This window comes from Anomaloglossus baeobatrachus, chromosome 5, assembly GCF_048569485.1.
Source record: "Anomaloglossus baeobatrachus isolate aAnoBae1 chromosome 5, aAnoBae1.hap1, whole genome shotgun sequence".
NCBI classification, from domain to species: Eukaryota; Metazoa; Chordata; class Amphibia; order Anura; family Aromobatidae; genus Anomaloglossus; species Anomaloglossus baeobatrachus.
In genome coordinates, this window is record NC_134357.1 from 141,958,703 (window position 1) to 142,011,216 (window position 52,514).

The 52,514-nt window shown below is 42.2% G+C and overlaps 1 protein-coding gene across 1 annotated transcript; it reads left to right on the forward strand.

Moving 5' to 3' along the window:
• The first annotated feature begins 3,377 nt into the window (after positions 1-3,377).
• Positions 3,378-43,550, forward strand: OIT3 (oncoprotein induced transcript 3). The gene is made up of 9 exons (XM_075347239.1): positions 3,378-3,498; positions 6,389-6,763; positions 10,577-10,687; positions 18,226-18,348; positions 20,885-21,007; positions 22,644-22,804; positions 25,431-25,846; positions 34,370-34,469; positions 43,262-43,550. Exons 1-9 carry the CDS (start codon positions 3,447-3,449, stop codon positions 43,436-43,438), a joined length of 1,638 nt encoding a protein of 545 aa, XP_075203354.1. The 5' UTR covers positions 3,378-3,446; the 3' UTR covers positions 43,439-43,550.
• The last annotated feature ends 8,964 nt before the right edge of the window (positions 43,551-52,514 follow it).

Below are 52,514 nucleotides of genomic sequence, written 5' to 3' on the forward strand. Positions count from 1 at the left end.
TATTTCTGTAGTCTGGTGCTTACCCTGCCTACCATTCATCCCAGCCCTGGTTGAACTACTTCAATTTTTTGGAGGATTTGTATGGAGAAGGACTTAAAGGCCTTTAATTCTGACCAACCACAAAGAATATGTTGTAGGTCCTTTTTAGTTTCATTTTATATTTATTTTGCAGTACTGAATTTTAATATTTACTGATAGGTTGGGCTGGTCCCTTCTCCCATAGAGCAAAACATTGTAATACACTTGTTGCAACATTAGAGAAAAACATTGCAGAATATTTTGGTGCTATATAAAAATAATACTTATTATTAAAAAAAATAATTTAACATCCTTTATGGGCATTCCTTATCTATGCTTCAGCTTCTTACTATGTCAAAAAGTTATCTAAATCCTGTCCTGAATACGTAGAAAGAGAAGATAAGGACATAAAGTTAACTGATCGTGGGGTGTGACACCCGACACACCCACCGATCAGTTGTTCCCGGTGTTGGCGGTGACCGGATGTGATAAGTTGCAGAGCACAGCTCTTTCAACTGTATAATGGCTACAGCTGGGTACTGCACATCCGCCTCTATAGGAAGTAATGAGTGTCGTTCATGCAGTCCCTGGCCACTGGGCTGTTCACAGAGCTGTGAAGTTACCGTACACTCTAGAACTGAGCACTTTTAACCACCGCTGGCACCAGGAACAGTTGAGCAGGAGTGCGAGGTGTCAATTTAAAAGTCATTGACAACCCCTTTAAGCAAGAACTATAGTGACTTCTCTATATATAACAAAGATGAAAAAAGGAGTAATTATGTGCAATGAAATTAGTTTTATTACATATGTAAAAAATAGTAGAAAGGACATAGAAGCAAGGGATAGGGAACATACACCAGGGTCCCGTGAACCACAGGATCACTAAAAGTACGAATCATACAAAAAAGTTCACTTACTCCTCCCGGAAGAAGCGTTTTTTCATACCGCGAGACAGCCATCGGAGGTCCCCTCCTGGACTGGCTCCCCCGAACCACCTTTGTCTTGGGTAAGCCCTTATCTCTCGGCTCAATTATTAGTTGACAATTGTACTGATCACTGAGGCTGGTGATACTACCTATATAGGTTAATTTACCTTGTGTCACAGCCTGTGATCCTTTTTACTTTGACCCTTTATATTATTATGAGCCTTGGCTGCAGCTTTACCCATAGCATTTCTTATCTTGGTACTGACAGCTAGTAATATCGCTTTCACTTTTGCTATAGAACTTCTGGAAAGGATCACCTGGATCAGAATTTGTTTTTTTGTCTCCCTAGAACCATTTTTTGTGCTTTAGGGTATTTATATTATACTAGCTGTACTACCCGGCTTCGCCCGGGTAAATAACTGCTGTTAACAAAATAGAATGTATTAACAAAAATGTATTCTGCACACAAAAACCACAAAACAAATAGAAATGTAATTATTAAATTGTTGCCTATATTAACCAATCAGAGCTCAGATTAATTAACTGTAGCAAAATAGAAGCTAAGCTGTGATTGGTTGCTATTGGCAGCCTGATAAATCTCCAGGCAACAGAAAGCCCTCCCCCCTGACAGTATATATTAGCTCACACATACACATAGTAGACAGGTCATGTGACTGACAGCTGCAGTATTTCCTATATGGTACATTTCTTGTTCTTGTAGTTTGGCTGCTTATTAATCAGATTTTTATTTTTGAAGGATAATACCAGACTTGTGTGTGTTTTAGGGTGATTATGTGGCGAGGTTGGTGTATGTGTGGTGAGATGTGTGCTGAGGGTGGTATATGTTTTCAAGTGCATGGTAGTGTGTGGGGCATTTTGTGTGTGTGTTCATATCCCCGAGTGTGGTGAGTATCCCATGTCGGGGCCCCACCTTAGCAACTGTACGGTATATACTCTTTGGCGCCATCTCTCTCATTCTTTAAGTCCTCCTTGTTCACATCTGGCAGCTGTCAATTTGCCCCCAACACTTTTTCCCCATTATGTAGATAGGGGCAAAATTGATTGGTAAATTGGAACGCGCGGGGTTAAAATTTCGCACCGGCGCTGCCCGGGATAGTAACTGTCTCTCTGTTTCTCTCCCATTCGCTGTCTGTCTCCCCCTCTGTATATATCTCTCTGTCTCTCTCTCTCTTTCCCTGTCTGCCTCTTTCCCTGTCTCTCTGTCTCTTTCTCCATCTCTCAATCTCTTTCCCCGTCTGTCTATCTATCTATTTTCCTGTCTATCTATCTCTGTCACTTTCCCTGTCTGTCTCTTTCCCTCTCTTTCCCTGTCTGTCTCATTCCCTCTCTTTCCCTGTCTGTCACTTTCTTTGTCAGTCTGTCTTTGTCTGGGTCTGTCTCTTTGTGTCTGTCTCTTACCCTGTCTGTGTCTGCCTCTTTCCCTGTCTCTGTCTGTCTCTTTACCTGGCTGCATTGTGACACGCCAACATTCCATATAAGGGCATGGCTGTGCATTCTTCTGAAGTTCTGGCTGCACTGTGGCTCCCAGCTCCATTCGCTTTAATGGAGGCAGGTTTTTTGGTGAATAACTGTAAAGAGCGGGGTTAAAATTTCCCCTCAAAACATAGCCTATGACGCTCTCTGGATCCAGACGTGTGAGTGTGCAAAATGTTGTGGCTGTAGCTGCGACGGTGCAGATGCCAATCCCGGACATACATACACACACACACACACACACACACACACACACACACACACACTCAGCTTTATATATTAGATTGTATTATTTTGATGTATAACAACCCATATACTATACATTTTTTTCTACTGGTATATATTGTTATATTTTTTTTATTCCATCATACACATATGTATATCTTATAGTATCTTTCATTAATGTGTTTTTGTATATGTTATAGACGTTTTTTACATCAAAATTTCATAAATAGTTATACACCTAGCACTCGGGCACTTTAGAACCAATTTTTTGTATGATTCGTACTTTTAGCGATCCTGATTCCTTAACTTTTGCTTTTCAAAAATTCTCCAATGAAAGCATATGGATCGCCACTATACTAGGCATGCAGGAAGAAAGAAAGACAAGCATGTGACTTGGGACAGGACAAACGGAAGGGCTGACTTCAGCTGATGACCTGTCTCCTGAGTATTTCTCCTCAGGGTTGTCCTGCGGGTAACAATGCATCATTTTGAGAATTTCAGCATGTGAAGACAATGGAAGGATGAGACATCAGGATCAATCAGTAAAAATATCCTTGTTTACAAGGCAGATCTCTGCTGGAGGGGTCAGAGGTTTGGCTCATTTCATCCTCTTCCTTCTGATAATGTGTCCATTGAAAATGATAAGGTAGAGGTCATAGTGATAAATAAAGCAAAACAAGATCCTCTGTTCCTCAGAAACAGAGAAGACAGAGACCATCTGACAAGGCTCCTAACTAGGGGCACCAGGTCCAGCTCTTCAGTTTACACTTGGATTTTTAAAAAATGTTTTTCTACTTGATCCTCTGTTTCTACCTCGATGAAGTGACCCCCTTGGGTAAGTAGCAATAATTTCCTAAAACAGACAGAAAAAAGGAACACTGGATATTTTTCAACTCCAAATTGTTAATGCTGGAGCTCAAGCCAAAACCATATATATACGTATATGAAGCTTATCACATTTCAATGTAGATAATCCTAAATTCCAATTCCAATTTAGAAGTACACTTAGTGTTTTTAAGACTAGTTCTGCATTTTCTGCATTTTTTTCGTTTCTATGTCTGGATGTTTGGTAGAAGCCAGTAGAGAGTTGCAATATGGGGAATATATGTGTGTGTGTGTATGTGTATGTGTATGTGTGTGTGTATATATATATATATATATATATATATATATATATATATATATATATATATATATATATATATATATATATATATATATATATGTATGTATGTATGTATGTATGTATGTATGTATGTATGTATGTGTATATATATATATATATATATATATGTGTGTATATATATATGTATATATATAATATATCTCTTTTATTGCATTCGTGTGTTTTTGGTTTTCCAAAAAAAAATGCGTGAGCTACAAAAGCCTTGTACAAAATACATGAAATTCATGGGATCTTTACAAACGCGAAAACAGTAGCACAAAAATGTGTATTTTGTGAAGGTATCTGACAAATGATGGCAAAGGTTCAAAAACATATTAATCTCCTGGCATATCATGATCCACATTTTTTTTTTTTTTTTACTAGGCACTAACCAAAAGTTTTTCGGCTTGGCTGATATAGGAAGATGTTGATGATTTAATTAACGTGCATTGCCAAACTAAACTGCAAATTTCACCCTGCAGCTTCTGCGTAGATGGGATGCATTGCGACCCATTTTTGCTGTATTTGTGTATCCAGATTTCTTCTGATGGGACACAGCGTTATAGTATAAGCCAACCGTATGTGAGGCATACAGAAGTCATAATAACTGCACTGAATACATTACTTGTTTTGGGATTAACATTACAATTAAACCTAATTACAAGTTAGCTCCACTTAGCTCTGACTTTCATTTTTTAGCAAATTACTTACATTTTTAATAACTTAAGACCACACTTATCACAGTAATTGTACATTTAGTCTTTATTGATATACGGTATATTCTTAGAATTAGGAGAAAGCAGAGGAAAAAATTAATTTTTATCTTTTTTGGCACTACTTTCATAATTATGCGAAACGCATTGAAAAACAGTTCTTAATCACTGTAAATCACCATTCCCATTGTATAGTGAGGAGTCCGGTTATACTTTTGTTTTAATACTTTATCATTACCAAGATTTCTGCTTGGTTTCAGTGGATGAAAATCCTGGGGCTAAAAAGAATATATACCTAATCCTGTCAGCTGCAATCATATCCAGTGTAGATAATCGTCTGTGACGCTCAGTACATCAGTAGCCGTTGTCCAGCACATTTCCAGGTCAGGGCTAAGTCGATATCTTGAAAATAGTGATTAATTGAAATACACAAGGGAAGATTTATTTTTGTGTAGACCAATGAAAAGTAGGCTAGATGTTCCAAATTTATCACATTGGCCCTCTTGGCAAAGATTTAGATACTTTCCTCTGACTTTCTGGTCTGGATTTCATGGTTGGCTTATTTAAACCAGTTTCTTCCCAGCAATATTGGAGTAATGTAGCACATTTTAAGCCAATTCCTTTCAGCTAAGTTTGAACTGTTTGCTTAATGATATGTGAGAAAAAAAAAGCAAAAAACACATAAATTTGGTGTATTGACAACTTGTTTTCTTCAAAAAAAATTGTGCCAGAACATTGGAGCATTTAGTTTAGTAATTCTGCTTCAAAATATAATCTTAAAAAATGAAATTCCTTTGAATTTATATGGTGATTTACACTTTATGTTTAGAAACTTGATGTTCCATTTTGATTATTCATCTATAGAAATTCAATTACAGACATGTTTTGAATTTGGAAAGGTTCAGATGGGTTCATTTGTACAATTTTTCTTTAAATTTCTTTTTTTGAGGAGTTGAAAGGGTGGGGCACTACTGTTTGTCTGGTACTTACCTAAGGATAGGTCATCAATATAAAGGTCAGAACAGAGCAGGTGCGACACCCAGCACCCTCACCAATTGGCCATTCCTGGTGATGGCTGGATTGTGATCAGTTGCAGACCAAAACTACATAGCTCCATTAGCTGTATAGTGGTCGTGTTTGGGTACTGCAGTATCCAGGCTTGGCCACCATACAGTCAACAAAGCTGTACTGTTCTGCTCCGCAACTGATCACATCCGGCCGGCATCAGAAACGGTAATCCGTTTGGGTGCCAGGTCTCACACTCCCACCGGTCTGATATTGGTAACCTATCCTTAGGATAGACTATGAATATAAAATACTAGCTAGACAACCCCTTTAATATTTAAAGCAGTGTCCCCCAGGAACAGTTGATTGATTGGGGTGCTAGGTCTTGAACCCCCACCAATTTGATATTGGTAACCTAACCTAAGGATAGACTAGTAATATAAGATACTTGATAACCCCTCTAATATATATAAAACAGTGTCCCCCGGGAATGGCTGAATGGTGGGGGTGCCGGGTCTTGCATCCCCACCGATCTGATATTGGTAACCTGTAATAAGGATAGGCTATCAAAATAAAGTACAGGCAAACCCCTTTTAAACCAATATTTCATTTCTAGCACTTTACACTTTTAAGTTTTGACGTAGCAAGCAAAATGTGTGCTTTGAGCTAGGACCATGCTCAAACCTCAGTGAGGTATCACAACACATTGTAGCCTCACAAGGCTATATGAAAAATTCTGTAGACACTTTTTTTCCTTTTGTCTTTCCATGACATAGAAATTTGTGTACATTGTGTAGACACTTATTAACATGTTGTAATATGTATTTCTTCCCTACTTTAAGCCTTGGATCCATGTTCAGCCTATGTAAGTCTAAATGAGCCTTGGAGAAACACAGACCACTTATTTAATGAATCCCAAGACAAACCCATGTGTGACAACCACCTGAGTGGCGAGTGGTATCGGTTCACTGGTATGGCTGGAGATGCTATGCCAACATTTTGTATCCCAGAAAACCACTGTGGCACACATGCCCCAATCTGGCTCAATGGGAGCCACTCAAGTGAGTCAGAGGGCATTGTGCAAAGACAAGCCTGTGCTAGCTTCAGCAATAACTGCTGCCAATGGAACACAACTGTGGAAATCAAGGCCTGCCCAGGAGGGTATTATGTGTATCGACTAACAAAGCCAAATGTTTGCTTTCATGTCTATTGTGGGCGTAAGTATGCTCATTGTTTTTGATTATTTATTTAATACTATTCACAATTAAATGAAGTTTAACTCAAAATTTACAGGGGAAAATGTTACTCCTTCCTATTGACCAAATATATGTTTGCAGAGTACACAGTGGTCAGTTCCCCATGTAATAAACATTTTTGTCATGAGATCTGGTACAAGTTTGCATCTTGACTGTATAATTTTAAGCAGAGCATACATTACACCAGCTCAGTCATCCCTTGGTTCAATACGAACATGTAGACATGTTCGGTGTTGAGCCAGGTGCCCTTTTCAGTGTATTTACTAAATGTACTGTACTGCAATATAAGAACAGCATTTTAGGGAGTTCAGCCATGTTAGTTTTTCTGCCATTGGCTTTACTATAGGGCCTTGTTATGTGGCCTTACTCTTTTATATCGGAAAAGCTAGTCAATTAACTATTATGTTTGGGGTGATCAAACTTTTCCATTATGGCAAATATTACAAAAAAGAATGCTCATGCTGTTGCAGTATGCCAAGTTATTTTGTTCACTGGTGAGAAATGTGGCAGTGACTTATTCCTTTCTCCTCTATCACACTTGTGACCCACATGTGCCATATTACTTACTGCAGGCATCGTCCTGTGCATGGCCAGTTTGCTGAGCACTCCCAACTCTGCTGCATCCTCAGGTCTGGAGACTCTCCATCTTGCTATAGGGATGCAGGCCCAGACTCTGCTGGAACATATATCATTGTGTCCAGCAGAGTTCTGCTTCCCTGGCCCAATCTCTTCCTATCTGTCTGTCGATCTCTGGTCTGTCCATTTAGTTTCCATTTTGTCTGTTTAGTATTTTCTGGTGTTGCCTGCCTCGTCCAGACCCCTCCTGGTTAGTTCTTATCTGTCTGTGTCCTGTACCTCCGGTGCTGTTGTAGCGTATCTATGTTTTCCACTGGATGTCTCCTGCTCACTGACCCTCTGGTCTCCTGCTGCAGGCCCAGAAAATGCCCTGGAGAGGTATTATCATTAAGGTCAGACAATGGACACCCCTGACACGCTCGATAACATTGGGGTGTTTTATTTTAAGCCCATTTCTGTGCCTGGTTGAGAGCTGCAAGATGTCTCCTGTAGTGCTGCAGCTTTGTCTGCCTTACTTTCGGGTCTGCAGTAGCTGGGTCTCCAGAGTCTTGTCTGCTAAAGTGCTGGCCAAAAGTATTGGCACCCCTGCAATTCTGTCAGATAATACTCAGTTTCTTCTTGAAAATGATTGCAATCACAAATTCTTTGGTATTATTATCTTCATTTAATTTGTCTTCAATTAAAAAAATAAAAAAAATTTGTCATAAAGCCAAATTGGATATAATTCCACACCAAACATAAAAAAGGGGGTGGACAAAAGTATTGGCACCGTTTGAAAAATTATGTGATGCTTCTCTAATTTGTGTAATTGACAGCACCTGTAACTTACCTGTGGCACCTAACAGGTGTTGGCAATAACTAAATCACGCTTGCAGCCAGTTGACATGGATTAAAGTTGACTCAACCTCTGTCCTGTGTCCTTGTGTGTACCACATTGAGCATGGAGAAAAGAAAGACAAAAGAACTGTCTGAGGACTTGAGAATCCAAATTGTGAGGAAGCATGAGCAATCTCAAGGCTACAAATCCATCTCCAAAGACATGAAAGTTCTTGTGTCTACGGTGCGCAGTGTCATCAAAAAGTTTAAAGCCCATGGCACTGTGGCTAACCTCCCTAGATGTGGAAGAAAAAGAAAAAATGGATGAGCGATTTCAACGCAAGATTGTGCGGATGGTGGATAAAGAACCTCGACTAACATCCAAACAAGTTCAAGCTGCCCTGCAGTCCGAGGGTACAACAGTGTCAACCCGTACTATCCGTCGGCGTCTGAATGAAAAGGGACTGTATGGTAGGATACCCAGGAAGACTCCACTTCTTACCCTGAGACATAAAAAAGCCAGGCTGGAGTTTGCCAAAACTTACCTGAGAAAGCCTAAAACGTTTTGGAAGAATGTTCTCTGGTCAGATGAGACAAAAGTAGAGCTTTTTGGGAAAACCCATCAACATAGAGTTTAACACTAGAACTACTGAGGTAGTCATTTTGACTACTTTGCACTATGCATTTCTATATAGGTGTCACGAGTCCAGTAGTTCTAGTGTTAAAGGAAAAAAAAAAGAGGCATTCAAAGAAAAGAACATGGTCCCTACAGTCAAACATGGCGGAGGTTCCCTGATGTTTTGGGGTTGCTTTGCTGCGTCTGGCACTGGACTGCTTGACCGTGTGCATGGCATTATGAAGTCTGAAGACTACCAACAAATTTTGCAGCATAATGTAGGGCCCAGTGTGAGAAAGCTGGGTCTCCCTCAGAGGTCATGGGTCTTCCAGCAGGACAATGACCCAAAACACACTTCAAAAAGCACTAGAAAATGGTTTGAGAGAAAGCACTGTAGACTACAAAAGTGGCTAGCAATGAGTCCAGACCTGAATCCTATAGAACATCTGTGGAGAGATCTCAAAATGGCAGTTTGGAGAAGACACCCTTCAAATCTCAGGGACCTGGAGCAGTTTGCCAAAGAAGAATGGTCTAAAATTCCAGCAGAGCATTGTAAGAAACCCATTGATGGTTACCGGAAGCGGTTGCTTCCAGTTATTTTGGCTAAAGGTTGTGCAACCAAGTATTAGGCTAAGGGTGCCAATACTTTTGTCTGGCCCATTTTTGGAGTTTTGTGTGAAATGATCAATGATTTGATTTTTGTTTCATTCTTTTTTGTGATTTTTCATTGCAAGCAAAATAAATTAAGATAATACCAAAGAATTTGTTTTCAAGAAGAAACTGAGTATTTTCTGACAGAATTGCAGGGGTGCTAATACTTTTGGCCAGCACTTTATCTGCCCCCAGTGTTGGCATCTTCTGTCTCTGTCCATTTTTGATTACCAAGATGTCTGTCTGGTTGTGTGCAGCTTCTGGGGATGTAGTCTGCTGCAGGCCCTGGGACTGCCCTGGAGCGGTACCTGGTGACTACCTGCTGCTCAAGCCTAACCACCTAGTCACCCAAGGCTCTAGTGAAGACCGGGTAGTCTCTTAGTTACGCCCCTCCTGACAGAGTAAGCCAGGGTCCCATGGCGCAATTGGTCCACACACCACCCACTATGGACGTAACATGTAACATCCTCATTTAAATACCATTTATGTGTATGGATGTAGTTAGTGTTTGTGCAATTTTTTGGAGCCAAAGCTGGGAGTAGAATTTTTAAAAAATTACAAAAAAAATAAGGAAAGGACATCTGGCCGGATCCACTTCTGGCTTTCATTACAAAAACTGCATGAACAGCTGCATGTCCTTTCCAATATAACAGCTATAACAAACTGTCATTTCTTACCAGTTTTAGTGCAGAATGTGGCTAGAATTTTCTGTTATTTTCTAGATATTCGCATGTAAAGTATATAGCTGGAAATTGATATATGAATGTCGCATTCTGCAGTTTATCTATTCTGCTAAAACATTGCAATTTAGTTGAATTTTATCTCTAATTAAATCATTCTCAAACATGTGAATTACGGTGGAAGCCATCTGCAAAATGTTTCATATATTCCTGTGTCCCTATAACTTTACATTGACAAAAGTAAGAAGGAAAGGTTTGTAATAATATACCGAAAACACTGCTCTGCATAGCAATACGCAAAAAAAGCATATCTCTCACTTCACCGCAGTTGCAAAAAGTAATGTAAAGACGTCACCTAAAAAAACCTCATAATACAGATTGTGGTTTGAAGTTTGAGTGCTAGGGTTTCTATGTAATGTGTTATCTGTTATTTAGACTTCTATGATATCTGTGATTTGATGGAATGTGGAGGAACATGTCTGGACACCGGAGATTGTATATGCAGTTCTGGGACAGTTCTAGGTCCTGATGGGCAAACTTGTCTGGGTAAGACCAACATATTTAATATTTAGCCTATTTCTTCATATCACACTGAAACAAAAGTTGTGCCGTTTTCTAATATACTTTGTGCTTCAAATCCTATTGTTTTTTAAAGCTCTAAAAACACTGCAAAAATATAAAACCTTCTAACATACTGATATTAACATGCAGTATATCTCAAAAGTGAGTACACTGCTCACATTTTGTAAATATCTTGTATCTTTTCATGGGATAACACTGAAGATATGACACTGATACACAAGGTAAAGTAGTCAGTGTACAGCTTGTATAACAGTGTAAACTTGGCGTGCTCTCTAAATAACTCACCGCCATTAATGTCAAATCCGCTGATAAAAAAAAACTGAGTATGCCACGAAGTGAAAATGGACAAATTCTGCCCAAAGTGTCAATATTTTGTGTGTTAACCATTATTTTTCAGCACTGCCTTAACTCTCTTGGGCATAGTGTTCACTGGAGCTTCACAGGTTGATACTGGATTCCTCTTCCACTTCTCCATAATGACATCACGGAGCTGAAGGCTGTTGGAGACCTTGCGCTCTGCCACCTTTCATTTGAGGATGCATCACAGACGCTCAATAGAGTTTGTCTAGAGACATGAATGGTGCTCCTGCGGCTTCATGCGCCACAGGGTACTGCACCTCACCCAAGGATACGGAGGAGGTAGTCACCGGTAAACAACCAACAACACACTCAACCAACACATAACACGGGAGCTCTTCCACTGGGACTGGGCTAGGGTAGCTGCTGGGGTGGCCATCATGAGGTAGGGGACCTCTTGCCCACTAGTTCAGGAACCCGGGAGGTGGGGCACCAACAGGGGTAGTTAGGAGCCATCACACTCAGCAGTCAGTCAGCTCTGGGCGCAGCAAGCACCAGGTTGCACTCAGGAGGAGATAAGCAAAGACACGGACAATTCGGGGCCTGTGGTCTGGAGCTGGAATCCCAGGGTTCGCTGGGAGTGCAGAAGCACCCGTGACCAATTCCACGGCCCAGGAACTGGTATGGTGGGAAACCGTCGAAAGGAGACTCACAGAAAGAAACATCGGCCTTGACCTCCAAAGTATCCGGGATTGGCTAAAGTCCATCACAGCACAGTCTGGTGCTCCAACGGTGGTGTGTTTCAAGTGAGTAAAGAGCTTAAACTGCACCCTGTGTGTCGTCCCATTACTGCCGGCGCTATCAACATCGCGCCCCTGCGCCATAGGCGACTACTACTCCTATCATCCTCCCTGGGGCCAAGCTCTACTTGTGGAGAGCTGCAACACCCGAGCTGCGTTACCATCCGCTCAAGAAGAGAGAGACTCTCCACAGCGGTGGCTCCCATTATAGCCGCACACCACAGGTGGCATCACGAACAACTGCCCCATCATCCCCATCCCCAGCTTTGACACCGCCGAGGTCACGGAACCGTGCAAGGCCACCGTGGTGACCCACGAGAAGCACCGCAGCCCCGTGACTGGTAACCCACAGACCCTGTGGGCACGCCACATGCTTGGCCAGTCAAGCATCTTTACCCTCAGTTTCTTTAGCAAGTCAGTAGTCGTCTTGAAGATATGTTTGGGATCTTTATCATGTTGGAATATTGCACTAAGAACCAGTTTCCGGAGGGAAGGGGTCATGTACTGCTTCATTATGTGACAGTACATGATGGCATTCATGGTTCCCTCAATGATCTGTAGTTCCCCACAGCTGGCAGCATTCAAGCAGCCCCAAGCCATGACACTCCCACCACCATGCTTTACTGCAGGTAAGACACACTTGTCTTTGTACTCTTCACCTGGTTGCCACCACACATGCTTTACAACATCTGAACCAGATAATGTTATCTTGGTGCCATCAGACCATAGGACATGGTTCCAGTAATTCATTTGTTTAGTCTGCTTGTTTTCAGCAAACTGTTGCAGGTTTTGTTGTGCATCATCTTTAGAAGAGGCTTCCTTGTGAGACAAGAGCAATGCAAACCAATTTGATGCAGTGTGCGGCATATGGTATGAGCACTTACAGGCTGATCCCACACCCCATTAACCTCTGCAGCAATGCTGGCAGCATTCATGTCTATTTTGAAAAGACAACATCTGGATATGATCTGAGCATGTGCATTCAACTCATTTGGTCAACCATGGAAAGGCCTGTTCTGAGTAGAACCTGGCTTGCTATACCGTTGTATGGTCTTGGCCACTGTGCTGCAGCTCAGTTTTAGGGTGTTGGCAATTTTCTTATAACCTAGGCCATCTTTATGTAGAGCAACAATTATTTTTTCATATCCTCGGAGAATTTTTTGCCATGAGGTGCCATCTTGAACTTGCAGTGACATACATGAGGCAGTATGTACAGTATGTAAGCGATAACACTACATTTTTCACATCTGCTCCCCATTCACACCTGAGACCTTTTAACACTGATCAGTTACATGACACCGGTGAAGGAAAATGGCTAATTGGGCCCAATTTGGCCATTTTCACTTAGGTGTGTACTCACTTTTGTTGCCAGCGGTTTAAACATAAATGGTTGTCTTAAGTTATTTATAGAGCACACCAAATTTACACTGTTATACAAGCTGTATACTGACTATTTTATATACTGTAGTATCAAAGTGTCATATCTTTAGTGTTGTCTCATGAGAAGATATAATAAAACTCTTTCTGCCTTTTTTTTTTTAATCCATTGAAAAGAGCGTTCTCAGTTATATGTCACAACTGATGTGAATTAATATGGGGGTCTGGCTTATAGGCTCCTTTCAGCCGCTAAGCTAGCCTTTCTGTATTGTCAAACTAATAAAAAAAGGAGTTACCTTGGCTATTGAATTGACCAAGTAAGCCGGTCCCTTTTATACACATCACTGATGATTGAGAATCACAACATTCCTGTTTCAACCCGTGATTACGTGATCACTGATGATCATTCTTATGGATGAGTAATTGCCAACAACAAACAAGCATCTTATCATTTGTTACATCACTGAGCCTCCGTACACTGGGCAATGAGAAGGTGTTAATGTTGGTACAAATGGTTTTAAGCAGACCTTTACCTTATTTGATAAAAACAAAAAAGCAGTCTTTCTGTGCGCACTGGGAAATGAAATTTCCTTGCGTAAATTCCGCATGCTCTCAAAGATTACCGCACCCGCGGTAAAAAACAGCGGGAAACCGCACCCGAAAACCGCATGCGGTTTGCCGCGGTTTGCTGCGGTTTTACCGCGGTATTGTTCGCGGTATTGCCGCGGTTTTGCCGCGTGCGGGTTGGGATGTGCTTTATTGCATTCAATGCAATAAAGCACATTGAAGAAAAAAAAAAAATACATTTAATTCTGATAGTAGATAGACAGAAGAATAGATAGAGGGATAGATAGATAGACAGACAGATAGAGGGATAGATAGATAGAGGACAGATCGCTACATTTCCCACGGTCGGCAGTGAGTTCACATTACCGGCCGTGGGAAATGACCGGTAATTACCTCTGCTGTCTGCTGCTTTCATTCAGCGCTGTGTCTGTGACAGTCGCGGCTGGATGTCAGCAGTGCAGGACCTGTGGATTACGCCGGAGCTTTGTTTGGGGGGGGTTAATAAAAGGGTGAACGAGGCTTGTTGGTTTTATTTAAAATAAAGGATTTTTCGGTGTCTGTGTTTTTTTTCACTTTACTTACGGGTTGATCATGTCAGCTGTCACATAGACGCTGCCATGATCAAGCCTGGGGTTAATGGCGGTGATCCCCCATCACCATTAACCCCTTGTATTACCTTGCCACCACTGCTACACGGTGGCAAGAAGAGCCGAGGACACGCCGGTGCTGCCGCATATTGCATGCGACAGTGCCGGGGCAGCTGCGGCTGATATTCTCGGCTGCCGGAGGGGGAGTGAGGCGGGGGACATTACCCCTGCCCCTCTCCCTCCCCAGCCTGAGAATACTGGGCCGCCGCTGTGTGCTTACCTCGGCTGGAAGGTAAATATGCAGCGGAGCCCACGTTCTTTTTTTTCTATATTTCCGTTTTCTTTCTATGTGTGTTCTATGTGTCTGTGTTCTATGTGATCTATGTCTGTGATGTGTCATTGTGTGTGTGATCTATGTGTGTTTACTCTGCTCCGCTTCCTCTTCCTGTAATGACATCACTTCACCGCAAAACCGCAGACAAGCGATGTACATTACCGGAGGTAAACCGCGAAATACCGCAGGGAATAACGCAGGAAAACGCAGTGAACCGCACAGAATTTGCTGCCTGCGTTATTCCCTGCGGGATTTCATGATTAACATTGAGTCAATGGAGTGAAATCCCGCAGCGATGTGCGGAAAAGAAGTGACATGCACTTGTTTTTGCTGCGGGATTCCCGCAGCAAAACATGCAGCTGTCAAATTCCGCCTAGTGCGCACAGGATTTTTTTTCTCCATAGGATTTGCTGGTGATTCACTGCAGAGATGTTATGAACATTTTCTGCAGCGAAACATGCAGCAAATCCGCGGAAATTCCGCGGCAAAATCCGGTAAGTGCGCACTTGGAATATTTATGGCTTATCAGTAAAAGAAGCCATTGATATTGGATTGGAGGAGGTTAGAAGACTGACACCCTTATTGATCAGTATGAAGTGGCCTTTAATTTGTTTATATCTCTTTCTACCTATTATGCCATTTATTTAGTAGTGTAATATACTGCAATGTTTTCTCATTAGTAATAGAATAATCATAATCCTATCCTAATCATAATAATCATCCCTGTTCTAATCCCAGAAAACTCCTTTAAGTCTTTTTGAATATTTTACTATGGAGCATTACCCTATGTAACAAGAGCCAAAAACTCCTATTGCGTAGATGTAATATGTAAGATTATGTGAATACCAGCAATACCTTTTTCTAGATCTTAAGACTGAGCAGGCTAGAACAGAACAGAACAGTAGATGGGGTCGAGAATATTTTTAGCTCTCATCTGCCAGAAAAGTAGACTCTGAATACTGTCTGATTTATAGCACCTCCGACTTGATACATGATGGAAAAAATCATCTGCCAGCGGCTATTACTGATCCATTCATTTATTCCTGCAGAATTATATTAGAAATATGGCAAATGCAAGAGAAATAGGACAGTGGAGAGTTATTAATATCTTTTGTAAAGGACATACTGAATAAGAAAAAATACAGAAAGGGGCAGAGGATGGAAGCAATGTCATCATGATAGAATCCATAGAGCAATATGCAAATCCCTTATACCAGCCATACTGCAGAAAATCTCACATTTTTATTACATTATTCAACAGATTAGAAACATTTATAGGGTAAAAAAATGAATAAGGATGAAAAAGTACATGAGTATATCTGATCTGCAGACAGCATACTGCAGAGCAGGAGTTAATCAGATTGATATGCATTTTTGTGGGAAAATTTGAATAAAACCTGCATTTTATTTATTGAATTTCCTGGTGTCTGTATACATATGCGTGCAGTGGGTGGTCCTATGCAGTGATTGACAGTCTTCCCTGTATTACACTGTGTAAGAGTGGTGGACTATTGCTGTCGCGTTTTGCTCCTGAAGACACCAATTGCGTTGTGTAGTGTAATGTGAATAATGTCTTGCGTCTTTTGTAAGTATTATGATCTGTGAACTCTGATGAATTAGTGATGGGAGAATGTGCTCGGCACGGCTCGTTTCTCGATCGAGCATTAGTGTGCTTGGGTACTTCTTTGAGCTCGGCTGAGTATCGCCAGTGCTTTGATATTTGATATTTTATTCATGAAACAACAATCACAACACACAAGTTTGCTTCACTGCATGATGTGTGCAGGCACCCCAGGGAGAGCCAGTCACAGGCTCTCCCATGGAATAAATCAACGTTCTCAGACGTAGGGTGACAAAAAAAACTCTGTTTATGGCTGGCTGTATGTGGGCGGAAAGCTCGTTACTCACGTCAAGCCCGTCCAAGATTCTGACCGGCTCAAATCGAATAGTGAGCATTCAAGGATTTTAGTGCGCACCCATCACTAATGATAACGTGTGGATTGTAATGTGTTACTATGTAACATATAGTGTAACCTGTGATATGTATGTTGATAATGAGTAATATAAAGTATTGTCAAAGCACTTGTGTAGGAAATTACCAGACTATGGGGTAAGTAATAGTGATGAGGGAGTGTGTTCAGCTCGAGCTTTGGGGTTCTTGGGTGCTCATGGAGCTTGGCTAAGTATCGCAGGTGCTTAGATATTTTGTTCGTGAAACAACAAACTCTACGTTCAGGATTGCTTCACTGCATGACGTGAGCAGGCACCTCGGGGAAAGCCATTCGTGGACGTACTGTGAGCCAAAAAAAAAAACTTCCCTCCCAATGGAAATGGTCTGAGTATGGCTGGCGGGTGGGTGGAAATTCAAACCAGTCAATCATTGAGTTTCCATTTATGCTCGTTACTCGCGTTGAGCTCGTCCGAGCGTCTGACCAGTTTGTATTGACTAGCGAGCATTCAAGCATTTCAGTGCTTGCCAATCACTAGTAAGCAACATTTAAGTGTTGGGATTAGCCCATAATGGGAGGAGCTAGTTGATAGGGTAAGAGATTGAAGAGAATAGTCAGTTTAGTTTAGAGAGTGAAGATCTAGTGAGCGACAATTATGGACAGTCTATAGGTCGTGAAAGTCATACAGTGGGTAGCTTCTGGCAGTAATGGAAAGAAAGTAGACTGAAGATAAGATAGCGAGAACCTTGGGAATTGACTGATACACAGAGTGCAAATAGCATTGAGACTGATCATCCAATCGAATAGCCAAAGACAATAGCAGCCGGAGGACAGGACTCTAGTGGACAGGCCCTTTAGCTGTCAAAGTAATGGGTTTATCCTTACTGACATGTGACTGGACTTGGCATATCTGAACAGATTTTCCCCCAGTGTATGAGAGCACAACACTACTCTGACCATGGTAATGGGACCCCTGATCCTCACCCCTGTAGGGAGACTGGACATGGTCACACTCCCTTGCAGTGGCTCCATCATGAGTTGCACTGTAACGCTGCGCTGGGTGGTGCTGGAACTCGTTGCACTAGTATTATCTGTTGCCACCCAATGGGAACTATTACTGTGCCTGAATATGCCTTGTAGAACGGTAATGTACTAGAAGATATGTGTCCGCTATATGAAGTGTAAATTTGTTGCAGAGAATGAAATGTTGGTCTCCTTGTGAGTACAAGTCTTCATCATGTTCTGGCCAGCCAACTTCAGTAGCAGTATGCCGTCTGCAAGGGTTTACAGCCCACATGACAGCAGACCACACACCCAGCTAGGATCATATCACATGTAGCTTGCCAGGGTGTCAGGTGTAAGTTCCTCAATTATCGCCCCGTGACTCTAAAATGCATGTAGAGATAGTTGTTGATCACTTGTAGGACCGCCCACTGGACTAGTGACATATAGACACTAAGGATTTCAATGAATATGTTGAGTCTTTTCTTCTAAACGTATGTGTAGTTCTGCTCGTTTTCTTCTTTTTTATAACATGCTGGACAACGTGACAGGTTTTCCTCTAAACTGAGTTTACTTATATGTTTCACAGATGAAAATGAATGTGAGCATGATAATGGTGGTTGTAGTGAAGTATGTATTAACCTGAAGAACTCCCATCGCTGTGCTTGTGGTAAAGGACGAGTGCTGGCCGTAGATGAAAAAACATGTGACGGTGAATACACTTTCATTTTTTATTGTCATGCATAGTCCATTACATTAAGAATGAAATTTAGCTTTCAGTGGAAAAAACATTAAAAGTTGAGAAGTTTGGATTTTTTAAACTTTTATTGTATTTGTAGTACTCTTAATTTATTACATGTCTTTTCTCCATTCATATATATGCCTACAATTAAAATGCTTTTGGAAGCCGACCATGGTTCTTATCTCTGCTGTCGTATAAGTGCACAGCTTAATTTTCAGCACTGACCACGGCAGCCAACATTGTCCTTTATGATAAAAAAAAAATGCCTTCTGAGAGCAATGACTTTTATATTTTTTCCACCAGCACAGAGAAATGACATGTCATAAAAATGTATTTGATTTTTAAAATGATGGAAAAAAATAAAACAGAACTTTTTTTCAGTCATTATAGAGTATAAACGTTAACTATATTCTGTGGATCAATGTGATTAAGGCAATGCCAAACTTATATAGGGTTTTTTTAATATCTTACAACTTTTGCTTAAAGAGGTTTTCCAAGCTGAAATGAAAAGTCTGCAGTCACTCTGTCACCGTAGACTGGCAATCCTGCCAACGCGCACACAGCTGTAGCGGTGACCTAGGAATCACAGCAGTGCAGGATGCAATTGCGGTACACAAGACGAGATTGCACAATCAAGGGTAGGTTTTATTAACAGGCAGGGAATAAGCGTTTATGCAAGTGAACGAGGGTAAGGCTGAAAACACATCTATGCAAGTAAAATCGGTCCGACTGGGCTGAAAAAAACTCGGCTGATTTTAGTTCACGTTAGGTGCGAGTGCAACACAAGTGCGATTCTATTTCTGAATAAACTAATGATTTGGCTCGCGTGTGCGACGCGTGTGTGTCGTGTTTGCGATGCTAGTTTCCTGCAACATCTTAACTAGATAAAAGCTATTACACTTGTGTCAGTTAATTTACCTTTGGGAATGTGATGTCACATTCATCTGTTCAATATTTAATGAGCATAGTTCCTGCCACACTCGCAAATGTGAACGCTGGTGCGCGTGTGTGATCCTACTTTTAATCCGCTTCCATAGGGAATCATTGAGAAAAATGGTTCGAGAAACTCGCAAAAAAGCAGCATGCTGCGATTTTTTTCTCAGTCCGATTTGGACTGAGAAAAAAAATCACAAATGCGAGCTGAATCATTGACTAACATGTGTCCGATTCCAATGCAAGTTTTTCTCGCATTGCTCTACTGCGAGAAACTCGCAAGTGAGAAGCAGCCCTAATTATTCTGGTATCAAATTTAACACACTGCAAATCCTAGCTGGAGCACGCAAACAGTATGTCGCCCCAGATATTGCAAAGATTACCACAACAAGAAAACTTGGCAGACATAAACTAATCGCAACTGCACTGCACTAGCAATTTAGCAGACATTCACTATTCGGACCTCCCGGATACCGCACTCTGGCTACAGAGGTCTATACTATGCCCTATCAAGTGCACAAACTGGTAAGGACTACCAGTCCAGTTGTGGGGGGAACAAGTCTACTCTCTTGAGCTGGTGCGCACTTCTCCTTGTAGGGCAGGGGGAACGCTTCCTCTACTTGGATTTGCCGACCTAAGGAACGTCTTGGTCCAGTACTCGCTCACAGTCTTTCTCGCAGCTGGAACCTTACCTCTTCCCAAACTGCTGCTCTCGGACAGAACACAGGAAATGTCCCTTCTCTCTCACTTCCCTCAAGCAACCGGACTCCTCCTGTTCCCGCCTAAACTCTTCTCTCGCTCTTTCTCTCTTTCATGCACATTTTGGGGCCAAGTTAGTCCAAATTCACAGTTCAGAGGAGGAGCCCTGACCAGTCTATAAAATACAGAAAACAGGGGAGCTCTAATCTTATAGTCATAATGCTCTAACCGTTTTGTAGGGGTGATACCCCTTCACAGTCACTATTCCCCTGTGTTCCTCATGCAGGTGGGCAGTCTTGTGAGCAAATGTATGCGATTTGTGGTCCCATGTCACAGTCTTTTATTGAGAAAAGTCAGATGAGTCTAACTGAAACATGAATGCAAATATGCAAATTGTCACCATTGGGCATTCTGCTGTCACTTACAGGTATTCCAGGCTTTTCATTCACAAACCCTTTAAAAGATACAAAATGGACATGGGAGGCAAAATGAAATTAGAGGCACCTTCCTATTCACACATTGAACTGCATGTGTGAACTGACAGGTTCCCTTGATTTCCATTCTTTTAATCAGTATTACCAATCCTTTCTCCGCCCCATGACATATTATCTGTCATGGTAAGTAGGTTGTTTCATTAAAATTCCTTACCTGCCCTCATTCATTTCAACAGCTCAATTATAAGTAGCTCCCACAAGGAAGCTTTCTAAATGGTAATGGTTCTGCATATTGAAGTCCAAAATAGTCTGTGTCCATAAGCGTTTCATATAGCTTTCATATTATTCTTACTTTTCCTTTGTTTTTTTTCTAGCTTTGTGTTGTTGCTAATTATTGAGCTATTTTTTAAATATATTCCTGTGTTTTATGTCTTCTTTAGATATTCAGGGATGTCAGAACAACAATGGAGGCTGCAGTCATACCTGTGCTCCACTTGGTGATTCATACCAGTGTCTGTGCCCAAGGGGCCTTATCATGTCTGAGGATAACCACACGTGCCAAGGTATTGTAGAAGAAACAAGGATTCCATTGAACTTTACAATCATGTTGATGTCTTATGTGCTTTGTTTTCCATCAAAACTGTTTTAATCAATGTTCTAAAGTACTGTCAGTAAAATTTGTTTCTAATTAAGATACAGTATGCATGATTTTAATTTAAGGTGTACAGCGTTTCTTGAGCTTAGTGATAGGGTACAGCAGAAGTTTTGTAGTTGATGCACTTGATACCAAATCTCTATTGGTGCCAAGAACACCGGTCAAGGTTGTACTGGAGATCCTTGACCCACAAGAGGAAATGATTGTAAGAATCCATTATCTTTCAATACTGAACAGGGGGATGTCCACTTTTAATTATATACACAGTTCATATCAGGTCTAATAGTAATTTGCGAGCCAATCAGGTCATTAAGGTCTAATAGTAATTAATGAACCAACCTATAAGAAACAGACCCTAGTGGAGATCGGCTCCAAAATATCTCTAAATGGGGTTTCTTCTGCTGGAGCTTTTGGATCCATTATTACTGTGTTTCCCCAAAAATAAAATGCTGTCTTATTATTTGTTGCGCCGAAAAATGCAATAGGACGTCTTTTCAGGGTAGGGCTTATTTTTGGGGAAACACTGATTGGGACGAAGTTTACATCCCAAAAATGGCAAACACCCCCAGAAGAATAATACTTACTAGACCCTAGACATCTGTGTCACTCCCAGGTCCTACTGCAATCTACAATGGGCAATCCCAGTGGGTACTTGTGTGCTCCACAGCAGTTTTCCCCAGCTTTCGTCAGATACACACACACACACACACATCAGATTACATGAACATCATACACACACAGAAACATCCAGTTATATCATACCTGCTTCTGGTCAACAGCGTGGAAGACCTGCGCTGAAATGCATGGCATGGAGGACCTGCAGTGGAACACATCGATGCTTTCCACTGCATTAACTTTTTTAGCTACATGTAGACTTCCTTATTGAACCGCAACTAGGGCTTATTTTCAGGGTAGGGTTTATATAATCCTTTAATCCTTAAAGGCCAAAATTTCCTCCTAGGATTTGTTTTTGGAGAAACACGGCATATTGAATTCTGGGCTCACCAGGAAATCCTGTATCTCTGCTGGAGATCCCAGACCCTGCCACAGATGCACCAAACACTGCAATACGAACAACATATGTTTGTCCAACATCTGTTTTCCTAAAATACCTCAATTTTAGGTGATGTGCAGACAACATTGCTGTGTAATGCTTGTAATATGCTGGGTGTTTTCTTCCCCATTGAAGATCCTAATCCTTCACATCTTGGGCTTTTGTTTCTGCTGATAAATACACTCAGACTGTGCTCAGACTTTGTTAAAAGCACTTGTCATTCTGAGTGTGTATTGGTGTGAAAGTCATAGGAAACCATTGACCTGTGGCAGAGAGTCAATGTTCTGCTTTGTTACATAGTGCTGTCTGGGATTGAACATTTAATTCTATCGCTAATAACCACCAGGGATTCTCATGCTAGAGAGTGATAGAAGTAATCGCAAATTGCATTTCTCACTGTGTGACCTGATTCTTTCTGGTTCTTCTGCAGAATAGAAAGTTGTAGTTTAGAGTGAAGGTTATAAACTTTTTAATTTGTTTTATATTTCAGTACCAGTATTATGCAAGCCAAGCTCCATAGAGGTCTCTGTTCCAAAGGATCTGGTTGGTGGACTGGAATTGTCACTTACCAATTCCTCCTGCAAAGGTGTATCCAATGGCACTCATGTCAATATCAACTTCAACCTCAAGACATGTGGAACCACTATCAATGTGTGTACCTTCTACAGTAGCATAACAAAATACTTTCTCTATGTCTTCTTATACTTCAAATATGGCTGTTTGTCTTTGCTTCCTTTAGATTTAAAGCGCATCAATCACCAGGATTTTCATGTATAATCTAAAGCCAGTACTATACTGGCGCTATCATGCTGATTCTATACATATCTTTAGGTGTCCGCTCGGATGTATAGTTTTTGAAATACAAGCAAGTAACGTTTGTGAAATGTACAGCTTTTTGATTGGCAGCAGCTGCCGAATAGCTAATAGTTAGGGTGGGTTTTAATATTGATTTTCGCCTCCTGCCTGTCCGTTCTCCCCGTCTTTTACTTATGCTAATTGTATTATAGAAGCGTTTTACTAATATCTTCACTAAGATGGCGTCGGAGTTGAAGCCTGCGCATAGTGCTCATCTCCGTCGCCATCTTTGTGAAAATGAGTGACCTTATATTATTCTTTCCTTTGCTGCTGCTGTGAGGGCGGCGCATGCGCCCTCGCATCTTCTGTTCTTGTTGTGACCGCAGGAGCGCGAACGGTCACTACAGAAGTGGAGACCGCCCCCAGGAACAGCTAATTACATAGCACAAGATGCAATCAGCTGTAGAGCAGATGCTGGACACCAGACGCTGCACATCCGACCGGAGGAACAAGCCGACAGCGTGCCAGGACAGCAGTGATCATCTCACCATCACACAGGTATGTTTATATTCCCTGCCTGTGGGGCGTTGAGATGAACGCTGCTGTTCTGGCACCCTGGCCTGGCAAGTTCCTCCGCTCTGGTCTCCAGTGTCTGGTGTCTAGCGTCTGCTCTCCAGCTGTCCTGCGTTCTGCAATCAGCTGTTGCTGGGGGCGGTCTCCGCACACTCCCACTGTCAAAGAGCAGAAGATGCGAGGGCATGGAAGTGGAAGCCTGGGGCTAAGACCCCCAAGCTGCGGGGGAGCGAAGCTGCCCTTGCATGATTATAGTCTACAGAAGGAAACATCGCCACGCTCACCAACCAAGCTGGTCACGCCCACTAACCAAGCTGGTCATGCCCATACATTCTAGGCTCATCCAAGGAAAGAGTAACCTGAGGTCACACTATCTTCAAAAAGATTGCGCGGGAGATAAGCGCTATGCAAAGGCGCAAACTCCGACGCCATCTTAGTGAAGATATTAGTTAAACTCTTCTAGAATAGAATTAGCACAAAAAAATAATGAAGGACGGACAGGCAGGGGGCGCAAATCAATATTAAAACCCACCCCAGCTATTAGCTATTTGTCAAAAAAGATAATTTTAGAATCCACAGATCCATTTTGTAAACCATTCATTTATTTATTGAACCGACTTGATCCCCAACTGACAATTAATTCTTACAATGACCAAAAGTCCCTTATATTCATGATTGAATAAATTCCAAGTGGACAGCATGCTTAGATAATGTTATTTTATTACAAAGCAATTTTATTATGATATAAATATATGAGAAAAACACAGAGTTTAAAAACATTGGAAACACGGAAAATATCAAATCTAGAAACACACAGGGCAGTCTGGCCAAAAATAACACACTATATAATAACACATGATATAGAATTTGCCGTATTCAGATTCTGGTCAATCCAAATATCCTCACATAGAAGATCAAATAGTAGTAATCCACGTATGCTCAGTTGGAATTATATCCTGTCTGTAATTTGCAGCTGTTTAGCAGTATTCTATGGAGTCAAAAATTCCTTTGAGAATCAAAAGTCAAAGGACACTATGCTATTAAATCAATTATATCCAAATATATTACTCAATATATAATACTCAATATACAATTATAATTACTCAACACCTTATATAATATTTGATGTTCTATGTGAGGATAGTGGGATTGACCAGAATCTTTATATCATCATAAAATTGCTTTGTTATAAAATAACATTATCTAAGCATGTTGTCCACTTGGAATTCATTCAATCATGATTGTAAGGGACTTGTGGTCATTGTAAGAATTATTAGCTATTTGGCAGCTGCTGCCAATCAAAAAGCTGTACATTTCACAAACTTTACTTGCCTGTGTTTCAAAAACTATACATCCAAACTGATAACTAACAGACAAATATAGATCAGTATAATAGTGCCATTATAGCAATGGCTTTAGTGTATATAGGAAAATCCTGGGGATTGGTGCGCTTTAAAGCAATTTTTCTGTATATTTCCATCTCTCACCAGACAGATCTTTTTTAAAAAAATATATGTAGACAAGTGCACGCCAGCAGAAGGATGCACAAAAAACATTAAGAGGCACAAGCCTTTTAATAAATTTGCAGTATTTTACTACAGTGCACCCTTCAAGAGTGGTGTGAAAAAACACCAGTCTTGATAAATTGGGGCCTATGATTTTTTTTCTTATATACTCCTGTGGATTACTGTGAGGGGGTGGGGATAAGATCAGGTATTCTGACCCAAGCCTCCATTGCACATATCGCATTGCTATTCTCAGTTCTGATACTTAATAAAGTCTAGCAGTATAGTATCTGAAATATTAGATGTCATAGTACATAGACTGTAATTTTACATGTTTTGTTTGCTTAGTTTTAGTAATATGTTTACTGCATTTCCTTGCGGTTTATTGTCTCCAACTTTTGCAGGTAGTTAGTGATAGGATTATTGCTACCAATCTAGTCACTGGCATGCCCAAGCAGACCCCAGGGAGCAATGGAGACATTATAATTCGTACAAGCAAGATTCTTATTCCGATTACATGCGAGTTTCCTAGACTTTACACCATCATCGAAGGATATGTACCAAATCTTAAGAACTCACCACTTGAAATTATGGGTCGCAACAGAGGGACCTTTCCCTTCACCCTGGAAATTTTTAAGGATAAGGATTTTGATGAGCCTTACAGAGAAACGTTGCCGATACTTAAGGTCAGAGACTCGCTTTATTTTGGCATTGAACCCCTGATGCGTGTCAATGGACTGGAGACTCTAGTGGAGAGTTGTTTCGCAACCCCAACTTCCAAAAATGATGAAATCCTGAAATACTATCTAATTAAAGATGGGCAAGTATTGATTTATTTTGATATTTAAGTAGTATATAAGAAACTGCAGCAAAGGTATCAAAGGAGTCACACATATTTTGCAAATAATGCACCAAAAAACCATTTACCAGATCCATAGCTTGTCAAGTAGCCAAAATTTACAAAACAGAACTTCATCTGGAGTTTTGTTCTAAAATTCCTGTAATGGAGTATCGTAAAGTGTAGAAGCAGATAAAAATTATTTTCCTCTAATTGCTCCTGGAATGAACTTTTGCTTTAATGGCTCATTTAGACATTCAATTTTTTTTTTATTTTTTTTTACATACTAAAAAAGTCTTCACTTCATCAATAATTTTTGTTCAAAGTGTAAGCCGTGTTTCATCTTAGTAGAGTGTGAGTTTTATCAGGTTTTCTATGTTGAGAGAAAAAAAATAAACAAAAAAAAGTCACAGAGCCATAGACTTGCACTGGTGATTTTGAGCATATCACAGATCAATATTAGGTATATCTATGTGATTTTTGCATGGACCAATTGCTCCACAGAAAAAAACATTTTTTTAAAAATGGTGTGCGGTGTCCCCGCAATTTTGATACCCAGCCAAGATAAAGCGGACTACTGGGAGCTGGTAGTGCAGCAGCCCCGGAATTGTCACATACATTGGATGCAAAAATTCTGGAGCTTAACCATGCTTATCCCGATTGCCCTGGTGTGGTGGCAATCGAAGTAATAAAAAGGGTTAATGACAGCTGTGAGTTATCAAAAGATAACAGCTGCCATCAAACCCTGGATTAATAATAGGGAGGGGTTTATGAGACCCCCATTACTAACCATGCATGTCAAAAGAAATAAACAGAAGCTCACAAAAATCCTTTCTTTTGAATTAAAAAAAATAATAAAAAAAACCACCCTCTTTCTCCAATTTGTTAACCCCCAGAACACCCCCTCAGGTCCAACGTAATACACACAAGGTCCCACCATGATCCTGGCTCTGCTACATCCAGAGTCTGCAGTGACCGATAATATGACCGGTGACTAGCGACCCCGAGAAAACACTGATGGCAGTGGAGGGATCCGGCTGTGAGAAGTGGTGACTTCAGTCAGCTCACTGGAGTTCACAATCTGTTTCCCACGGTACCAAGTGTGACTGCCAGTGAACCCGCTGCCAGATTGCCGGACTGTCAGATTGCAGGACACCGCAACACAGCAGTCCAGCAATCCGGCAGTCAGGTCACCGGAGGTCACACTGGGGACACCCCAAGTGAAACCGCTGCTGGATTGCCATGTACCGCAATCAGATAGTCCGGCAATCTGGCTGCAAGTTCCATGTTCATTGAGGGCAGCAGGGAGCCCCGAGTGGGAACTCCGGTATCTTGACTGCCAGATTGTCGGATTGCGGGACATGGCTCCACAGAAGTCCTGCAATCCAGCAGTCAGGTCACTGGCATTCACAATGGGGAACAGGGGGGGTCTCCCTGCTGCCCTCAGTGAAAGTTGAACTCCCTGCTCTCAGTGAAAGTGAAACCTGCTGTTGTATTGCTGTACTGTTGAATTGCGGGACACGGCCACACAGCAATCCAACAGTGGGTTAAACTTTCACTGAGTGCAGTGGGGAGTCCCAAGTGTAAACTCCGGTCACCTAACTGCCGGCTAGCCAGATTAGGCTATGTACACACGTTGAGTGCTTGGTTGCAGAAATGTCTCTAACCAATTACTAAATGTGCACACATTGCATAATTCAGTAATACTATCAAAAATAACAGTTGTACTCAAGTAAAGTTTGTGAAATATACAGCTTTTTGTTTGGGGAGGACGGACAGGCAGGGGGCGGAAATGAATATCAAAACCCACCCCAGCTATTAGCTATTTGGCAGCTCCTGCCAATCAAAATGCTGTACATTTCTCAAACTTGACTTGCTTGTATTTCAAAAACTATACATCCGAGCCGACAACTAAATGTATGCTTAGAAACCGCATGATAGTGCCAGTATAGCACTGGCTTTAGTTTTCATAACCATTCTATTTGTCTCCCTCAAGCTGCTCCTGTGGTCCTGTGCTTGAAGAGGACCTGTTACTAGGTCAAAAGTGGCCAGTTTTTGTTCACTTTAATCTCACTGCTTCCCTGTGTATTCCTTTTTTTTTTCATGCGCCATACATTTCCAGAAATACGGACCTTTTATTTAATGCTGACTTTTATGCTGTTTAGTAAGGGGGCATATCTCACAAAATTGTAATGCATAACAGCCTAAAGACACGACCCCAGAGACTCCAGAGAGCCACTCCCTGGTAAAGACTATAAAGATTAGTACTAAATAAAAAGGCCCATATCTCTGAATCAGTGTAGGGAATTAAAAAAAATAAAAAAATGAATACCGGGAACAGTGGGAATAGAATAGAATAAATAAACTGGACACTTTTGACCTTGTGACAGATCCTCTTTAACAGGGCCGCCATCAGGGCATGACAATTTGGACTTTTCAGACTAAAGCACAGATTTCCACTGGTCTAATGTCCATTACTTCTGTTTTTTATCCCAAACAAGTCTCTTCTGCTTGTTGCCTGTCCTTAGCAGTGGTTTCCTAGCAACTATTTTACCATGAAGGCCTGCTGCACAAAGTCTCCTTTTAACAGTTGTTCTAGAGATCTGTCTGTTGCTAGAACTCTGTGTGGCATTGACCTGGTCTCTAATCTGACCTGCTGTTAACCTGCAATTTCTGAGGCTGGTGACTCGGATAAACTTATCCTCTGCAGCAGAGGTGACTCTTGGTCTTCCTTTCCTGGGGCGGTCCTCATGTGAGCCAGTTTTTTTGTAGCGTTTGATGGTTTTTGCCACTGCACTTGGGGACACTTTCAAAATTTTCTAAATTTTTTGGACTGACTGACCTTCATTTCTTAAAGTAATGATGGCCACTCGTTTTTCTTTACTTCGCTGCTTTTTTCTTGCCAAAATACAAATTCTAACAGTCTATTCAGTAGGACTATCAGTTGTATATCCACCAGACTTTTGCACAACACAACTGATGGTCCCAACCCCATTTATAAGGCATGAAATCCCACTTATTAAACCTCACAGAGCACACCTGTGAAGTGAAGACCATTTCCGGTGACTACCTCTTGAAGCTCATCAATAGAATGCCCAGAGTGTGCAAAGCAGTAATCAAAGCAAAAGGTGGCTACTTTGAAGAACCAAGAATATAAGACACATTTTCAGTTGTTTCACACTTTTTTGTTAAGTATTTCATTCCACATGTGTTAATTCATAGTTTTGATGCCTTCAATGTGAATCTACAATTTTTAGAGTCATGAAAATAAAGAAACATCTTTGAATGAGAAGGTGTGTCCAAACTTTTGGTCTCTATGAAAATCTATGAAAATGAACAAATGAAAGTCAGACATTTGTTTTCTGTTTCCAAAGAATTTAAAAAATAAATAAATAAAAAATAAAACTCATGAAATCGGCCTGGACAGATGATGGCACCCTTCCTTCCTTAACGATACATCTTGTTGCACTTTTTAGGCAATCACTGCAATTAAACGATTCCTGTAACTGTGAATGTGAGACTTCTGGATCTCTTGACAGGTATTTTAGACACGCCTCAAGAGTAAACTGCTCCAGTTGTCTCGTATTTGAAGGTTGCCTTTCCCAGACAACATGTTTCAGTTCTTTCCAAAGATGCTCAATAAGATTTAGGTCAGGGCTAATAGAAGCTACTTCAGAATAGTCCAATGTTTTTCTCCTAGCCTTTCTTGGTTGTTTTTAGCTGTGTGTTTTGATTCATTATCCTGTTGCAAGACCCATGACCTGCGACTGAGACCAAACTTTTTGACACTGGGCAGCACATCTCTCTGTAGAATCCTTGATAGTTTTGAGATTTCATTGTAGCCTGCACAGATTTAAGACACCCTGTGCCAGATGCAGCAAAGCAGCCCCAGAACATAACAGAGCCTCCTCCAAGTTTCACAGTAGGGACAGTGTTCTTTTCTCGATATGCTTCATTTTTCCGTCTGTGAACATAGAGCTGATGTGCCTTGCCAAAAAAAATCCATTTGTATCTCATCTGTCCATAGGACATTCTCCCAGAAGCTTTGTGGCTCGTCAATATGTAGTTTGGCAAATTCCAGTCTGGCTTTTTTATGATTTTTTTTTTTTCAACAATGGTGTCTTCCTTTGTAGTCTCCCATGAAGTCCACTTTGGCTCAAACAACGACGAATGATGTGATCTGACACTGATGTTCCTTCAGCTTGAAGTTCACCGTGAATCTCTTTAGAAGTTTGTCTGGGCTCTTTTGTTACCATTCGTATTATCCGTCTTTTTGATTTGTCATCAATTTTCCTCCTGCGGCCGCGTCCACGAAGGTTGGCTACAGTCCCATGGATCTTAAATTTCTGAATAATATGTGCAACTGAAGTCACAGGAACATCAAGCTGCTTTGAGATGGTCTTCTAACCTTTACTTTTAACATGCTTGTCAATAAGTTTCTTTCTAATCTCCTGAGACAACTCTTTCCTTCGCTTCCTCTGGGCCATGTTGAGTGTAGTACACACCATGTCACCAAACAGTACAGTCAGTATCTGTAGCCCTATATACAGGCCCACTGACTGATTACAAGATTGTAGACACCTGTGATGCTAATTAGTGGACACACCTTGATTTAACATGTCCCTCGTGTCACATTATTTTCAGGAATACCATCATTTCTGTCCAGGAGTGTTTCATGAGTTTTATATTTTAAAAAAAATTCTGTGGAAGCAGAAAAGCAATATCTGACTTTCATTTCTTCATGTTCATATATTTTTAATTTTATTATTACTTTTGCCAGATTAAAGTTATTTCTGTGACCATTGTGGGTTTTTCTTTCATTAAATGAGGGGTACCAACAATTTTGACCACGTGTGTATGTAGAGGACCAGTGTGTGTGTGATGGTGATATACTGAGGAGCTGTGTGTATGGGATATTATACAGAGGAGCAGTGAGTGTGGAGGGATATTATACAGAGGAACCAAGTGTGCTGGGATAAATATACAGAGGAGCAGTGTGTGTAAAGGCTACTTTACACACTGCGATATCGGTCCCGATATCGCTAGTGTGGGTACCCGCCCCCATCTGTTGCGCGACACGGGCAAATCGCTGCCCGTGTCGCACAACAGCCGTCACACATACTTACCTGTCCGGCGACGTCGCTGTGACAGGCGAACCGCCTCCTTTCTAAGGGGGCGGTCCATGTGGCGTCACAGCGATGTCACAGCAGCGTCACTGAACCGCCGCCCAATAGCAGCGGAGGGGCGGAGATGAGCGGGACGTAACATCCCGCCCACCTCCTTCCTTCCGCATAGCGGCCGGGAGGCAGGTAGGAGAGCTTCCTCGTTCCTGCGGCGTCACACGCAGCGATGTGTGCTGCCGCAGGAACGAGGAACAACTTCGTTACTGCTGCAGTAACGATTTTTAAGAATGGACCCCCATGTCGCCGATTAGCGATTTTGCACGTTTTTGCAACGATGCAAAATCGCTTATCGGTGTCACACGCAACGGCATCGCTAATGCGGCCGGATGTGCGTCACAAAATCCGTGACCCCAACGACTCCGCATTAGCGATGTCGCAGCGTGTAAAGCCCGCTTAAGGGAAATATTATACAGAGGAGCAGTGTGTTTAGGGGGATATTATACAGAGGAGCAGTGTGTGTGGGAGAGCTATTATACAGAGATGCTGTGTAGGGGGATATTTAAACAGAGGAGCTGTGTGTGGGGGGATATTATACAGAGGAGCAGTGTGCATGGGGAAATACAGTTAGGTCCAGAAATATTTGGACAGTGACACAAGTTTTGTTATTTTAGCTGTTTACAAAAACATGTTCAGAAATACAATTATATATATAATATGGGCTGAAAGTGCACACTCCCAGCTGCAATATGAGAGTTTTCACATCCAAATCGGAGAAAGGGTTTAGGAATCATAGCTCTGTAATGCATAGCCTCCTCTTTTTCAAGGGACCAAAAGTAATTGGACAAGGGACTCTAAGGGCTGCAATTAACTCTGAAGGCGTCTCCCTCGTTAACCTGTAATCAATGAAGTAGTTAAAAGGTCTGGGGTTGATTACAGGTGTGTGGTTTTGCATTTGGAAGCTGTTGCTGTGACCAGACAACATGCGGTCTAAGGAACTCTCAATTGAGGTGAAGCAGAACATCCTGAGGCTGAAAAAAAAGAAAAAATCCATCAGAGAGATAGCAGACATGCTTGGAGTAGCAAAATCAACAGTCGGGTACATTCTGAGAAAAAAGGAATTGACTGGTGAGCTTGGGAACTCAAAAAGGCCTGGGCGTCCACGGATGACAACAGTGGTGGATGATCGCCGCATACTTTCTTTGATGAAGAAGAACCCGTTCACAACATCAACTGAAGTCCAGAACACTCTCAGTGAAGTAGGTGTATCTGTCTCTAAGTCAACAGTAAAGAGAAGACTCCATGAAAGTAAATACAAAGGGTTCACATCTAGATGCAAACCATTCATCAATTCCAAAAATAGACAGGCCAGAGTTAAATTTGCTGAAAAACACCTCATGAAGCCAGCTCAGTTCTGGAAAAGTATTCTATGGACAGATGAGACCAAGAACAACCTGTACCAGAATGATGGGAAGAAACAAGTTTGGAGAAGAAAGGGAATGGCACATGATCCAAGGCACACCACATCCTCTGTAAAACATGGTGGAGGCAACATGATGGCATGGGCATGCATGGCTTTCAATGGCACTGGGTCACTTGTGTTTATTGATGACATAACAGCAGACAAGAGTAGCCGGATGAATTCTGAAGTGTACCGGGATATACTTTCAGCCCAGATTCAGCCAAATGCCGCAAAGTTGATCGGACGGCGCTTCATAGTACAGATGGACAATGACCCCAAGCATACAGCCAAAGCTACCCAGGAGTTCATGAGTGCAAAAAAGTGGAACCTTCTGCAATGGCCAAGTCAATCACCAGATCTTAACCCAATTGAGCATGCATTTCACTTGCTCAAATCCAGACTTAAGACGGAAAGACCCACAAACAAGCAAGACCTGAAGGCTGCGGCTGTAAAGGCCTGGCAAAGCATTAAGAAGGAGGAAACCCAGCGTTTGGTGATGTCCATGGGTTCCAGACTTAAGGCAGTGATTGCCTCCAAAGGATTCGCAACAAAATATTGAAAATAAAAATATTTGGTTTGGTTTATTTGTCCAATTACTTTTGACCTCCTAAAATGTGGAGTGTTTGTAAAGAAATGTGTACAATTCCTACAATTTCTATCAGATATTTTTGTTCAAACCTTCAAATTAAACGTTACAATCTGCACTTGAATTCTGTTGTAGAGGTTTCATTTCAAATCCAATGTGGTGGCATGCAGAGCCCAACTCACGAAAATTGTGTCACTGTCCAAATATTTCTGGACCTAACTGTATACAGAGGAGCAGTGTGCGTGGGGGGATATTATACACGGGGCATTGTGTGTAGGTATGCTATACAGAGATGCAGTGTGTTTGGGGGGATATTATACATGGGGCAGTGTGGGCAAGATATTATGGAGAGGGGTGGTTTGGAGGGTATGTTATGGACAGAGATGGTGTAGGGGGTGTATTATTAATTTTCTGAGGGAAATACTTCATTTTCTGGAATGTTTTTTCCAAGCATTGCGTTGAGAGTGGGGAAGGTTTGAGCAGTGGAGGTGGGGTGGAGCCTGAGCGGAGTCTCAAGTTGTCCCAAAAAGTTGCCAGTATGGGGCCCTGAAATTTCTAGAGGCGGCCCTGCTCTTTAACACAGGAAATAGCGTTGTGTGTCGGCATGAGTTTCAAGTGTGTAAAGGACTGCTTTTTCTTTCAGATGCTAAGCCACCCCTCTCTCTGTGACAACTCATGAAGACCGAAAAGAGGGCTGGTTTAGCTTCTCAAATAAGCAGCAGCCTCCTTGCCCTCTTTACCCTTTGTATACAGGTCTCTTCATATAGCAACATAGGAATTTGATGGGAGAAGATCAGGACTCCTTGAGGCGTACACATTTCTTATCACCCCTGTATATCCAGTGCAAGCTTCTCTATTGGTTGTGCCATCTCAAGAGGGGATGATTTCACCATCCGGATGTCACATAACCCGTGAAGCCTGTGATTTTCTGCAGTGGTCAGCTGAATTGCGCAATGGCAGAGAAACATCTGATTGCATGTTGTTCCAGTCGCTTGAGCGATGTAGCCATTCACAGGATACAGCAGTCCAGTAACATTGGTACTAAACAATCATCGCACCTGGAGCTGGCACCAAAAATCAGAGCAGCCTGCGCTGTACTCACAATGTTGGAGGAGAGGAGTATGCTTCTGGTCATCATTTCAGAACATAACAAATATACCAAAAAATGCCTTTAATGTGTTTAAGCACAAAAGGAAAAAAAACACATCTGAAGCTCTTGGTTTTTAAATGCATTACTAGCCAAGACTTATACCACCACAACATGGTTGACAAATCGGGCAGAACAATGAGGGAATCTGACAGTCTTCTTAAATTGTAATTTCTTCTTTTTTTCTCAGCTGTGTCTCAGATGAAGCTGTAAAACAATACTCCTCAAAGGATCATCTTGTCAAACACTTTCAGGTCCCAGTGTTTAAATTTGTGGGAAAAGACAATAAGGTAAATATGAGCGTTATCATAAGAATTTCATAATTTGAATAAAAGATCTTCTTTTTTTTTTTTTTTTTGTAAAAACAAGAGGCCTATGAATACAATGGTAATGAGTTTATTATAAATAAATATGAAGCACCTACGCATTCCTTTCCTTCTTACATTGGTGGTTTAGAATATTACAAAAGTGCCGAGAAGGATATTTAACTGTTCTATGTGGCCATAGGAGAATACATTGAGTCTGAGATATTAAGATAAAATTGCACAACCATTTTTTTTTTCATTTTTTGCAATATATATATTATAATGTATGTGTGTTTGTGTGTGAACCATATTTGCCAGTTGCCATGCCCTTCACTAAGACTGAGAACAGTAGGTCAACATCTTCCCTCAACGATTGGAATCTTATTAAACTGGAAATAATTATAATCATAATATTTGTAGTAATTCAGTTCCCAGGAGGAGGACAGTCATTGCTATTCCTAATTCTAGTTCATAGACTGAACTGTATATCAATAGGGAGGACTCATGGCATTGAGTTCTAGTGTACGATGACCTATTAATTTAGCATACAGAACTGGTATTTACAGCATCATCCAGTTATAAATGCAAAAAAATCATTCTGCATAGGAAATTATTTTACAAACTATAGTTCACATTTAGGTCAGTGCATTAAAAATGAAAAGCGGTTTCAATGTCGCAGGCTTATAACTTTGATAATTTTCCTGATGCCCCTGAGACAGCATGGATACTTAGCACAATTAATATAAGCAGAATCAATTTGTGTTATTTTTTATGGAAAAAGTAAATTTCTGTCTAAAGAAGCACTCCCATCAAAGTTTGTCTAATTTTAATATATTGCAATCATTATATTACCGTACATAGCAGGATGTGCTTACAAATGCTCATTTTGCCATTTTCCCAGTTAATTCCTCTATTTTCCATTAGATATATGATATGTGATTCGAAACAGACTAGCTGAATCCTTTTAAGCTCTATGTACTGTAGAAATGGAAAGTCTTGTTGCCCTGCATGACTTATCATTAGAATTAGAAATCTAGGTTACTGAAAACACTTTGTACTTCTAATGATGACTCTGGTTTTTAGTCACGGGATGTCGTAGACTTAATGGAAAAGAGAAGAATTAACTAAAAGGGAAAAATAAGCAATTGTAAGTACACAGTGGTATGTAATATAATTGCAATATGTTTAAAGGATAAAAAAAACTTTGCTGGGCATGCTTCTTTAATAAAAAAAATAAAAAAAAAAATATGCTTTTCATTCAAGCTCAATAAAATATTTATACACGCCAAGGATAATGTTGTATCAGTTAACCCCCTTAAAGGGAACCTATCAATTCCAGAGACACTATTTCCCTGCAGATATAAGGTTAATTTGTAGGTACGTATCATTAAAATTGTTAGGCAGCTTTACTGAAGCAACGGTTACAGGAAAAAAATAAACTTCTATCTTCCCTCCCTAGCAGCTCATTTGCAGCATTGCAGGGAGCGATTACAGTCACTGCTCACTATACTCTCTGAGCGCTGTACTCATTTCCCATCACTTTGATTTTTAGCATGCATCACTCATACTTGCTGAAAAGATGGTTGTCAATCAAAGGATCTGAGAGTGGGTACAGCCTTACTCACAGTAAATGGAACAGTGACTGTAATTCTTCCCTGTAAAGCCCTTATGACTTGAATTGAGAGGCTAAAGGGAGGATAAAAGTTCATATTCTCTCTGTAGCTGCTGTTACATAACATCTGCAGGTAAGGCTGGAGTCACACTAGCATATGGCATCCAATGTGAGAGCATCGGATGCGATATGCTAATGACCCCCGGCTCAGGCTCTGCTGCGAGCATGAGCCAGTGTCATGCGACTGTGACCCGATCTTGCAATCGGGTCACAGCTGTGAAGTTGAGGGCGGGTGCTGCGGAGGAGAGGGAGGGGTTAATCCCCCCATCTACTCCATTGTCAGTCTGTGCGTTTATCGCACTGCACTGGGATAACATCCGAGTGCAGCCCGATATTTCTCTCACAGCCATTCACTTGAATGGGTGCGAGTGATACAGCTCTTGCAGAAAATTGCAGTATGTTGAGACTTTTCTCTCATCCAGAATCTGGATGTGAGAATAGCTGACCAACTGCTCTCCCTCATTGACTAATATTGGTCAGAGTGCAATGCGAGATTTTCTCGCATTGCACTCGTCCGTTTTTCGTGTTTGTGTGAGCGTGCCTTTAATAGCATTTCTGGACATGACAGATTCCCTTTGAAGGGAACCTGTCATGTCACCAATCGTTATTACCTTGCAGATAATGGGTTAATTGGCTGGGTAATAGCATTACAATGCTGTCTGACTGCTGCACTGAAAGCCCGGCTACATGGAGAAAATTACATTTGACTCCCGGGAGCTGTTGGCTTTCAGCCATAGAGGCATGCATTCTGTGCTGTTCCATACTGCCATTGGCGGCCCCGTAACATGATCACGGGGCGCGAATGTGTTGCCATGGTAGTGCAGGGTCAGCTGATTACCCCTGATGCTACCATGACTAACTCCCTATGAGAGCCGACAGATCGTCGGCATTCACAGGAGATGAGCATTTTTGCTGATCAGAGCGATGTTGGTCTGATAAGTAGAAATGCACAGGTGATTGCAGTGTGCAGTGATAAAGTCAACTAGGGGGACTAGTAAAATCAATAAAAAATTTAAAAAAAATCCCCCCCCTTTTTGCCCAATTGTAAATAAAAACGTTAAATTTAAAAACAAAACAAAACACGTTCAGAAATGCCCGATCTATCAAAATATGAACTCAATTAATCTGAGTGGTACACGGCGTGGCAAGAAAAAGATTCCAAACACAAAAATTAAGTATTTTGGTAGCTGTAACATTTCTTTAAAAAGCAATAACAGGCAATCAAAACAGTGCATCTACACAAAAATGGTATAAGTAAAAAAAAAGTTAGCTCAATACGCAAAAAGTAAGCAGTCACTGAGCTCCAGATCCCAAAAAAAACACTACGGGTCACTGAAAATGGCGACAAAAGTGCTATTCTTTTTTTGGACTAAATTCTGTTGTTTTTTTAACCTTTTTCATTAAAAGTAAAGGTATACATGTTTGGTATCTACGAACTCGTATTGACGTGAGGCATCATACTAATATGTCAGTTTTACCATATAGTGAACATGGTGAATAAAAAAAACAAAAACAATCTTGCAATAGCACTTTTTTCACTTTTTTTCCCAATTTGGAATTTGTTCCCATTTTCTAGTACACTATATGGTGAAACTAATGGTTTTATTCAAAACTACAACTCATCCTGCAAAAACTATGCCCTAATATGGCAATATTGACAGAAAAAGAAAAACCTCAAAGGAGAGGGAAAAGCAAAAATGAAAAATTGAAAATTGCCCGGTGGTGAATGGATTAAGGACATGGTAAAGTTTCATTTTTGTACTTCTCCTTCTTTAACACATTACTAGCTCCCTGACTTTAATTTGGGCTTGCAAGACTCAGATTCAACTATCATATGACTATAACAGCTGTGAGTGGAGTGCAGCTATTAACCTCTTACATGCTGTGGTCAACCTCTAACAGTGGCATTTACAGTATGCCAGCAAGACGTGCTGTAACACTGAAAAACCTGTTAAATTCCGTTGTTAATCTCTAACAGCGGCATTTACACAGAGTCCTTCATTGCACTCCTGCTCACGTGCACTTCTCTCTGCTCTCAAAGTATTGTAATGCACATTTGAGGGTATTCTTTGACCTGTCCCTGCTCCTGAGCATTATAGTACTTTGCTATGTTTGGGGTCATTGTTCTGCTTCAAGACCCCTTGACTGAGGACAGAAACGCAGCTTTCTAACACTGGGCACTACACGGCTACTCAAAATCTTTTGGTAAGGTTCAGATTTTGAGATGCCTTGCACACAGTCAAGGCACCCAGTGCCAGATAATGCAAAACAACCAAAAAAATCTTTGAACCTCCACCATATTTGACTGTAGGTACTTTGTTCTTTTATCTGTGGGCCTCATTCCATTCTCTGTAAACTGAATGATGCGCTGTACCAAAAAGCTCTGTCTTGGTCTCATCTGTCCACAAGACTCTTTCCCAGAAGGAGTATACATTTTGGCAAACTGCAAACTAGCTATTTAAGGTGTCTGTGTCAGCAGTGGGGTCCTCCTGTGTCTCCTGCCATAGTCTTTAATTTCATTCTAATCTTGGCGGCTAGTTCACGCTGAAACTGATGCATCCTAAGCCTACAGAACAGCTGGAATGTCTTTGGAGCTTAATTGGGGGTGTTTATCCACCATTCGGACAATCCTGCCTTGCAACCTTTCATCCATTTATCTTTGCCATCCATGTCCAGGGAGATTAGCTACAGTGGTTGCAAACTTCTGGATTATGTTGCGCACCATGGAACATCAATATCTCTCTAGAGAGACTTTGTAACCTTGAGATTGTTGATATTTTTCATCAATTTTACTTCCCAAGTCCTCAGACAGTTCTCTTCTACTCTTGCCCAAACATCTTACTTGCCACAGGTGAGTTTGAAAGAACACCATATTCTTGAAAGAAACTAGTTTACCCACAATTTTGGAAAGTTGCCAACAATTTTGTCCAACCCATTTTGGAGTTTAATGTAAAATTATGTCCCATTTGCCTTTTATTTCTCAGTTTTTTTTGTGTTGCTCTAATACACACAAAGGAAATAACAAAACATGTGTAACTACAATAATTTTTGAGGTGAAATACTTCATTTTCTGGAACAACTTCAAGGGTGTCCACACTTTCGTCATACCAGGATAAGCCCAGATTGGGTACATATATACCAGGGTGGGCCCAGGATGGGGGAACATATGTACCAGGATGGGAGACATATATATATATATCTGGAAGAGGCCCAGAATACTTGTAAGGTGCCCAAGATGCATGGATGGGAGACATACAGTGGGGAAATTAGGTATTTCACACACTACCAATTTTGCAAGTTCTCCCACCTAGAAAGAATGGAGAGGTCTGTAATCTTTATCGTTGGTACATTTCAACTGTGACAAACAGAATAAAAAAAAATCAGAATATGACATTGTATGATTTTTAAATATTTAATTTGCAGTTTATTGCATGAAATAAGTATTTGATTCACTAGAAAAACACAACTTAATATTTGATACAAAACCTTTGTTTGCAATTATAGAGGTCAAACTTTCCCTGTAGTTTGTGACCAAGTTTGCACACACTGCAGCAGAGATTTTGGCCCACTCCTTTATACAGATCTGCTCAAGATCTTTCAGGTTTACCAGCTGTCGATGGGCAACATTGAGTTTCAGCTCTCTCCAAAGATTTTTTTTTTATTGGGTATCAGGTCTGGACATTGGCTAGGCCCCTCCAAAACCTTGAAATGCTTCTTACGGAGCCACCGGTTAGTTGCTCTGGCTGTGCGGTTCAGGTCATTGTCATGCTGGCAGACCCAGCCATGAACCATCTTCAATGTTCTTCCTGATGAAGGAGGTTGTTGGCCAAAATCTTGCGATACATGACTGCATCCATCCACCCTTCAATAAGGTGCATTCATTCTGTCCCCTTTGCAGAAAAGCACCTCCAAAGTATGAGGTTTCCAACCACATGCTTCACGTTCACGCTTTGGGACGGTGTTCTTGGGGTTGTACTCATCCTTCTTCTTCCTATAAACATGGCAAGTGGCGTTGATACAATAAAGTTCTATTTTGGTTTCATCTGACCACATGTTCTTCTCCCATGTTTCCTATGGATCATCCAGATGGTCATTGTCAAACTTCAAACAGGCTTAGACATGTAATGGCGTGATCAAGGGGAACTGCCGTGTCCTGCAGGATTTTAATCCATGATGGCGCAATGTGTTATTAATGATAATCTTTGAGACTATGGTCCGAGCGCTCTTTGACCAGCTCTACCTCCTGTTCTAGGCTGATTCCTGACCTTTCTCGGAATCATCCTTACCCCACGAGGCTAGACCTTGCATGCGGCGCCTGACCGAGTAAGACTGACAAACATCTTGTGCTTTCTTTGTGTTTCTTTCCTTCTCACCAAGCTGCTTGCCTATTGTCCTGTAGCCCATCCCAACCTTGTGCAAGTCTATAATTTTGTCCCTGGTGTCCTTAGGCAGCTATTTGGTCCTGTTCATGGTGTAGAGGTTGGAGTGTGATTAAGTGTGTGGACAGGTGTCTTTTATACAGGTAACAAGTTCATACAGGTGCAATTAATACAGGTAATGAGTGCAGAATAGGAGGACTACGTAAAGAAAAAAATAACATGTCTGTGAGAGCCAGAATTTTTCCTGGTTGGTAGGTGATCAAATACTTATTTCATACAATAAAACGCAAGTTAATTATTTAAGAATCATACATTGATTTTCTGGATTTATGGGGGGATTCTGTCATAGTTGAAGTGTACCTACGATAAAAATTAGACACCTCTCCATTATTTGTAGGTAGGAAAAATAGCAAACTCAGCAGTGGATCAAATACTTATTTTTCCCACTGTGTATACCTTGAAGGGGTGAGGATGGGGGAGCATATATACCAAGATGTGGGACATATCCTGGTTCCCGATCATAATCTCTTTCCAGGTATATAAAATAAAAAAGTCAGCTCAACTCAATATGGCATGAATTACAAAAATGTGCACTGCATTGAAAATTCCAAACTGTACTATTTAAAATTTGAGATTTTTGGCAAAAAAATTGTAATTTCTTGAGCTGTCACATCACGGCAAATCTCTTTGGCTCAGTCCTACTCTAAAATATTTTATATTTAAAATGTGCCATACGGCCTCACATATGAAAAAGTAGAACTGCTTATAGCAGCATTTAGCTGGTACTTTTCAATCCAGTACCCATGACTGAATCATGGCTTTGGGCAGGACAGGCCCAAGCAAATGCTAGACAAAAAAAGTTTTTCAGCTCACCTGCAACCCGGACTGCTGTTCCTTGCGGGTGCCTGGAATCCACCGGTAGGTCCAACCGGTAAAGACAGTAACATAGGAAGAAAGGAAGGGATCCGGCACCAATTTCTTCTTCAAATAAAAACATTCAAAAGTTTATTGGATTCTTAAAAAATTCCTGTGGACACCATGGGGAGGGGGGGGGGTACCAGGCATGGGAACTTTACGCGTTTATGAATAAGGACTTTTTGTGTTTTTAATGTGAGTCCGAAACACGTAAAGTTCCCATGCCTGGTACCCCCCCCTCCCCATGGTGTCCACAGGAATTTTTTAAGAATCCAATAAACTTTTGAATGTTTTTATTTTAAGAAGAAATTGGTGCCGGATCCCTTCCTTTCTTCCTATGTTACTGCCAAGCAAATGCTGCATGAAATAAATAGCCTGAGGACAGGGCTTGATGGCTGAATCTGAACAGCCACCAATGGCCAAAAACAATATATATCTGGGAGAAGCCAAGGATGGGGGACATTAGTACAGGATGGGGACACTACTATATAATGGGAAGGAAGGCAATACATATGTCTTTATATGATTTAGTACCCCACAAGAATCCATATATCTGACTGACATGCGAAGGGGGGAAACACCAGGCCCTATCAGACTCTAGTTACACCACTGACTTGATAATATTATGAATGCATGCATCCCCTTATAAAATATCAGGCTTACCTTATGGTATAGAGTAATAGGTGTAGACATCTACATTTGCTATATATGTATCCCATTAAAACATCTTGTTGGAGACATGCATTCAAACAGTAAATATGTTGTGCTATTTAGGGCTTGATTTTATTTGAATTAATTTTACTTACTACAATAAAGCAGCTGAATGTAACACGCAACCGATATACAGATTAGTCCTTATACTGGATTCTAGAACTTTGTCAGACTGGAGGGGGTATTATATTTTAAGATAGTTTATTTTTTCCAGTATAAGAGTATGTTGTTTGGGTTTTTTCTTTAATTTTGTTAATACCAGACCAACCATTTTTTGGTAGAGGTAAGACCAATATACCCTATTAAAAAGGTTTTATCTACTTCTTTCTTCAGGAGGGCACTGCATCCTGTTTCCTGCTTTGCAGAGGGCTTTGCTGTCCTAAAGATTGATAGCTCAGACCAGTGGTATGGTCATGCCATTGGTCCAAACTAAATGATCTACCAGGCTGCTGGTAAAGGCAGCATACAGTATATAAAATAAGTGAGTACACCCCTCACATTTTTGTACATATTTTATTATATATTTCATGGGACAACACTGAAGATATAATACTTTGATACAATGTAAAGTCTAGGTACAGCTTGTAGAACAGTGTAAATTTGGTGTCCCTTCTAAATAGCTCCGCACATAGCCATCAAAGTGTCACGTCCTCAGTGTTGCCCTATGAACATATATAATAAAATATTTACAAAAATGGGAGGGGTGTACTCACTTTTGTGATATACTGTAGATTAGAGATGCTCAGGGACACTGAGGCTGTTCCGATCCAGCGACCAGGCCAGCTTTAGAGCTGCGCTCGCAGGATATCAAGCATAGAGCCTACTACAGGAGCGGCACAAGATGCTTTTCTAAGTAACCATCCACCCTGAGACTGCAGGGCGTCTGGTACCCTAGTCAACAATCTGTATGCTGTAAAAAAAAAAAAAATCCTCTATTCTTGAGAACTGAGAGGAATTTTTAATAGGAAGGAAATTGCCAAGTTGCTTGTATTTTTATAAGAATTTTGCAATTTTAACCATGTAAGAACTTGAGACAACCCATTTAATTGCAAGAGGTAATCTTTAGAAATGTCTTACATTGCTTCTTTTGCATCATACAGGAGGTGTTCTTACATTGTCAAGTTTTGGTCTGTGGAGCTACAGATGAGCGATCACGATGTGCTCAAGGTTGTCGACGTCGAATGCGTAGATCAGCAAATATTGAAGAAGAAGAAACAAGGCACCTCTCAAACCATCTTCTCACTGGAGGCCCCATAATAATAGACATGGAAGAGTAGTTTTTCTTCCCTTTATCTTGACAGTGATGTATATAATGTGCTTCAATGCTATCTTTATTGCTCCATATTTCCATTACTTATATTTTCTATTGTATTTATATTTGAATGTTTTACTCTTAGCACCATGATCATGGCTGTTACACAGTTAAGTGATCAGGATTTTAATTAAAAACCATGATGCTGATTCAGCATTGCATTTGCGCATTTTTTTGTACTAAAATGGTTGGAATGGGGTTTTTTTATGTATATTTTTTATATATTTACTAATTATTCATTATTTCATTTACATCAAAATTGTTGGTACAACTATACCTCAATATTCAAATGGAGCAAAAAATCTACGGTAATTTGGTCTTTAACTGTGCCCCCCCCCCCCAATCTGTGTAACCGGCTACATTTTAAAGCTTATTTAAAGGAGTGTATTACTTTTAGCTAAAAAAAAATGCACAAAAAGCATAAGAGTTAAGAATAGGAGGCATATTTGAATTTGTACCAATTTGCCAAACTTAAGCACGCTTTACACACTTCAATATATCTCACAATCCGTCGTTGGGGTCAAGTTGTAAGTGACGCACATCCGGCATCGTTTGTGAGGTATCTGCGTGTGACACCTACGTGCGATCAGGATTGAACGCAAAACCGTTGATCGCAAACACATCGTATCTTTGTCTAGAATTGAACGTTTTGTTGCACGAACCTAGTCAATTGAAACGTGTGACATCCCTCATAGATTTTGATGTCTGAGGCTATGTGCGCAGGTGTGCGCTCTGCACCGCAGCTTTAAAAAGGTCCGCTTCAGAGCGCAGCTGAAAATCTGCGTTCTGAAGCGCCTCACAATGTCTGTCATTCACTAATCTCTGTCAGTCGGTCACTATCTCTGTCCCTCTCTCTCTGTCCATGTCAGTCTATCCCTCTTACCCCCTCTCTCATACTCACTGATCCCCGATCTCCGGCGCGCGCTGCACGGCATTCACACTGCTCCGGCGGCTTTTACTATTTTGAAAAAGCCGGCCGCTCATTAAACAATCTTGTATTCCCTGCTTTCCCCGCCCACCGGCGCCTATGATTGGTTGCAGTGAGACACGCCCCTACGCTGAGTGACAGGTGTCTCACTGCACCCAATCACAGCAGCCGGTGGGCGTGTCTATACTGTGCAGTGAAATAAATAATTAAATAATTAAAAAAAACCGGCGTGCGGTCCTCCCCAATTTTAAAACCAGCCAGATAAAGCCATACGGCTGAAGGCTGGTATTCTCAGGATGGGGAGCTGCACGTTATGGGGAGCCCCCCAGCCTAACAATATCAGCCAGCAGCCGCCCAGAATTGCCGCATACATTAGATGCGACAGTTCTGGGACTGTACCCGGCTCTTCCCAATTTGCCCTGGTGCGTTGGCAATCGGGGTAATAAAGAGTTATTGGCAGCCCATAGCTGCCAATAACGCCTAGATTAATCATGTCAGGCGTCTCCCCGAGATACCTTCCATGATTAATCTGTAAGTGACAGTAAATAAACACACACACCCGAAAAAATCCTTTATTAGAAATAAAAAACACAAACATATACCCTCGTTCACCACTTTAATAAGCCCGAAAAAGCCCTCCATGTCCGGCGTAATCCAGGATGGTCCAGCGTCGCTTCCAGCTCTGCTGCATGAAGGTGACCGGAGCAGCAGAAGACACCGCCGCTCCTGTCAGCTCCACGCAGCAACTGAAGACAGCTGCATGATCAGCTGAGCTGTCACTGAGGTTACCCGCGGCCACCGCTGTATCCAGTGACAGCGGGTAACCTCAGTGACAGCTCAGCTGATCGCGCTATTCTCTTCATTAGCTGCTGTGATTGGGTGCAGTGAGAGACCTGTCACTCAGCGTAGGGGCGTGTCTCACTGCAACAAATCATAGGCGCCGGTGGGCGGGGAAAGCAGGGAATACGAGATTGTTTAATGAGCGGCCGGCTTTTTCAAAATAGTAAAAGCCGCCGGAGCAGTGTGAATGCCGTGCAGCGCCGCGCCGGGGATCGGTGAGTATATGAGAGAGGGCTGCTCAATTCAGTTACTCAGGAGTTTAGCGGTCACCGGTGAGTCCTTCACTGGTGACCGCTAATCAGGCCGCGACACAGACAGAGCCGCAGCATGACAATGAAGTCGGGTGAAGTTAACCCGAGTTCATTCTGATCGTGCGGCTCTTTCTGTGTCTGCTGTCATCTGCCATTCAGCTCTGCTACATGGCTGTCTGCTGTTAGCGGCCATGTAGCAGAGCTGAATGGCAGATGACATAGTAAAAACGCATCCCTACACATTACACACGCTTGGCAAGTCAATAAAAAAAAAAGGGTGCCCAATGCATACGTCACAGAACACATGATCTAAAGGATCGCACACAAAATTGATCAATTTAACATAACTACTAACGCACGTGTGACAGCAAATGAACGACCAACGTGCGATCTCATTAGATCACATATGCAATCTGGGCGTGTCACATCACAAACGTGCTTGCACAACAAATTGCAACGTGTAAAGCAGGCTTTAGTGTACCCAGTTTGTCGAATTTCGCACACAATCTGCCATTAAAAAATGTTATAACAAATGAAATAAAAAAAAAAAAATAAACAAAAAAATAATTATAAATCATGAAGATTGTCAATAGACAGTATAATATTCGGTCTTCAGCTGCTTTGGCTTTCCATGTCTTTACCCCCCTGTATTGTAGGAAGTGGTGGTCATCCCAGATCCTCATCAATATACATTTGACATGTCTCCATGATATGTTAAATTTTATTGAAATGACAGGCAGACTTTAATGTATCCTTCCATTCTGCCCTTCTGCTTCAAATTCAGAACCCTGTTTTGTAATTATTCCTTTGATGTTTAGGCAATGGGACTGGTTAAGAAAGCTACCTACAACTAAAGATATCTAGGTTGCAACATAGAAACCAATCACAGTGCAGCTTTTATTTTTCAAAAGTAAAATATAAAATGAAAGCACTGATGTGATTGGTTGCTATGGGCAACAGACACTGTTTGCCTTTTTAAACAGTTTTCATGAAATTAAATGCAAACTTCTTGCAGATTTTGTTCCTGGTGGAATTTCAACCCAGGACCCGGGCACTGCAACAGTGCTAACCACTGAGCCACCAGGCTGCCTTGGGTGAACATCAGTGTGCGCAGTCCCTTCTTAGCTCAGCATCCCTAATATTACCAGTATTAGATCAGAAAGACATGGTGGACAGAAGTATGACCAGCTCTTTCTTACCTCAGCATCCCTGTTATGTCAAGTATTAGATCAGAAAGACATGGTGGACAGCAGTGTGAGCAGCCACTTCTTACCTCAGCCCCCCTAGCATTCCCTGGATTAGATCAGAATATACACTAAGCGCACATTTTCTTAAACATGCAGGGTCGAGGAGAGGTGCTCCCTACTACACATGCTCATAAGCTATTATTTTCTTACTATTATTCTGTCAGGTTTCTGTCAATATAACAAGCCATTGGTCATTTTGATGTAATAGTTCCATAGAAATAACAAGTGTGATTTGCTAATTAACAGTATTTATGAATTTACTTGTAATGACATTTTCTTTCCTTTGTTGCTTTCCATCACCTGAGAATCCCTGTAAAGGGAACCTGTCAGCAGACATTTTGCTTTAAACCTAAAAGATTCCCCTCTGCAGCTCCTGTGCTGCATTCTAGCAAGGTTCCTGTTGTTATTGTGCCCCCTTTGAGACCAGAATAAAGACTTTATAAAGTCTTACCTTTTCCTATGCAAATCTTATTTTTATAGTCACGGGGGCGGGCTTTCTGGCGTCCGTTATTCTCCCTCCTGGTCCTTTATGCCGCCCCCATTGCTCCTTTCCATAGCTGATAACTCAGCCCAGTGCTCCAGAGGTCCCCGCGCATGCCCAGTGCCAGTTTCACGGGACTGAGCACTTAGCACAGTGTGACCGCTGGTGACGTGTGCGCAGGCGTGAGATTATGGGCGGCACTGTGATTGTCATCAGCAAGTACCCGCCCATAATCTCGTGCCTGTGCTTTCCCCTCTGCCTCCACTGTTCTGCGCAAGCGCTGGCCAGATGACCCCACGTTACCTCTTACCCACCTTTCTATGGAGCAGGAAATAGATGGGAGGTGACGTGGGGTCATCTGGCCAGCGCTTGCGCAGAACGGTGGAGGCAGAGGGGAAAGCGTGGGCACGAGATTATGGGCGGGTACTTGCTGATGACAATCACAGCGCCGCCCATAATCTCTTGCCTGCGCACACGTCACCAGCGGTCACACTGTGCTAAGTGCTCAGTCCCATGAGACTGGCACTGGGCATGCGCGGGGACCGCTGGAGCACTGGGCGGCGTTATCCACTATGGAAAGGAGCGAAGGGGACGGCGTAAAAGACCAGGAGCGGGAATAACGGACGCCAGAAAGCCCACCCCCGTGACTATAAAAAAAGATTTGCATTGGAAAAGGTAAGACTTTATAAAGTCTATATTTTGGTCTCACAGGGGGCACAATAACAGGAACCTTGCTAGAATGCAGCACAGGAGCTGCAGAGGGGGAATCTTTTAGGTTTTGTGCAAAATTTCTGCTGACAGGTTCCGTTTAAAGCGCGGTATCATAGAAACATCTATGCATGCTCTTTCAGAGCACATGTACAGTTGAGAACAGAAGTTTACATACATTATCTAAAAAGACAAATCTGCAGGTTTTTCTCCCTATCTGACATGAATAAACCTTTCCAATTGTAGGTCAATTAAGAACCAATCTTATTTATATTTGTCAAATACCAGAATAATGAGAGGGAGAGTTAGTGTTTTAAGGCATTTATTATTACTTTTTGCAATGTCAAAAGTTTACATACACTAAAGGGGGCTTTACATGCAATGACATCGCTAACGAGATGTCGTTGGGTTCACGGAATTCGTGGCGCACATCTGGCCTCGTTAGTGACATCGTTGCATGTGAAACACACGAACGACCGCTAACTATCAAAATTACTCGCCTTATCGTTGATCGTTGACACGTCGTTGTAATCCCAAATATCGTTGCTGTTGCAGGACGCAGGTTGTTCGTCGTTCCTGCAACAGCGCACACATCGTTATGTGTGACACTGCAGGAACGAGGAACTACATCGTACCTGCGGCCGCCGGCAATGAGGAAGGAAGGAGGTAGGCTGGATGTTACGGCCGCTCATCTCCGCCCCTCTGCTTCTATTCGGTGGCCGCTTAGTGAAGCCGCTGTGACGCCGCACGAACTGCCCCCTTAGAAAGGAGGCAGTTCGATGGCCACAGCAACATCGCTAGGCAGGTAAGTACGTGTGACGGGTGTTAGCGATGTTGTGCGCCATGGGCAGCGATTTGCCCGTGACGCACAACCGACGGGGGCGGGTGCTTTCACCAGTGACATTGCTAGCGATGTTGCTGCGTGTAAAGCCGCCTTTAGAGTACTATGCTGTGAAACAATATAGGACAGCCCATAAGATGACATCATGTTTTTGGAAGCTTCTGATCTGGTTTATTAGCAACATCTGAGTTAATAGAAATACACCTGTGGATGTGCTTTAATGCACACCTGAAAGACACTGCTTCTTTGTGTAGCATCATGGGAAAGTAAAAAAAAATCAGCCAAGATCTCAGGAATAGAATTGTGGACTTGCACAAGTCTGGTTCATACTTGGGTGCAATTTCCAGAAACCTGATAGTGCTTCATTAATCTGTACAAACAATTATAAGTGAGTACAAACAAGATGGGAATGTTCAGCCATCATACTGCTCAGGAGTTAGATGGGTTTTGTGTACCAGAGACAAACATGCTTTAGTCAGACATGTACATACCAACCCAAAAACAAAAGCAAAAGGCCTTGTGAAGTTGCTGGAGGAAGCTGGTAAGATTGTGTCATTATCCACAGTGAAACAAGTACTGTATCATCAACGGCTGAAAGGCCACTCTGACAGGAAGAAGCCACTTCTCTTAAAGAAAGATAAAAAGCCAAATTGTTTGTAAATGCACACAGTAACAAAGACCTTAATTTTTGGAAACATCTTCTGTGGTCTGACGAAACTAAAATTGAACTGTTTGGCCATAATGACCAACCATACATTTGGAGGAAAAAGGGAGACGCTTTAAAGCCTAAGAACACCATCCCAACTGTGAAACACAGGGTTGGCAGCATCATGTAGTTGAGTTGTTTTGCAGTAGGAGGGACTGGTGCACTTCACAAAATAGATGGCGTTATGAGGAAAGGAGATTATGTGGCAATACTGAAGCAACATCTCATGATATCAGTCCGGTACTCAAAGCTTGGGCAGAAATGGACAATGAACCGAAGCATACTGCCAAACTGGTTAGAAAGTGGCTTACGGATAACAAAGTCAGTGTTTTGGAGTGGCCATCACAAAACCCTGATCTCAGTCCTATTGAAAATTTATGGGCAAAGCTGTAAAGGCAGGTGAGAGCAAGGCAACCTACAAACATGACTCAGTTACACCAGTTCTGTCAGGAGGAATGGGTCTCAAATTCCTACCAACTATTGTGAGAAGCTTGTGGAAGGATATCCAAAATATTTCACCCAAGTCATACAGTTTAAGTGCAATGCTACCAAATACTAATGAAATGTATGTAAACTTTTTACTTTGCAGAAAGTAATAAAAATACCTTAAAACGTTCTCACTCAATATTTTGGTATTTGGCAAATATAAATAATTTTGGTTCCTAAATGACCTAAAACGGGAAAGGTTTATTCTGATTTTGTGTCAGAATGTGAGAAAAACATGCAGTTTCTTTTTAGATAGTGTATACAAACTTCTGGTTTCATCTGAATATCAAAGAGTTGGGTTTCCTGCTCGAATCCCCTCTGTATAAGTGAGGAATGAATAAAAGTTCTCACTCTGGCAAATGCAAATCCTCCATGTAATGCATGGCCTCAGCAGGGAGATGTTTAGCCAGTGGAAATGTTAGTTGGTAAAATCGTCTCTTTCCTCGCCGTGTAATAAGCCAGCTAATCACCACAACGGCTTTCTTCTAGGCAGTAGTTATCTCCAATACTCAATCACTTTAAATATTACCGTATTTTTCGGACCATAAGACGCACTTTTTTCCCCCCAAATTTTGGGGGAAAGTTGGGGGTGCGTCTTATGGTCTGACTATAGGGCTGCGGCTGGGAATGAGGGTGCTGCAGGTCATCGGGGGCACGAGCAGGCAGCAGCAGCGCCTGCCGTGACCACGTGGGCCCGCTCATTACATATGCACGCCCATCCTCCCGCCCATCTCTCAGCGCTGAAGCCGGCACTGACAGGTGGGCGGGAGGGCGAGCGGGGACGCGCGCATAGCAAAGAGCCGGCCGCATGATCACCCCTGGCAATTACAGCCTGGAGTGATCATGTGCGGCTGTATTCACTGCCCCCCGCGCGTCATTACCAGCGCGGGGTGCAGTGAATCAGTACACTCACCCGTCCCCGTGTGTGGAGCCGCCCCCCTGCTGCACGCGATGTATTCCTGTCTGTGCCGGTCAGCTGATCTGTGCTGAGCCGGTCAGCTGATCGGCACAGACAGGAAGATATCGCGATGCAGCAGGGGATCGGCTTCACACACACAGATCAGCGTGCCAGAGAGGAAGATGATCGGTGCTGCAGGGAGTGAGGAAAAGGTGAGTATAAACGTTTATTTTTTTGTCTGTGCTATAGGATACAGGCCATATACCAGGATGGTATATGAGCACGATGGGGGCATATAGCCGGATGGGGGCATATAGCTGGATGGGGGGGTATGTGAACAGGCTGGATGGGGGGGGGGGTATGTGAACAGGCTGGATGGGGGGGGGGGGTATGTGAACAGGCTGGATGGGGGGGGTATGTGAACAGGCTGGATGGGGGGGGTATGTGAACAGGCTGGATGGGGGGGTATGTGAACAGGCTGGATGGGGGGGTATGTGAACAGGCTGGATGGGGGGGTATGTGAACAGGCTGGATGGGGGGGTATGTGAACAGGCTGGATGGGGGGGGTATGTGAACAGGCTGGATGGGGGGGTATGTGAACAGGCTGGATGGGGGGGGGTATGTGAACAGGCTGGATGGGGGGGGGTATGTGAACAGGCTGGATGGGGGGGGGTATGTGAACAGGCTGGATGGGGGGGGGGTATGTGAACAGGCTGGATGGGGGGGGTATGTGAACAGGCTGGATGGGGGGGTATGTGAACAGGCTGGATGGGGGGGGTATGTGAACAGGCTGGATGGGGGGGTATGTGAACAGGCTGGATGGGGGGGGTATGTGAACAGGCTGGATGGGGGGGGTATGTGAACAGGCTGGATGGGGGGGTATGTGAACAGGCTGGATGGGGGGGTATGTGAACAGGCTGGATGGGGGGGTATGTGAACAGGCTGGATGGGGGGGTATGTGAACAGGCTGGATGGGGGGGTATGTGAACAGGCTGGATGGGGGGGTATGTGAACAGGCTGGATGGGGGGGTATGTGAACAGGCTGGATGGGGGGGTATGTGAACAGGCTGGATGGGGGGGTATGTGAACAGGCTGGATGGGGGGGTATGTGAACAGGCTGGATGGGGGGGTATGTGAACAGGCTGGATGGGGGGGTATGTGAACAGGCTGGATGGGGGGGTATGTGAACAGGCTGGATGGGGGGGTATGTGAACAGGCTGGATGGGGGGGGTATGTGAACAGGCTGGATGGGGGGGTATGTGAACAGGCTGGATGGGGGGGGGTATGTGAACAGGCTGGATGGGGGGGGGGGGTATGTGAACAGGCTGGATGGGGGGGTATGTGAACAGGCTGGATGGGGGGGTATGTGAACAGGCTGGATGGGGGGGTATGTGAACAGGCTGGATGGGGGGGTATGTGAACAGGCTGGATGGGGGGGTATGTGAACAGGCTGGATGGGGGGGTATGTGAACAGGCTGGATGGGGGGGTATGTGAACAGGCTGGATGGGGGGGTATGTGAACAGGCTGGATGGGGGGGTATGTGAACAGGCTGGATGGGGGGGTATGTGAACAGGCTGGATGGGGGGGGTATGTGAACAGGCTGGATGGGGGGGGTATGTGAACAGGCTGGATGGGGGGGGTATGTGAACAGGCT

What these genes read in the sequence shown, in the direction of transcription:
- OIT3 (XM_075347239.1), top strand. Translation starts at nt 3,447, where the DNA reads ATGTTTTTCTACTTGATCCTCTGTTTCTACCTCGATGAAGTGACCCCC. An exon ending in CTTTCATGTCTATTGTGGGC is followed by an intron (nt 6,764 to 10,576) that starts GTAAGTATGCTC and finishes TCTGTTATTTAG; the next exon opens with ACTTCTATGATATCTGTGAT. An exon ending in TGATGGGCAAACTTGTCTGG is followed by an intron (nt 10,688 to 18,225) that starts GTAAGACCAACA and finishes TATGTTTCACAG; the next exon opens with ATGAAAATGAATGTGAGCAT.